The sequence below is a fragment of the Caretta caretta genome, chromosome 1, assembly GCF_965140235.1.
Source record: "Caretta caretta isolate rCarCar2 chromosome 1, rCarCar1.hap1, whole genome shotgun sequence".
In the NCBI taxonomy this organism is placed as follows: Eukaryota; Metazoa; Chordata; order Testudines; family Cheloniidae; genus Caretta; species Caretta caretta.
This window is the reverse complement of record NC_134206.1, coordinates 258,899,828-258,970,572: the sequence shown is the minus strand read 5'-3', so window position 1 is coordinate 258,970,572 and position 70,745 is coordinate 258,899,828. Positions and strand designations below refer to the sequence as shown.

At 52.9% G+C, this 70,745-nt stretch overlaps 1 protein-coding gene across 2 annotated transcripts; it reads right to left on the bottom strand.

Moving 5' to 3' along the window:
- Positions 1 to 37,997: 37,997 nt before the first annotated feature.
- Positions 37,998 to 69,047, bottom strand: CYTH4 (cytohesin 4). 2 transcript variants are annotated; one of them, XM_048833234.2, is made up of 13 exons: positions 68,900 to 69,047; positions 62,280 to 62,362; positions 58,134 to 58,198; positions 57,573 to 57,639; positions 54,798 to 54,916; positions 54,227 to 54,307; positions 53,132 to 53,244; positions 50,592 to 50,740; positions 46,230 to 46,341; positions 45,816 to 45,892; positions 45,354 to 45,425; positions 39,741 to 39,895; positions 37,998 to 39,188 (listed from the first exon to the last, which is right to left on the bottom strand). In XM_048833234.2, the coding sequence occupies exons 1-13, from the start codon at positions 68,916 to 68,918 to the stop codon at positions 39,116 to 39,118; spliced, it is 1,185 nt and encodes a 394-aa protein (XP_048689191.1). In that variant the 5' UTR covers positions 68,919 to 69,047; the 3' UTR covers positions 37,998 to 39,115. The 2 variants fall into 2 exon arrangements, with proteins under 2 accessions (XP_048689191.1, XP_074979818.1); XM_075123717.1 differs by lacking the exon at positions 68,900 to 69,047 and adding an exon at positions 65,385 to 65,447.
- Between the last annotated feature and the right edge of the window lie 1,698 nt (positions 69,048 to 70,745).

Genomic DNA, 70,745 nt, shown 5'->3' with positions numbered 1-70,745 from the left:
TCCCGCTTTCCTGAGTGCTAAAACGCTGTCCTTTTTGCTTCCTCGGTCCAGAATAAAGGGGGGGCTTTTTGCCTTTCCCTTATGTACTCTCAAATTCATTGCTTGACCAGGGTCAGGATGATTCCTGGGATTCATTCTTTGATGTGCTGACCCCATATTGATTTCCCAGCTTCATGTTGACTTCAGGGCATCCATTGTGTTGGCTTGCAATGCGTAATTTACATGTGAACCGAAGTGGACAGGTGAATACACAGCCTCTATTTGGCAGACATTTTTTTGGTCAGCCCTGCCTTGATTCAGACTTTAAAACACATTTCCCAGCATATCTACACATGTCTTCTTGCAGTGTGTCAGTACGTATGTTTCAGAACGCTATTAATTACTATTGTGATCCTGGCTTTTGTTCCAGATCTCATATAGCATTCTTTATGGATAAATGCTATGAAGGGGGGTGCTAGGTGTAGTGAGTTTGTCAGGCCTGACAGAAGTTGCTGTTCTTGAACAATGACCCCTTTGCCAGTTGACATTGTGGGGTTCTTAGGGTCACAACCAGCCTTTGTGAACCTTTGTTAAGCCAAAGGAAACCTGGCTACCAGCTGGGACCTCTTGGCCACTAGACTAAACACCCTTGCCTGGATTCTCCAGTGTGTTAAGGCTAGTCTGGTGACACAAAGAAATCTTAAACCAATCAGTAGAGGAGTCCCCCAAAATAGTGGGGTATGGCCAGTCAAAAGGGGGCAAACCTGGACTCCTGTTGCCTGAACAGCCCTTGGGTTAAATTAGAACAGCCTTGGGGACTGGGCCTGCCCCTAATTTAAAGCCTCTGAAACCCACCCCACCCCAAGCCACCACATTGGCCTCTGGTTCTGGGACAGCTCAGAACATCCTGTCTCCTGCTCCTACCTGTGTTTGGGATGTGGGGGCTAGGTCTCCTGGGGAATGTGGGTGGCAGCTGCCACATGACGCTCAGGTCTGTGACCCCTGTATACACAGTGGAGACGAGGCGGGAAATGTGACTAGTGATTTTGATCACCAATCAGTTCTGCACCTGTGAGAACGATGATGCAAGGGCTGGGGGGATTTTGCAAAGGGGACGTGAACAGGGAAGAGATAGCAGAAGCTTACATTGAAAAACTTACGACACAGAAGAAGCCTGGAAGTGAGTGGGGGTGGGGACTGCTTCAGGTGGGGATTGAGGGGCATTGGCAGAGCAGGAATTTGGGTCCAGGGATAGAAGGTGGTGCCGCTAGGTTGGGAGTGAGATGAACTGGCAGGGAGGTGTGGGAGGGGGGCAGTGGGGAAGGAGGAGAGCAGGACTGGAATACCAAGGGACACTGCAGCTTGGCAATTTCAACCTTCTCCTTGACCAGACCCAGGGAACAGGTAGAGTCTAAAAATGGCAGTGTCTGATCCCAGAGCAGAAGGAAATGGAAAACACAAGGAAAATAGCATCTCACATTATCAGAGAGCGATACTGAAGTTTTGCCATTAGGAGTGCAGAAACAAAAAAGCAATGAAATCTAATCAGGCAGAAATCCCTGAAATGTACCAAAGAGGAAGGATCCAGTGAGCTCTGACGGAGGGTTACCATCTGGTCCCAGGTTTCAGAGGAACAGCCGTGTTAGTCTGTATTCGCAAAAAGAAAAGGAGGACTTGTGGCACCTTAGAGACTAACCAATTTATTTGAGCATGAGCTTTCGTGAGCTACAGCTCACTTCATCAGATGCTGCAGTTTCCACGGTAAACATCTGATGAAGTGAGCTGTAGCTCACGAAAGCTCATGCTCAAATAAATTGGTTAGTCTCTAAGGTGCCACAAGTCCTCCTTTCCATCTGGTCCCATTGGCTGCAGTGGGGTCAAAACCTTCCCTGGCACAATGACAGGGCATTGATTGCTGCCCAGAGAGGGAGGTGGCACATAAATCCCTTCCCAGTGAGCCCTCGTGCACTGTTTCTACCTTTGCCCCCTCTTTATTGAACAGTTTTGAACATGAGCGTAACCCCATCTGGGTCTCCCTGAGGAAGGGCTCTGACTATTCCAGGCACTAACCTGGACAGCACTTACTCCTTATTTAAAGAGACAAGGCAGCGGTGGCAAAGAGAGGAAGCAGAATAAAGACCGAGGGAGGGACTCTGCCGTCGGCAAGGACCAGTGGAATCCTCCGTCAGAGCTTTCTGGACACCACCTCTCCTTGCACCTTTAATCAATATAACCTGATAACATGCAGCAGTTTTAAGTGACTCCAGCACTAAAAGCTCCGACAGACACGAGGCTTACGAGGTGATGGCTGGCAAAGCCGCTCTCCCAGACAAATCATGCTTTCTGCTGCTTTTCCTTTCTTTCTCAGTCTGTGGGACACTGGGGAGGAGAAATCGGATGCCCCGCCAAGCTAGGAAATGCACGATGAGAAAGGACCAGCAGTTGCAGGGTTCGTTCATGGAGGGAAGGAGAGAGCAAGAGGGAGAGAGTGGGATGAGGGAGACGGCAGAGAGGGAATGTGTGGGAGGGATGGAGGCCTGAGGAGGGGGGATACTGTTGGAGGGAAAGGGGTTGGGTGAGAATGGAAGAGGTCTACACTAAAAAAATGGCTGACTACCATTCCTCCTCCCCCTTTGCCTCCATCCCTCCTTCGCCTTTCCCCTTCCCCTCCATCGCCTCTCCCCTTCCTTCCATCCCTCCCTCCATTCCTCATTCCCATCACTGACAAGGGTTGTTAGCAACGAGCCCCCTCGCACCCCTGCACCTGGTGTTGACAGCACTTTGGCTGCTAGTGTAGAAAGGACAAAAACATTTGCAATCCCACCCCACACGCCCTGCAGAAAGCGTGTGATCAATAGCCAGCCAGATCCTCAGCTGGGCCGAGCTTTTGCCACCTTTCCGCTTCCCTGACCCTGGGGCTACTGGGAGCCAAAATGGCCCTTGGTGTAACTTAAAGTAACTTAAAGTTTTTAATTATGCTGGCTGCAACAGTCCCGCAAGGAGGGCTGCGCTGACCAGCAGTCAACTGGACTGCTGTATGATCTGGGCCCGTCCCATTCCTGTCCTTGATACCCTCTGTACACCCATTGAGGATCACCCCTTCTTGGGGTCTCCTCAGCAGACTCTGGCCCATAGACACTCAGGCTTTTCCTCCCCAGGGATACTTCCGCCCACCTTGAATAACACCAGAGCACAGGCAGAGCAGGGCAGGGTGTTGAAAATGGCAGAGACACCTGGCAGCCTGTTAATAGGGTTCCCACCGTGGCTAGTGGTGGGGGGAGCTGAACTGGATCTGGCAATAGTTGGAATTGTAGGGGGCAATGATGGGGAAACCTATTGTAGACACAGACCCTGTCGAAGAGCAGTGAAGGGACAAGTCCCACTGATGCCACAAGCTCAGAGGTTGGCAGTGTCGGGGCTGGGTGGATAGAGGGGCTCTGGGAGAGGGAGCATCTCTGGGGTAGGAGGCAGAGAGTGGAAGAAGCGAGGGACAGAGAAATAAGTGAGGGAGCAGCAGTGGGTGAGGTGGCCAGTGACAGAGGGAGAGGTGGGATCAGTGGTGTTCTGAGTGGGGAGCGTTTGGCTCTCTAATGCTTTGGTTTTCCTGATGGTCTTCCGATTAATTCGCTCTGCACTTGTCTCCTCAGAGCTGCCTGAGTCGGCGACATCCCCGTTAGCCTGATGCTAGGTAACCAGTCTGTGGCAGAAACCAGACAAGCAGAAGCCCCCAACCACCCCTCGCAGAGCCCTGTCATAACCAGTCGGCTTCCAGCCCCTGCCAGCTGCCCCCAGCGCCGGCTGTCTGTGTGAGTTAAGCGTCTCATCCTGAGCGGCAGAGAACTGCCAAAGCTGGCCTGTATCATTCACAGCATCTGTGAGTGCAGCGCTGCCATCCAAACATCATCCGCCCTGCAGCTCCACGGGCACTCAGCTGGTACAGGAGGGAGGCCAAACGCACACTGTCACCCATACATCTGCCAACATATAAACACACATGTACCAGCCCCGATATACATACACCCCCCACTACGTGCTCACATAGGTGCGCACATCCCCTTCCAAATAGGCATATGCCCATCTCACATGAGCACACCTGTAGCCCAGAACATACATACTCTCTAAAACATGCACACACAGATGTGTATACCCCCCAACGCATGGGTGAATACACCCCCAACACATGGGCACACAGATGTGTGAACCCTCGCTCTGCAAGGACACAGATAGTGTATACACCCCATAATGCATGGACACAGATGTGTGCACTCCCCCACCCCCACATGGACACAGCTATGTACACACCTCCTTGTGCATGGACACAGATGAGTCTGATTTACAGGATCTGTGCTATGCCCTGGCCTTTAAGCAGTCCCCTGGGAGGACCCCTGCAGTGTGCTGATCCCTGAGGCGGTCTCGCTTTTCTGTAAGGGTAGGCCACGCAGCTTCAATGCCTCATCGACTGAGTCTCCAGGGTACAACGCTCCTGGTTCACACTGTGAGCATCACCCAGTGAGTCCCACCGAAGTAGTATCCGCAGCAATTCCAGGCAGCCTTTTCCAAACAGAGTAGGGTTTATTAGTTAGCTGGAACCCAGCAGTGGGAAATCCTTAGGTTAGCACAGCGCTGCAAAGGTTAAGACACAGTCCATAATGGCTGATGCCAGGGCTCCAATGAGGAACCACCGTGGTTGCCTTTATCTGGGCTTGTCTACGCTCCGGGTGTGACAGTGGCCTAGCTACGGTGCTGTAGCTTTGTTGCCGTAGCGCCATAGTGCAGAAGTGTCCTACAGTGATCGAAGGGGCTTTTCTGTTGCTGTAGGTAAGTCACCTCCCCAACAGAAGTCTTCCACTGACCTAGCCGGGTCTGCCCCAGAGGTGAGGTCGGCATAGCTCTGGCACTCATGGAGTGTGAATTTTTCACACCCCTTAGCGACATAATTATGTTGAGCTAAATGTTAAATATAGAGCAGGCCTCTCTATCCCTTTGTCTGATGCGATGGCTACACTAGAGAGTTTACACACATGAAGATGCGCCGGGCGGGTGGAGTGGGTCAGGGTGCGGGGGCGCCCATTTTTCTGGGGCTCCCCACTTGGCTGGAGTCCCTGGGCACAGGCCCTGTTGTCCCAGTGGCTAATCCGTCATGGCCGACATAGCTACCACCACTCACTGGAGGTGGTTTTACTATGCTGACGGGAACTCCCTCCCGGCCTAGAATGTCTTCACCAGGCACACTGCAGTGGCTCAGCTTCACCGTTGTAGCACGTCTAGTGTAGACTATCCCATAGCCTTAGTCCCAGGTAGTCACTAGGTAGTCACTGTGTCTCCTTGAGCCCAGTTCTTATCACCGCCTCCTGTCACCCCCGCCCCGTGTTCTGCTGGAAAGCCATGCCCAGTTCACATGTTCATCCTGCTGGGAGCCTCCTGCTAATAAGTGCCAATTGGTCAGTCACTGGGCTTTCCATTGTCTCCATAAGGGCCCAGCCAGTCCTTAGTGACCCTGGTCCATTCATATCACCCCGGACAGCTTACATGACAAAAAAACCCCTCAGGTGGTCTCCTGCTTTCCCTAATGGGCAGCTTTTCAACCCTTCAGCACGTTCTGGGTAGCAATACCAAGGTGATAGGTACAGGGTCCTACAGCTAGGTCATAAAACTATTACAGACACTTCCCACTTCCGTCACATCTGTACACGTCAATGCACGGGCACAGCAGTGTGTGTATACGCGTCAACACGTGTGCACACACTCCAGCGCATGGGCACGTGGATGTCTGTACTCACCCCAATGCGTGGGCACACAGACATGCACACACCTCAATGCATGGAAACACACACAGAGATGTGTGTACACACAACCCAGCGTATGGATGCACAGATGGGCACATGCCCGTGTAACAGTGCAAACTGTCACATGGGAGGAGGAAAAAAATTACCTGCGGAGCAGCTGATTCCAATGAACCAGTCCTCTCAGGGGCTGCTGGGAGTAGGCGTGGTCTGGAGTGTACATAAACCAGGGAACATGTGTGAGAGAGAGGTGGTGAGGCAGCACCCAAAACGACTGGGAGGCCGAAGGAATTGCCAAGGGAAAACCAGGCAATCACCTTGTGGGAAAAGGTGCTGAGTTTGGAGAGAGCTGGGCATAGGCTGGGGCCTGCCTCCTTAAGAAAATTTGGACTTGTCTGAGAAGTGAGAGGTTTTATGGGGGAAGTGGAACTAGTGTATTGGGTGTAGGTGATACTGAACTAAATACTGATCTACCCCTTTTCTAAGTACACCTACATGCTCTCTGACTTCTCTCCTTCTCCCCCACCCCCCGGGGCCAGAATCTGCCACCCCCACACCCCCCGTGGTCAGCTTATCATAGAATCATAGAAGATTAGGGTTGGAAGAGATCTCAGGAGGTCATCTAGTCCAACCCCCTGCTCAAAGCAGGACCAACGCCAACTAAACCATCCCAGCCAGGGCCTTATCAAGCCGGGGCTTAAAAACCTCTAGGGATGGAGATTCCATCACCTCCCTAGGTAACCCATTCCAGTGCTTCACCACCCTCCTAGTGAAATAGTGTTTCTTAATATCCAACCTAGACCTCCCCGACTGCAACTTGAGACCATTACTCCTCTTTCTGTCATCTGCCACCACTAAGAACAGCCAAGCTCCATCCTCTTTGGAACCCCACTTGAGGTAGTTGAAGGCTGCTATCAAATCCCCCCTCACTCTTCTCTTCTGCAGAATAAATAACCACAGTTCCCTCAGCCTCTCCTCATAAGTCTTATTCTGGCCCTCGCTGTGGAATTTGAAGTTTAGCTGGATGGCCAAGTCACCTTTGTGATTGTCTGCCAAATTCCCTGGGGCTGGTGAGAATCCAGCAGTTCACAACTCCACACTGAGGCGCACAGATGTCCACACTCTTCCTTTACCTTCTGCCATGGATCCAATGATCTGTGCTATGCCCTGGCTTTTTAACAATCCCTTGGGAGGGTCTCTCAGAGTGCCAGACCCCCAAGGGGGTCACACTTTTTCTTACAGGCAGGTCATGTAGCCTCAGCACCTCCGAGACTGAGCCTCTTGGATCCAGCACTCCAGTTACACCCCATGAGCTCTGCCCAGCAAGTCTGACTGAGAAGATAGACTCTTGGTCAGAAACTTTCCCCCTCTTCAGGGATCAGTGCACCTCAGCATCACAGCAGGCAGCCTTTCAGAACAGAGTAGGGTTTATTGGTCAACCAGAATGAGTACTGAATTGTTCTTAGGTTAGCACAGAGAAGCAAAGGTTAAGACTAAGTTCCCATTGGCCAAAGCCAGGGCTCCCTTGTGCCAGGCTCCTAGAAACCATCTTAGTTTCCTTTCTCCGTGTCTGTGCCCTTGTCTTAGTCCTAGGAGAGCTCTCTCTCTCTGGGTGAGCCCAGTTCTTACCAACGCCTCCTGTCATCATCTCCTCCCATTGTCCTGCTAGGATCACCTAGCCAAGTCAATTGTTCAGTCATTGGGGTTTCCATTGTCTCATGGTCTTCCACTGAGATGGAGGTCTCCTGCTGTTTACACTCAGTCCATAGCAGTACAGACCACAGAGGGAAACTGAGACACACATTGCTACCATACAAATATGACCAAAATTCCCACATGTTTTGTACCTTCCTCCAGCCACCCAAGAAGCAGGTGTGCCCAGTGACACACACATGCACGGACCAGGGACACAGCACATACTGGGAAAGCCATTGCCTCCAAGCTGGGTAAAGAGCAGCTCCTGCATATGTTTGAAAGAGTCAAATTCCTTGCTGGCTTCCCCAGGGGCCCTGCCACCACCCTGCTTTGAAGGGCTTATTAACATCACCAAAAGGGCTGTCAGGTCACACTAGCCCAGTGCAAAACAAAAGCTGCCAGAATTAGGAGATTAGCAGGAACCTCCAAAGATAGGCAGCACCTTGCAGACTAGGAGCTCAGGAGAGTGGCTGTATGAGCAGCAGCTCTCTGCCTTCCCCTCCTTTCCCCTGCTTTTCGTTCCCTCCATCCCTCCTTTCCCAGCCTACCTCCCTATTTCTTCTCACTCCTGCAGGTGCCACCAGGACTTGCCCTTGCCCAGCCTGCCATGGGCCCCATCTCTGCACATTGAGGAAGGCCCATACATCTCTCCTGATGAGCTTGCTGTCATTTGGAATGGGTGGCTCCTTCCCCACCTTGCTCTGGTAAATGGAGTCACAGTGAGAACAATTATCCATAATGACCCATTGCGGTAATAAATAGCCGGAAAAAACGGAGATGGTCACTTCTCAGTGTAAATGGCAAATCAATACCCCACTGAGCCAGGTCCCCAGCTGCAGGGAGTCCCTCCGGAGAAGAGGAGATGGGGAGCTAACAGAAGGGGGGAGGGCACTGCTCCATGGGAAGAAGGATCTTCTGCATTCACCCCCAGCTTGCACCCACATGCTCTGCTGAGGCAGCGGGGAAAGCCTATCCCCATATTAATTTACTCCTTGTGATCTCTCCCAGGATGACCTAGAGAGGAGAGGCAGAGAAACAGTGCCCTCCTTGAGCAAGGCTAAGGGGATGGGTAAGAATCCCTTGCCTAGCACAGGATAGTGAGATCTTGATTTATGAACGCAGCCTCCCAAAGGAAAGTGGCGTCTGGTGCAGCAGTTCTCAACCAGGGTTCTGGGGCTCCCTAGGGGATTCTGAGCATGACAGATAGGAGAGACAGCCCTTCCCCCAACTCCACTGTGGGCCACAGGGGGACTCCAGAGGTTGAGGGGTGGAGAGAGAGCCCTCTGTTAGTGTGGGGCAGACAGAACTTTGGGAGTCAGAGGCATGGGGAGGCTCATGCTTGTGCATGGGGTAGGGAGCAGTCCGTGAGGGAGAGGAATCGACAGTGCCCCCTCTTGCCATGGGGCAGAGGCGTAGCTTGACAGGGGGATTAAATGAAGCACAGAGCCACCCTGCAGCACGTGGGGGCTTCTGCCACGGGCCTTTATCATGGCCCAAACCCCTCAAAGTGTGGCCAAGTGTGAATGGGGCAGCCTCAGGGCTCCCCTGCGGTGCCTGGTGGAGGCTTGGAGCCATTCTTCCCCTCTTACCACCCTGTTGATGGGAGATGGGCAATTTCATTTCTAGCAGCCAAACCACAACTCCCCCTGTCCCTGGCATTTGAGAAGCAAAGCAGAATTTGAGGGGCAGGTCAGACTCTGCACCGGCAACAAAGACAAGGCTCATCTGGAATCATTTGTCTGAACCTCCCTAGACCAGCTAAAATATGGGCCCTGGATCCTAAGCGTGTGTGGCTGGGCCTGGCTCTTCCAGGCCTCCTGTTCACATGACAACAGGATTAAGTATGGGAGGTCTTAGACTCTCCTTTTCCTGTCCCTTCCCATTGTCTGCCCTGTTGTGACTCTCATACATCAAATTCCAACAAAGCTGTGGCCACCAAGGACTTCCCAGGTGTCACTATGCCGCAAACTGTGACGACCCACAGCTTCATGGTGGCAGCAGGGACAGATCTCTGATTCTCCTGCTCCAAAAGCACAGGCCCCTGCCACTTGATCTGAAGGAAAAGCACCATTAGCTGCTAGCAATGGAAGGCCTATGGCACACAGGTGAGCTGTTCTGAGCCCCTCCACTACACAGCAGTAACACACATGTACTAGTCATTACACTGCCCACCATTGAGCCAGCAACCTTATGGGTCCCTTTCACATGCCTACTCTCAGATGTCCCCCCTGCCTCCACTGCTCCCCAGTCCCCTTTTAGCATCTTACAGCTCCAGATAGGGTTGCCCATTTTGGTTGGATGTATTCCTGGAGATTTCATCACATGACATAATCTTTAATTAAAGATTCATCTTTAATTCCTGGAGACTGCAGGCCGATCCTGGAGGGTTGGCAACTCTAGCTCCAGAGGATGCCTGTTTGCTGTCCTGATTTACTCATTGCTCTGCAGACCACCTGTGATGCCCCCTCCTCACCCACCGTGCTTCCTTAGCAACACGTGGTCCACAGGCGTGTAGGAAAGACATCTTTACTGAGGGTGTATCGTCCTTGTATGTATCTCTATATATGGTGGAAATAGGTTTGGTATATTTGTTGCTCTGGCAACAGAGGCCTTTCTTTAGGGTTAACTTGCACTCCCCCCGATAGTGCACTGTGAACGCCCATTCCTCAGAATGTACCCACGCATCCTCTTTCCAACCCCTTTCGCTCACTCTCCTCCCTCTCCCGCACGCCTTCTCTCTGCAGGGCTTTGCTTTCCAGAGCAATCCAAATTTGTGTTCTCAGCTCCCCTGCCCTGACAGCTGTTAATTACCTGCCAAATATCCCAGGTTACAGAGCTCCGGCCTGCTTCCTCCTTATGAAATATTGACTCCAACCTTCGCCTCTTCCCCCACACCATATGTTGCCCGAACCCCCCACACCTGCGCCTCGCCTCGCCCCAGCTGTATTATCAATTACCTCCTTATCCACCCTTCCTTTTAAAAATTCTTTTTCATCTCTCAGAAGGTTTTTCTTTTTATGGTTTGTTTCCTTCACGGGGAGGGGGAGGAGAGAGACAGCATGGGGGGAGAGCCCCCCCCCCCCCGGCCCATCTAGAAATACAAAGACTGTTTATCTGTTGCACAGTTTTTAATTGGCTGCATTCTGGCACATCAGCCCTTTTCTCAGTGATGAAATGGAGCTTTGCCTCTCCTTTATATAAGGAAACATGGCAAAAGCAGAGCCTCATGTTCTAAGGGGGGAGGAGGGCGAGTCGAGATGATTCAGCCAGGAAGATATAGAGACAGCGACCCCAGCTGGCAGCTCCTACCACATGGTTGCCAGCTCTTTGTCACTTTCTGGGCTCCCTGAGTTGAGTCCTCGCGTCAGGTGTCAACTCAGAAACAGCCACACAATTTGTTAATTGGCCTGCCGGGGTCTGATGCTGCTCCCCGTGGGGTGTGAACCCTCAATCTTCTGTGCCAAAAGCAGGAGCCTTTACTTCTTGAGCTAAACAATGGAGCCCTAGAGGCCATGGCAGTATTGGACCCATAACTCTCTTTTGTGGACCAGCCACTTAGAGGGCGACAAAGCCCTGCCCTCTCCCAGAAGAGTGGGGATTTCCTAGGCCCCCATGGGAATTCTGGGCCTGGCGGTGCTCTGCTTGATTCCTGGCTCAGAGATGGAGGGGAGGCGCCCCTCACTGCTCACCTGCCACAGGCGTATGTCTGCGTGAGGCTGAGGCTCAGCTGCTGAAATGTGGAGGATCTAGGAGCCAACCCCCTGGGTGCAGGCCCACTGATGGGGTAAAGTGCCCCAGAAGGGGGTCTGGCTGCCCATTGCCCACCGATGGCCCCGCTTAGGGGGAGTGCCCCAGTGACAGAGACTGGACACTAACCCCTGCCTGACTACCACACCAGCTACAGCAATGCAAAGAAGGGAGGCACGGGAGGCCTGAGGCAATACCATCACAGCCAGCCTTGCAGCTGGAGGGAGCTTGGCGTCTCCTCTCTCACGTGGACCCATTGGCACAAAAAATGCCATCTCTTGTCAGCAGCAGAAAGTGTAAACCCCCTAGAAGGACTTATGAACATCGGGCCTGTGCCTGGTCCCACTGCTGCTCAGGGAGAATCCCTCCAGAGGGACAGGGTCAGGGCCTCTCTTCATGTTGGGATTTGTCTGCTGTGAGAAGCAAATGGTCAGAAGGGTGGGGGACATGGGGTTGTGTGGTCGTATTCCACAGTGCGACAGCTGGGACAGAGGACAGGGCAGGAGAAGGAGCCTGTCTTTGAGTGGATGGGGTGCGTGTCTGTACCTGCTGGAGTGAGTTTCCATTTGGTCGGAGGTGGGCACCAGGATGTGACAGAGGGCCCAGGCCCTAACTGGTCTCTAGCAAGCAAAGGGTTAACCTGCAAGTCCGTGGCAAGCAAGGAAGCAGGGCTGAGGCCTGAAGATGCAGCCAGGATCTGAGAGGGGATGCTGAAAGAAGTTATTGGGAGCCAGAAGGAGAGAGTGCCGCGGGGGGGGGGGGGGGGGGGGGGGGCGTGTGTGTGTTGGACTTCACACCTGGTGGGAACAGGGCTCGGGAGTTTGTATCAGACCATCTTGTCTGGTTTTTATTCTGGTGGCGGATTCGCTCCGAAAACAAACAGAACGTGGAGGAAGGAACTGGGGGAGTGAATGACTGTTTTTTTCATTGCTAAAGCCACCTGTTCTGCTCCACCAGCTCACTGAGGGCTACGGGGGAGTGGGGGAGTATATGTGTCTGCGTGGGCAGCTGTAGCTGGGTGGAGTGAGGGTGGATGTGGGGATGTAAGTCTGTTTGTGTTGGTGTTTGGGTGCATAACATTGGCGGGGGGTCTGTGTAAATGTGTGCATGTCTTTCTGGGGATGGACTGGGTGTACAAGCAAGTATATTTATGAGGGTGCATGTGTGTGAGATGCATGTGTAGGTGGGGCTGTGTGTCTGCAGGTGATGGAAGTGTGTGGGTATATGTGGAGGGGAGTGTGTATGTAGGTGATGTAGGGGTGCAGGGTTGTGTGCCTGCAGGTGATGGAAGTGCATGGGTGTGCGTGGAGGGGTTTGCATATGTGGGTAATGTAGGGGTGCAGGGTTGTGTGTCTGCAGGTGATGGAAGTGTGCAGGGATGTGTGCGTAGGTGAGTGATGTAACTGCGTGGCTCTGGATGTGTGGGTGTGTGCAGATGGGTGTGTGTCTGTGCATGGAGCTGGTGCATGTGTTTCAGGGAGCGTATGTGTGTTTGTGTGGGGTGTGCATTGGGGGGATGTAGGTGAGTGTGCATTGGGGTGTGGGCCACGGGCACTATGGCACATTGGCACGTCGGTGGGTGAGAGCCTTGTGTCCCCTCCCAACGCGTGTTGCTCCCAACAGCATTGCCTCACCCCTGCCTCTGACATTCAGCCACGCGTCCCCTGTAGCCGGCTGGTGTGCTAAGGATGGAGGATGGTGACAGGGAACGACCTCTGCATATCAATTCCCCCAAAGCAGGCTGTGTCCCCCCCGCCCCCCACTGCCACCCCTACTCTCATTCTCTCTCACTCTCACCAGCCAAGGCTGGTTGCCATAGCAGCTGCTGACTCGCTGGGCCGAACCTCTGGGGAGAACAGCAGCAGCTGAGCAATGCTCCCTGGCAGGCCCAGAAGGAAGAGGCCTGCAGCAGGGACGTTCCTCCTGGAACACCCACCCAGCACCTCCGTCTGGACTCAGCCCTCCCCAGAGGAGAGGCCAAACACCTCCTGAGTCGTCCTGGGTGAGCTCTCGCTCCTGGGCTGGTGACGCAGGAGGCTGAGTCCTTCCCTCAAAGTCAGTATTGAACCAGTGCTGCAGCATGATGCTTGGGGGACACGGTGCTGCCATCTCTCAGAGGAAGCTTAAAACCAACGTCCTGACTATGTGTGATCACTAAAGAGCCCACTTCCTCACTGCTTAACCCTCCTGTCCTGGCCAGCGTGGGCGATTGCATCCTGCTGACCCATCTTGCCCCTGCAGTTGTGACAGGAGGAGACATTTTTCACTTTGTCGCCTGTGTCACACCGTTGTGGTGCAAATTGGCTGCCAAGTTCCACCCCAGAAGCAGCTTCATTTCAGGCTGGGATGAATGGTTTCTCTGTCTGTACGTATGTATTCTATAAAGCACAACGCATGAAGTGCATCAATGGCAAATACTCGTATCCTGCTGGCATGATAGCCAGGGTACCATGATACTGTGTTACATTGTTTTGCATCTTTAGTTGCGATGATGCCTCACTGCAGGACACTATTGTGTGTCCTGGGGCACAGTCATTATGTGACACCAACACAGTGCACTACATTAACGTGTGGCTCTTTAATGGCCCATGCTCAGGGGACATAGGACATTTACAACCATAGAATCATAGGACTGGAAGGGACCTCAGGAGGTCTTCTAGCCCAGTCCCCTGCACTCATGGCAGGACTAAGTATTAACTAGACCATCCCTGTCAGGTGTTTGTCCAACCTCTATGAAAAATCTCCAATGATGGAGATTCCACCACCTCCCTAGGCAATTTATTCCAGTGCTTAACCACCCTGACAGTTAGGAAGTTTTTCCTAATGTCCAACCTAAACTTCCCTTGCTGCAGTTTAAGCCCGTTGCTTCTCGTCCTATCCTCAGAGGTTAAGAAGAACAATTTTTCTCCCTCCTCCTTGTAACAACCTTTTATATACTTGAAAACTGTTATCATGTCCCCTCTCAGTCTTCTCTTCTCCAGACTAAACAAACCCATTTTTTTCAATCTTCCCTCATAGGTCATGTTTTCTAGACCTTGAATCATTTTTGTTGCTCTTCTCTGGACTTTCTCCAATTTGTCCACATCTCTCCTGAAATGTGGCCCCCAGAACTGGACACAATACTCCAGCTGAGGCCTGATCAGCCTAATACTGTCCTGAGACCTCCAGGTGAGGCGGCAATCCAACTGTATGGAATCAGGAGACATGCGTTCAATTCCCAGCTCTGCCAGTGACTCCCTGGGTGACTTTGAACAAGTCACTTAGTCTGTCTGTGCCTCTGTTCTCCATCTGTAGGTACGTCTACATTGGAGCTGGAGGTGTCATGCCCAGCGGGAGGATACATACTGGTGCTAGCTCGGATCAAGCTAGAGTGCTAAAAATAGAAGCGTAGCGGCATGAGCACCAGGAGGGGCTAGTCACCTGAGTGCTTATCAAGGGTCTCAGGTGGGACCACACTCAGGATGGCTAGCCCCTTGCACCACTGTTTTTATTTTTAGCACACTATCTTGATCAGTGCTAGCACGGGTATGTCTACACAAGCTGGAAATTACACCTCCCTGCTCCAGTGTAAACATACCCCAAATCATGGGGATACTTCCTTTCTTCCACCCTCTGTAAGCTCTTTCTACCCTATACGTACAGTGAGGCCCTGACTTCAGGTGAGGCTTCTAGGCCCTACTGGAATTGTTATTAATAATAATTAATATACCACCAAGAAATAAGGGAACCATTGGCTGGAAACCAAGCGGGCAGCACTACAGTAGGAACCTATCACTTGGAAGTTAACACGGCTTCCAAGCTTTCAGTTTTCTCACATCAGGACATCCAAGGGGACCTTGACAGAACAGCACAAAAGCCACAATCTGGTGGGCAGAGCTCCTGGGAACCCAGTCAGAATAATGGACAAGGGCAGCAATCAATGGAGTTAATGGGAACCTTATTGACTTGCTTATCTGAGACAGGGAGACACAATTTGATTCCAAAGAAGCCAATGGAAAAGAAGAAAGTGGGTTCTGTTAAGATGAGGTGGGGCGGGGGGTAGGGGAACCTGAGAGAGGAAGGAAGAGTTGAAGGAGAGACGGCATATGTGTGTGTGTGTGTGTAGGAATAATGAAAAACAGAGATGAAAAATGCAGGGCGGCCAGGAACAAGCATCTCATTGGCACCTTGTTTAACTGGAAGCTGTTGTATCCTCCCCATTTTTAGGTGGCTTTTAAGAGAATCTGATTGGGATTTATTAGAAAATAAAAACCCTCTAATTGAAAGCGAGTGGAGGCAATTTGTATTAATAAAAGCAGAAATCGTCAAATAATGGAATTGTTTAAAATCTATTACTTTGCTCCATGCAGCAAGAGGAAGGGGATGATTATCTCACCATACAGCACGTTAGAAGGAGAGCCCAGCCCGCTAGTCCCCTGTGCAGATTAAAGATGTAATTTATTGAAGCAATTTATTTTCTGGTGCGAAATGGGGGCAGGGGAGGAATGGAAAAATATGATAAGAGCTACAATCAAGTCTCAGATTCTTAATTTGAAGACCTGCCTCTTATCAGCGTTGTTTCAATCATAAAAGATTGTATTCATTCCTCAAATGGGGTGAAAGCTGCAGGAAGAGACAGAGGCTGGGTAAAGAAGAGATCCCATGAGGAGGCCCATTACTCACCTCTCGGGGTTGTGTTATCGAGCCAGTCACTGCAAATCCAGGGGCCAAAATGAGCATATTGCTAAGCTTGATGTGAATTCAGGGCTGTTTAGTGTCTGTCTATCTATCTCGTTTTATAACTCCTACCTCCTTACTGTAATAGCTAAGCACTCACTTGCCCTGTGACTTGGCCTTGTAGGAGAAGGAACCAAGCTGCCATCGTCACCGTGGGTGGTAACTCCAGCTGGTCTCATTCTATGTGCATGTAGAATCACAGGGTTAGAAGGGACTGCAAGGGTCATCTAGTCTAACCCCCTGCCAAGATGCAGGATTTGTTGTGTCTAAACCATCCAAGACAGATGGGTATGCAGCTCCTTTTGAAAACCTCCAGTGAAGGAGCTTCCACAGCCTCCCTAGGTGTCTGTTCCAGTTAGGAAGTTTTTACAGTTAGGAAGTTTTCCCTGAGATTTATGTAAATCTGCTATGCTGTAGTGTGAACCCATGGCCTCTTGTCCTGCCCTCTGTGACAAGAGAGAACAACTTTTCTCCATCTTTTCTATGGCAGCCTTTCAAGTATTTGAAGACCACTATCATGTCTCCCCTTAATCTCCTCTTTTCCAATCTGAACATACCCAGTTCCTCCAGCCTTTGCTCATATGGCTTGAATTCCATCCCTTTGATCATCTTTGTTGCTTGCCTCTGGGTCCTTTCCAGTTTCTCTCCATCCTTTCTATACATTGGTGACCAAAATTGGACACAGTACTCCAGCTGAGGCCTAATCAGTGCCAAGCAGAGAAGTACTATCATCTCCCATGCTATGCCTCTGTTAATGCAACCTAAAATTGCATTAGCTTTTTCTGCAACAGCATCATATTGCTGACTCATGTTGAGGTTGACATAATGTTAATGAAATGGTTAGAACTAAATGCCCTCAGCTCCCTTATTGCCCGCCCAAAGTCGCCACTCCTGCACTCATGTGACCACCATAACCTGACACCCCTCACTCCCATATCTCCCACAGTGGGAGTTGATATTCTACTTAGACCATCAGGAGCCAATGTCCCCCCAACGCTCACACTGCCTCCAGATGCTGTCTCCCTGCATTCCGGGATGTCCCACAGCTCCCATAACACCTTGAGCCGGCCAGCACCCTGTCCTCATAACAACATCATGGCACAAAGTCCTGCCATGCCCCATTGCCACCAGAGGTCATCACCCTACAAACCTGGCACAATCGTACCCTGGTGTCCTTAAGTCATCACTCAGAGTGTGCCATGCCTTTAGAGCCCACTGAGTGGGTGGAGAGATCATTCAAAGGGAAAGGGGGTGGATGGGTAAATTGGGCTCACTTAAAAATATCCTCGCTACCAGCATGAGACACAAAGGGCCAGCTGGAGCAGTGGCATGAATGCTTACAGATATCGGGTGAGGACTGGGGTTGCTCAAACCAGTCCCCTCCATCTCTCTCCACAGTATTCAGCCCATCAATGGATGTAACCTACGCAAGTGCTCTCTGGCATGTCACAGAGTCACTGATTCATTGTAGCCTTTCCTGGGGGAGCGGAGTCTCTCCTAGGCCAGGATGGCAGGATGCTGGAGTGGGAATGGCTGCAGCAAACCCCGATGCAGTCACTTTTGGGGAGTGGCGGAAGCACTGCTGCTTGGTGCCCGGATACCATGGTGATGGGAGACACTCAGATGGTGGCAGTTCACATTATAGACTCCTGTAGGTTAGATTGCCTAGACAGACACAATGGACAGACACACAGTAGATCAGCCACATTAAGAGGTCACTGAGGCATGGATTTATGGCTCCATGGCTTTTTGTGAGCAAGGGAGAAATCTCGCTGAACCATCCACGTCTCCTTCATCTGTCCCCAAAATCTGCTGGCGTGCCTCCATTGTCACAGCTGTCTCCCACATCTTAGGACAGCTGAACAGGCCTGTGTCACGACTCAGCAGCACGGTGGGGAGACACACACCTGGCACAATGGGTCCGGCTTGCAGCACCAGTCCACAATGGCAACAGCCTGACTGGTGCTTTGGGCTCTCTATGTTTCCAGGAGTCCATTTGCATCTCGCAAGAGGCGGGCTGAGAAAAGCAAGAGAGGAAGGGGCTGTCCGCAGCTAAAAGCGCCCCTCTGGGGGACAAATGAACAGGGAATTAATCTCATCCCATGCTGAGCCCGAGAAGCAGAGCCCAGCAACCGCTGTCCCTCAAGGACAGAGTCACTTATCCACCTCTTCTCTGCCTTTGACAGGTGCTTAACTCAAACGCTGTTTTGTGTGTGTGTTTGCAGGTATTGGCCTTCCCCCACTTTCTTAGGAAATCCCCAGTGGTAAATGAGCATGTTTGTGTATATGTGTGGGGGAGAGATCAGGGACCTTTTCCCCTGCCCACGGTAGTGTGTTGAAATAAAGGCAGGGTTGATCACGCAGGTAATTTCCTCCTCCCTCAATGCGCTGCCTTTGCTTCAAAAGGTTTTGTCCTTGATTTTGCCTCCCTCTTGGTTATTGTTACATTTGGAATGAATTCCGAGGACATTTGAAAAACCAGAGACCGAGAGTGAGGATGGGGGGCTGTTATTGTTATTCTTACTATTCTAATGGTATTAACTGGGGTGTGGTACAGCCTACAGGCCTCAGGAGGGAATCAGGGCCAGTTTGCTGGCTGAGACTGGAAACTCTCCAAGGCAGGGACTGTGTATTCTTTTATCTCTGCACTGCACCACACCCACCTATAGCGCTAGGTGAACAAAAAAACTACCGTCAAGCTAGAGCTTGGCAAAGAGTTTCAGAAGCTTCCATTAACACCCCCCACCCCTTGCTCATGCCCCTCAGTCCTGCTCTGCAGCATCCCCTGCTGTTCCAGACCAGAGACACAGCCCAACCCCTCTCTCTCAGTGCCCCTTACCTCTGCCCTGCAGCTCCCTGCCATTTCATATCCAGGCCATCCCACAGTTCTGCTAATGCACCTCTATGCCAGCCTTCAGCTCCCCCTGCAATTCTCATCCTTGGCTCCCAGTACAACCCTGCCAGTGACCCTTAATCTTGACCTGCAGCATCCCCTGCTATTGGCTCTGCCATGGTACTTCAGCCTTGATCCGGATGCATGGGCTATGAGAATCAGCTGGCGGGAAGAAAATGACATTTCCCCCCCAGACTGAAATTTAGATTAGTTTGAGGGTGGCCCCCAGAGTGGGGGTGTAATTTCCTTCCCTATAGACAATCTGGAGCTGTTGACTTCTCCATAGCAGTGAAGCTGACTCTCTGACAAGCTATTAAGTTCCTCTCAGAAGGGCACTGACTCAAGAACATGCACAATTCTACATCTAGCGCCAGCAATGGGGTGACTGACAGCTTCCCTGATTGAAACTGCGTCAAAGGCTCCTCAGCAGCTGAGAACAGGGAGCTGGTGGTTTGGGGGTAGGGGAGCAACCCGCCTGGGGCTGAGGCTGAGGCTTCACAAGAGACTTTAAACCGGTTATCAGATCCCAGGCAGCCAAGCCTTTGAAAGGGTTTTCCCAAGAGAGGATATGAAGAATGCTGTGCAGATGGGTTGCAGCCTGTGATTCTCTCTGCCTGTCTCCCAGACACACGGGGCCCTTATCTCCCAGTGATCATCTCATCAGGTCTGGGAGCGATAACAAGGTGAAAATAACTCATTGGTGCTTTGGAGACAGGGCCAATATGGGAAATTATATACTTTAAGGGCCTTACCCTGGGGTTCAATCAGCGCCTGACACGATCATGCATCTGGTCTCATGAGCCAAATTGTGAGCCCATGCTAGTGTCTCTCCCCCATCCACATAGGCACATGTTCCTGTATCAAACACATGCACACACATGCACTGGACTTCTGGATCACACAACCACACGTTGATATACCCGTGCATGCACCTCTGTTGCAAACACACCTGCATGTGTCTTTATAGCCCAGCACACTGAATACACAGATGCACTCCTGTGCCATTTTTTGACTCTGATATCACACATAGATCCATGCATGCACTTCTGTAATACACACATTGGCATGCATGTATTATATCACACACAGGCATGCCCATGCATGCTCTCCTAATAACGCCTCGCAAACTGACATGCACATGCGTATTCTGCTACATCACATGCATATAGTAACATGCAGCGGCATATACCCTAAAATTACAAATGCACAGCACTGACAAATACAGGCACCACTGTGTCTCACACACAATGACACCGACATGCACATATGTTCCTCTATATGACAGACAAGCACATGCATATTTTCCGGCACCCCCAGTCACTTATTTCTATATTTCACAGAGAGAAAGGCTTCTGCACATGGGTGCAACACACAGGTATTTAAACGCACACTAACACAAACACACACGTTGTCCTTTATCTTCCCCAATGATACACACACACACACACATTCTCCTACATCATGCACACTGGCATAGGCATTCTCCTGGGGCACGCACACTGGTGCATACACACACACACGCACACGCACAAATTCTAACACACTTGGTCTCCTGTACTGCACACACATACAGGAGGGCTTGTATTCAGACGTCCTGGCTTCCTGCTACTCCATCTGAAGTCAATGGGAACCGTGGGTGCCCACCACTGTTGAAAATTAGGCTTGTATTCCTGTTTCATATCGACACTGACAATCCAGTGCTCCCACCCTTATACTGCACTTGTGTGCTGACAGCTGCATTTTCTCCTAAATCTCTTTCTGCCACACCCACACCCTCTCCCGTTTCATAGGCCTGCATTGCCACAGGCCTACATGTAGTCCCATATCACATACACTCTGACACATTCATGCTGGATCATATTCAGTAACTGACCTTTGCAGGTCCTCCTCCATGTATGCCCCACTGCCACTCAAATACACAGCGGCCTGCCCACAGTCCTACATATCACACACACACACAAACACATGCACACGTCCTTGTGTCTCACATACTGACACAGACCAATCTCTCCCGTGCCTGCATGCTCTTGTGTGTCACATGCACAAACATACCGGTCCCACCGCCAAGGAAGGCAGCAGAGGTCAGAGAGAAGCCGAGTGTGGAAAGGGCCCCCCCCCTTAGCTGGGTAAGTGCTGCAAAGGAAAAGAAACACTGAGCAAGGAGGCAGCTGCTGCTGGGCTCCCAGGTGTTGTGGGAGGACAGTGCCAAGAAAAAATGACACCAGGCAGGCCATTAAAATTACCAGTGCCCAGATGGCATTATGTCTGTGACAGGGCACAGGTAACGCCAGCCCGGCAGTATGATCTCTGCCACCAGCTGGGGGGTGAGGGGGGGAGTAGGGAAGCAGCAGTGCTAATACCAGGCAGCTAAAGATTCTCGGAGCAAACTGGTGGGCTGGGAATGTGGTGGACGGTGTCAGTGTGTCAGGGGGTGTCAGGGAGCCAAGAACTGAAGGAGAAAGACGGTACTTTCTCCCCCACCCCCAGCAGCTGCTGCCAAGCGAAGTGCTCAGATACTCTGATGATGGGATTGGGTCCGTCAGGCCCGCACACACCTGGGATTTTATGCCTACTTAGGGTGGTTACAGCCGGACCCCTGGGCTCTAGTCCCAGCTCTGCCACAGATTCCCTGTGTAATCCTGGGCAAGTCATGCCAGTACTCTGTGCCTCAGTTTCCCCAGAATGGGACTATTCCCTACCTTACAGGGGTGTCTCACTACAGCCGAGTGCTAGTGACAGAAGGTTATTGCCTCATTTGCACCGGCTCTAGCATCTGCAGGTCCCCCAGTGCCTTCATAAAACCCTCCATTTGGGAGGGACTCATCGATGAGCCTAGGAAGAAGAAGGGAATGACATCTGGGGAAGTGTATCTGACTCAGACTCCTCCTTGGCCTTGCATGAGCATGTGTGTTGATGCTTGGAGTCAGCCAGACAGCTGAAAATCCAGCTGGAGAGTCCTCCTTCTAGTCCCCTTGTTTGAACAAATGGAGCCTCTCAAACTCCTTCCCTTTCCTTGCTACCTTTAATCACTTGTCCTAGCACCTTGCTTCATGCTTCTGGCCCTTTGCACCTAATGGTACCTCCCTGAATGCATCTGGGACTCTCTCCTGTCACCAAGAGAGCACTTGGCCTTTTGAGAGTGACTGACAGCTTTCACCAGAGAGCCCAAATTCAACCTCATGTTACACCCCTGTGAGACCAACCCTGTTTTACAGAGGGGGAAACTGAGGTGTAGAGCTGTTAAGTGATGTGCCCAAGGCCAGGCAGTAGGTCAGTGGCAGAATGAAAGGATGACTGAGCTGTGATTAGTGCACTGGACTGGCTCTTAGGAGAGCTAGGTTCAATTCCCAGTTTTGCCACTGACTCTGTGTGCCACCTGGGATAAGTCACGTCCTCCTTTGTTCCCCATTTGTAGAAGAAGACACTAATCTTGAGGCTTTCTTTAGTTTGTGAGCTCTTCAGGGCCGGGACCGTCTCTGATTATATGTGTGTCCAGCACTGAGGTGGGGGAAGGGGGTGTCTCTGTCGTGGGCACTCCTGCAATGCAAATAATGAATAAGGACTGAACGGAGGAATGCTGAGTCTCTAGGGCGCAACCTCTCTGCTCATCCTCTAGCTTCCGAACACGCTCAGGAGCGGCAGCGTGTGATCTCGGGTGACCTTATCGGTCCCTTCCGTCCCTTTGAACCCTCTGTTCCCCTGCTCCCAGGGCGCCTTGCAGCCCAGCTCCTTTCACGCTCCCTCAGCCCTGTGCCTCCTTAGCTCTGCGGCCATCTTTGAAAGCCAATAACAGCCACCCCGGGGGGATGGAGCACCACACACAGTGCCACCCACCTGGGAGGCACCCTGCTACCCTCTCCTGCTCACGTTCAGGCTGTGAGGAGGCGGGCACCAGCCTTTCTCCAAGAGACGAAACAAGCCTGGGGGGGCTGGGGACAGGTGTCAAAAATAACCAAGGCCTCTTAAGGCATCAGTAGGGGATGCTGCAGCCCTGTTGGGTTGGAGGGGAGGGGAGTGGGGAAAGAGGCATCCGTATCTCTCGGCTAATGCTCTCCGGCAGCGTGGCGGCACTAATGGATATTAAAAGTGTCGGCATCAAGATTTAGCAAAATGGTACCTCTCCGGATCCATCTCATCCTGGCACGTGGAGCCCGAAGGGGGAGAGAGAAGGGCCAGTAGCTTGTGCATGCAAGTTGCAGAGGCCACTTCCCACCCCATCAAGGAGCTAACTCGCATGAGTCCCCACCTTGCCATGGCAAATCCAGTGTGTGTGTGTGTGTGTGTGGTCGGGGGAGATGGCTGGGTGGGGTGGGGAGTAACGGGAAAGGAAGAGGCAGCAGCCAATTGGGTGCATCAGTTGGTTTGTTGAATGAGGGTGCTGCTCTCCTTGCTGGAGGTCTGTGGTCTCTGCTCCCATCCCAACTCCCTGGGCCTAGGCAGTGGGTTGGGCTGGTAGACGCAAGGCGAGCAGGTCTCCCTCTAAAGCTGGGGAAGAAGGAGGTAGGTTCTGATTCTCAATGGCAGCCTGTAGCCCGCCCTGTCTTCCCTGCGCCCCATCAAGGTGTTAGGCAGTGAAGTGTTGGGGGAGTGGCTTGGCTACGCCTCCTGGGCATGTTGGCCGCCAGGGAGCCCGGCGAAGCCTTCTTCCTTACCTGGGTGTGCTCCAGCCCTGGAGGATGGAGGTACTAACCGCCCTGCTCCCCAGCACAGCACTAGGTGACAATGTGCTGCTGTTCTTCAGCATCCGGCCCTTGCTCGGGACCCTGTCCGGAGGGGCAACAAGGGGTTCTAGAGAGGACCTGGTCCAGAGCTCTTCATATGGAGGCGGGGGCGGGGGGGAAGGCTGTAATACCTTTGAGCTGGTGAGGGAGGTGGAGAAACTAATTGGGATCCCAAAGAACCCTCTTGGAGGGATGAGCAGCCCCCATTTCCCTCCTCCAAACTACCCCTTCCAGCCTGCCCAGCCATGACACTGCACCTGCCGCTGGGGCTATCAGTGGAGCAAGGGCGACACCCAGTGGCTAGTTTGGGTACTGTATGAAAAGGCTGAAGGAGGACAGAGTCCCACCCAGCTTGCCCACTCCCACCTTTCAATGTCAGTGAGAAGGGTGCGGCGGGGTAGCTTGAATGGGTTCCATCAGGATGAGTGGATCCCGAACTGAACCTCCTAGGAGTCAGAGTAAAGCCCCTGCAGGAAAGTTCCTCCTTCACTAAGTAGCCTTGGTCTCCACCCAGCCTCCCTTGGCTTTCCTATCTCTGGACCCCATGTCTCCTCACCATGGCTGGCTGCCATGGTCACCGCAGTTAGGGAGAGCAGGTCAGGCAGTCCATCCCCAGTTAGCCAAAGAGCCTTCTCTCCTAGGCTCTGGTCAGTGACCCAAGTGATGGCAGCTGACCTCGGCTGAAGATCTCCATTCTCAGTTCTTGGAGGGACTTGTGCATGGAAGAGCTTCTCCATCGCTCAACACCCCACCCATGCTACAGCCTAAAGTGCCACAACATAGGTATTCCCCTGCCTATGGTCCATGCAAGGCTACTTCCTGCCTTTGCACAAGAAGGCCTACCACTCCCCCACCACTTTAACCTGCATCCGTCTCTCCACCTTGTGCTGGAGGTAACACAGGGTTTTCTGGCGGGGGGGAGGTTCATCAGGAGAAGCTGGGTCAGGTTCTGCTTGGGTGGTGCTGTTTCAGGATGGCTTGGGCTTGGCTAATGGGCTGAGAGGAGTCTTCAGCTCCAGCGTCTTGGGGCAGGATGCCCTGAATCAGATTGGTGGGTTAGTTTTGATAAGAATGACTCAGTTGCCAGGACCCCTCCAAAGGCTAATGAACTCATTTCAGCTTAAATGGACAGTGCTTATTAGGAAGCAGCCGAGGAACCACGGCCTCGTCCCTCCCAGTTCAAACCTCAGGAGAGCTGGCGGGTAGGAGAAGCCAAAAAGGAAAGAAGGGGGGAAGTCAAAGCGCAAGTGAGGAAAGCCCCAAGCGAGCAGAAAGCTGGAGGGGGGTGAGAAAAACATAGCAGAAGAGAAAAGGGAAAGAGGATAGATGAAAAGGAGAGAAGAGTGGGGAGGTCTGAACTCCCCCGGGGCCTCTGGTTTACCTCACTATTGTTTGAGCTTTTGTAGTGCAAAGAACCAGTGTAGTGGGTAGGTCACCCCACTCCGGCCCTGAAAGGGTTAAAAGCCAGCCCTGGGAGAGCGCTGGGGCTGAGAGAAAAGCCTAGGCTGATTGGGGAAACAGTCACAGCTGGGGCCACGCCCCAATCAGGCCACAGCTGGCCTTATAAAAGAGCTGTGAGCCAGGGCCTCAGAAGGACTCTCCCTCTAGCTGTAGAGGGAGAAGGACCTCTCTGGGTGTCTAGGAGTGGAGCAGGGTTGCTCCAGCCTGGAGAACCCCCAAGCTACAGGCATTGCTGAAGGCCTGAAGCAGGTACTGGGGTTGCAGAGGGGCAGCCCAGGGTTAGGCAAAGGCAGCAGGTCCAAACCCTCCTTGCCAGTGATGAGTGGTTTACAGACTGCAGTCTGCCCCAGTGAGCAGGGGCTAGATAGTGACTGACAGTAGTCACTGAGGCAGGGTGGGGGTTCCCGGGGTGGGAGACCCAGAGACTGTGGGGATACTGCAGAGGGCAGCACCCAAGGCAAAGGGACACTGGGGTCTGGGAGGGATGTGGTGGGCCAGCAGCAGGCAAGACACTGGCCTGCAGAGGGCGCTCCAGAGGCTGGAGAGCTAATTCCCAGGACGACCAGCAGGCGGCGCTGTGCCAGTGAGTTGTCACGTCGCTACAGCTAGCCATGCATGAAACTGCAGCCCCCTTGTTAGTCTGTGTATTGCAGCAGCGCCACCTAGAGGCCCCAGCTGTAATCGGGGCCCCGCTGCGCCAGGTGTTGTACGTACACAGCGTGAGAGAAGGTCCCTGCCCCGAGACGCTTACAGTCTAAGCAGGCCGGAGTGCGCCCCTTGGCATGGAGTGGTGTCTTGAGTCACCCAGCCCCTCTGGGGCCCGGCCTCTGCCTCACTAACCTGCTTGGGGCTTCCCCGTCCCTGTCTCTTCCCATCCTGGCCCCTTGCCTGTTCCAGAGCCAGAGCGCGCACCAGCACACACGGCTTGGCCCGGGCAGAGTCACCGGTGCAGGACGCGTGACTGGAAAGTCCCCCACCTCTCTCCGCCCCCTCACCCCGAGCCGGAGGGGAGGGCAGTGGGTGCAGCACCCCCCCTTCATTCCAGGGTGCTAGTGCAAAGCCTCTGATCACAGTGGGGCGCTGGCGCCAGGACTCCTCGCCCTCCGCCCAGCTCCGAGAGCAGCGAGACCCCCCCCCCCCCGCCTGATGTGCTTTGTTTTCCTCCCTCCCGGTGGCCCTGCAAGAAGCTGGGAGGGAAAGAGCTCCGCATTCCTCTCTGCTAAGCACTCTCCTGTAGCGCATCTCCCCCCGGAGCAGCCCTCTCTGCAGAGAATCTCCCCCTTTTGGCCCACCCACCAGGTAACCTTCTCCCCCCCCCCCCCCAACACCCCTCCCTACATTCCTTCAGGTGTATCTCACAAATCCCGCCCCTGAAGAATCACTCCCCACCTTTGAACAATTTTCTCCTTCCCCGAGTCTCCCCCCCGCCACTTCCTACAATGATGCCCGGGCCATTATTACCCTCCCCAAGGAAGGAAGCAGACTCCCCTTTGTGTTCTCTGGGGGAAGCAGGCCCCAGGGTGTCCCGTCTCCTTGCCCCCAGTCCTGCAGCAGTGGTGGCTGAGGAACACTCTGCAGAGGGGGCTGCGGCTGTCGCAGCACGAGCCTGGCGAGCCGCTGAGCTGGCTTGGGCATTCTGGTCGTGGCAGCGTGCAAAATCCCATTATGGTTTTAATGGTGAGTTTAATACACTGAACCCTTCGCTGCTCCAGCTGCCCCTGCTAGGCGCCTCTGTAATTCACACCAACAGGTTTTCAATCTCTCAGCGATTCCAAGCTGGCAGGCTACAGCACGGCTGGGAAGGAATGGGAGCATCAGCTCCCGGGCTAGCAAAGAGAACCGCAGGGCATATCGCCCACGGCAAAGACACATGCAGGCTTGCCGAGCGCTGGCAGCTCCCCTTCGGCTACAGTCCTACTCAGCGGCTGGGAAATCAAGTCAGTGAGGGGCAGGGCCATGGGGTGCAGATGTCTCCCTTGGGAGCCCCTGGCAGCAGGGGGAAACATCTGTCCGGTCATGCACTGCCCAGTCTTGCACTGCAAAACTTGTGATGGGCCCACACCCAGGCTGGATTTCACACCCTCCGCCTCCTGGGTCAGAGAGCTGCCTGCTGGGTCCCACACCTCCAGCTGCCTAATGCTACTGGGAGAGGAAGGAATGGCTTTGTGCTTACAGCAGTGGCTTTGGACATTCCCGTCTGCAACATGAGGCCAGTTGTCCTGTTTTGTTTGACTAGCCTGCAAGGTCTTTGGGGTGGGGACCGTGTCTTGCTGTTTGTACAGTACCCAGCACAGTGAGGTCCTGCTCTTGATTGCCCCTAGAATGAAATGTGTGTTTAGAGGCATAGGAGTGCATGCATTTAGTGTATAGGAGTGTCATGCATCCATTTAGGGGCATAGGTATCATTGGGACTGGGTGTCTTTAGGGGTGTCAGCAGAAGGGGTGGCTATGCTTGGAGGGCACAAGAGTAGGTGTGGGTAGTGTTGCCAACACTTGCAATATTATCTTGACTGCCATGATATGTGATGTTTTTCTTAAAGCTCCAGCTCCTGGAGTCATAGGGTCAGTGGAGACTCTCCGCTTGCATTTAAAGAAAAAAGCAAGCGCCTAGCCCTGATGGTTGCCGAGAAACGCTTGGAAACATGAAGCAAGTGCACCCTATAGATTCAGAAACCAGAAGGCAAAGATAAAGACCTGACAAGCTATGAATCTCAGGATTTGGGAGTGGGGGGCATGATTGCTGAATACTCAGGGTAGGAGTGTAAGCAGCCAGTGATGACGGAGCATGGGGTGTAGTTTGCCCACTACAGTAAGGGGGGCAGCATGGTAAGGGGGTGGGGGGTCTTGGGGGGGGGCAGTCAGGGAGCAGAGGGCGGTTGGATGGGGTGGAGGTTCTGGGGGGGGCAGGCAGGGGAGAGGGAATGGGGAGGGTTGGGAGTCCCGGGGGCCCAGTCAGGAGGTGGGGGTGTGGATAGGGGTCGGGGCAATCAAGGAGCAGGGGGGGTTGAATAAGGAGGTGGGATCTTGGGGGGGCAGCTAGGGGTGGTGGGTCCCAGGAGAGGGTGGTCAGGGGACAAGGAGTGGGGGGTTGGACGGCTTGGGGATCTTGAGGGGGGCAGTCAGGGGGCGTGAAGTAGGAGGGGGCAGATAGGTGGTGGGGGCCAGGCTGTTTGGAGAGGCACAGCCTTCCCTACCTGGCCCTCCATACAGTTTTGCAACCCCGATGTGGCCCTTGGGCCAAAAAATTTGCCCACCCCTGCTCTGGACCCTATCCCTACCCTCCAGTGTATCTACCTCTCCCGCCAGTTTAGTGTCATCCACAAACTTGTTGAGGGAGCAATCCATCCAATCATCCAGATAATTAATGAAGATGTTGAACAAAACTGGCTCCAGGACCAACCCCTGAGCACTCCGCTTGATACCGGCTGCCAACTAGACACTGAGCTGTTGATCGCTACTCATTGAGCCCAATGATCTAGCCAGTTTTCTATCCACCTTATAGTCCATTCATCCAATCCATATTTCTTTAACCTGCTGGCAAGAGTACTGTGAGAACACGTCAAAAGCTTTGCTAAAGTCAAGGTGTATCATGTCCACCCCTTTCCCATATCCACAGAGCCAGCTATCTCAACATAGAAGGCAATCAGATTGGTCAGGCATGACTTGCCCTTGGTGAATCCATGTTGACTGTTCGTGATCACCTTCCTCTCCTCAAAGTGCTTCAAAATGGATTACTTGAGGGCCCACTCCATGATTTTTCCAGGGACTGAGGTGAGGCTGACCGGTCTGTAGTTCCCCAGATTCTCCTTCTTCCCTTTTTTAAAGATGGGCACTAGATTTGCTTTTCCAATCATCCGGGACCTCCCCCGATCACCACGAGTTTTTAAAGATAATGGCCAATGGCTCTGCAATCACATCAGCCGACTCCCTCAGCACCCTCGGATGCAGTGCATCCAGCCCCATGGACTTGTGCATGTCCAGCTTTTCTAAATAGTCCTTAACCTGTTCTTTCACCACCGAGGGCTGCTCATCTCCTCCCCATACTGTGCTGCACAGTGCAGCAGTCTGGGAGCTGACCTTCTCTGTGAAGAGAGAGGCAAAGAAAGCATTGAGTACTTCAGCTTTTTCCACATCTGTCACTAGGTTGCCTCTGCCATTCAGTAAGGGGCCTACACTTTCCCTGACCACCTTCTTGTTGCTAACATACTTGTAGAAACTCTTCATGTTCCTTGCTAGCTGTGCTTTGGCCTTCCTCATTACACCCCTGCATGCTCAAGCAATATTTTTAGACTTCTCCCTAGTCATCTGTCCAAGTTTCCACTTCCTGTAAGCTTCCTTTCTGTGTTTAAGCTCGCCAAAGATTTCTCTGATAAGCCAAGCTGGTTGCCTGCCATATTTGCTATTCTTTCTGCACATCGGGATGGCTTGTTCCTGTGCTTCTTTAAAATACAGCCTGCTCTCCTGGATCCCTTTCCCCCTCATATGATCCTCCCAGGGGATCCTGCCCATCAGTTCCCTGAGGGAGTCAGTCTGCTTTTCTGAAGTCCAGAGTCCATATTCAGCTGCTCTCCTTTCTTCCTTTTGTCAGGATCCTGAACTTGACCATTACGTGGTCACTGCTGCCCAGGTTGCCTCACAATTCTTCCCTGTTTATGAGCAGCGGGTCAAGACGAGCATGGCCCCTAGTTGGTTCCTCCAGCACTTGCACCAGGAAGTTGTCCCCCAACATGCTCCAAAAACATCCTGGATTGTCTGTGCCCTGCTGTATTGCTCTCTCAGCAGATGTCAGGGTGATTGGAGATTTGCAGGGTTGTGTGTGTTTAGAGGGTCTAGGAGCTGCCTGAGTAGATGATGGGGCTGGGTACTTTTCTCCCACCTAGCTAAATGGGTCTGTGTATCCGAGCAGCCATAACCTCCCACTCCTGTCCTGCGGAGTCGCAGGGGCTTCCTCACGCAGGGAAGCATGCTGGCTCCTGCAGAGAGCCCTCCAGAGAAGAAGTCCAGCATATTAGCTCCTGGATACAGAAATGGAGACTCCAGAGCAAAGCGGTCGGGTTGGCAGGGAACACAATGGAAAACAAGGCCAAGAAATAGACTGTGTAGTAAGGTGAGGCCCTGAAACATAAACTCTTGCATCAGAGGCCTGGTATGGAGCCTAAGGCCTGAACTAAAGTAATGGTCAAGACTTTGCCAATGTAACCCTTCTGCCCGTCAGAGTTGGCAGCAACAAGGGCCGGGTTCAGTATCTAGGGGTTCCATTCCAATAACACAATGCAAAACCGGCTTGAGCCCCCACCCAGTGACCTGGGACAAATATATACCACCCCTGCTGGGAGCCTCCAAGAGGCAATACTTCCCCTCTCGCAAGCACAGAATCTGAATGTAGAGAAGCCTTTTAATAACAGAGAGAAACAATGTGGCATTATGTTGGGGAAACACCACCAACAGGATTCATAACAGAACCCATGAGCAAAAAACCCACCCCAAGCAAATTGGGGCGTGTCCTTTCCCTTTGGTTCTTGAGTCCAGCAACCCAAAATCACCCAAAGTCCCAAAAGTCCAAGACCCCAAAAGTCTCTGTCCCTGGTCAGTGCAGCCCCAGAGTTCAAAAGTTTATCTGTGGAGTTTTACCTTCCAACCTGGGTGGAGATGGGGGGTGGGGGTTAAGGGGCACCTTATGTGGTCCAAAGCCGATTGCCCCACTTCTCCATGGGGCATCACTCTGCTCTGCCAGCTGCCCCCATGAGCTGCTCCAAGCATCCCACAACCTGCTCCGCTCCACCAGCTGCTCTGCCAGCCGTCCCGCAAACTGCTCTGCAATATATCTGCAGGCTCCTCCACTACTTAAACACCCAATGATTTCAGCTCTTAGTAAGTTTAGCTCTTTTGTGATTTCAGCTTGTAGTAGGGGAGCCTCAGTGCTGGTGCACCATTAGCTCAAAGTGAATTCAGCTCAGCAGCCTGTAACTAGATTCCTAATGGAATCAAAATTAGCTCTGATAGTCCACAGCAGGAGAGGAGGAAGTGCAATTAGCATGTAAGGCCATCACCATAGGGCCCATACCACCAGGTATTAATACCTATCCCCAGCCTCTCTCTAGTCACTGGGTTTTGGAACCCATGACCGTTGCATAGTGAGTGCTGCTTAGTTGATGGTGAGTCCCTCCATCATAACAAAAGGCCAAGTACAGTTCCACTGTCCTTGATTCACATAAGCAGGATAATAACCGTTTATTCCTGCCCCAATAACAGAGAAACTGGGGCTCCTACAGCAGCCAAAGTGACCATCTAGGTGGGGTGGGTGTGCCTATGCAAATGAGACCAGCCCCTGAAGTTCTTTTCCACAACCCACCATGACTCGCCACCAGATGTCAGGGTAAAGCTCATCCTGACTCTGCTTACACTAACCTAAAGCAAAGTTAAGCTGTGAGCCAGAGGCAGGCCCTGCTCACAGAATCTGGCAAGAAGAGGGCTGATGTTGCAAAAATACACATACCTAAAAGGTACTGGGCACTAGTTATGGAAACACGTGCCAGGATGGTACCAGAACACTCCGGTACTAGCAGATTCCCCACAGATAACAGGAACAGGCTGACCTATCCTCAAGACAGGGGCAGGAAGGTAATATGGGAGAGTTGTCTTGTGCGAGGCGGCACCCTAACATGTAGAGGGGTTGCACCTCTACGCTTCAGGAGTGATGTGTAACTTGTTTGTACCTGTGTATAAGAACGCATCCCTCAGTGGATGTCTTTGTCTGGCCTAGGGGACAGTGGTAAATCCTGCCACTGACTGAGCCGGTTCATTGTCTGGGAGCACGTATGTACAGTAGTAGCAGAACTGTAGATATCTGATCTGGGGAGCTAGAGACCGTGTTTCATTTGGCAATAAACCTGGCCGGGTGCCTTCGTACCTTATCGGAGTCTGTGGTCACTGGGGGTTCTCCCGGGGTCTGCTGTGTTAGCGGTCTGCAGAGCTGGGGCAGCACACAGAGGGAACACACACACGCAGCCAACTGTTGGGATAGCTCAGTGGTTTGAGCATTGGCCTGCTAAACCCAGGGTTGTGAGCTCAATCCTTGAGGGGGCCATTTAGGGATTTGGGCCAAAAATTGGGGATTGGTCCTGCTTTGAGCAGGGGCTTGGACTAGATGACCTCCTGAGGTCCCTTCCAATGCTGATATTCTATGATAGTTCTCAACATTGAACAGAGGAGAGCACCACACCCATGACTTCTGACAACAGGATGAACAAATCCCTTTTCCATGTCTTCAGAGACTTCATACCTGACAGGCCTGACCCCTCCCCCCTCGCTTCTTGCTCTAGTATTGGCCCAAACATTGCATTTCCCTGGGAGAGGGGCCTGGGCCGAGTGTAGGATTGCCAACTTTCTAATTGCACAAAACCAAACACCCTGCCCTGCTCCCCCACTTTCCCTGAGGCCCCACTCACTCCATCCCCCGTCCCTCTGTTGCTCGCTCTCCCCCACCCTCACTCACTTTCATGGTCCTCGGGCAAGGGGTTGGGGTGCGGGAGGGGGGTGATGGCTCCGGCTGGGAGTGTAGGCTCTGGGGTGGAGCCAGGGATGAGGGGTTTGGGGTGCAGGAGAGGGCTGTGAGCTGCAGCAGGGGGTTGGGGTGCAGGAGAGGGTTTGGGGTGCCAGGTCCCACGGTGCTTACCGTGGCGCCTGGGAAGTGGCCACCAGGTCCCTGCAGCCCCTAGATGCGTGGATGGCCAGGAAGGCTCTGCCCACTGCCCTCAAACCTGCAGGCACTGCCCCCACAGCTCCCATTGGGTGCGATTCCCAGCCAATGGGAGCTGCAGAGCCAGCCCTGGAGTGGGGGCTGCACGCAGAGCCTCCCTGTCCACCCATGAGTCTAGGGGCTGCAAGGACCTGGCGGCTGCTTCCGGGAGCCGCGCAAAGCTAGGGCAGGCAGGGAGCCGTAGCCCCAGGCCTCCGCTTTGCTGACAACCGGACTTTTAATGGCCCAGTTGGCGGTGCTGACTGGAGTCGCCAGGGTCCCTTTTCGACTGGGCGTTCTGGTTGAAAACCGGACATCTGGCAACCTAGCTGAGTGTCCATGGTGTAAATCCAGAGGGACCCTGCAGGAGTCAGTGGGGTTATCTCAGTGCAGGAGATGAGACTCGGGGCCTTCTCGCTCTGACCCTCTGTTTCCCCTCTCTGCTTGCAGGCCTGGGCTTTCCAGGTGCTCAGCCCTGTGCAGTGCTGGCTTCTGGAAGAGTGTTTTCTCCAGTCAAAAGGCAACAGCTCAGGCAGAGGAACCCTGCTGGCTCCAGACAAATCACTATAATCTCTGCCTCCACTTCCTTCTGCTTGGAGAGAGCTGTGTATCTTTTCCATTGAGGTAATAACAGACTGCTGGCAAAGCCTCCAGCACAGAGCTGAGCTGCAGGTGATCAGCCGGGGCTGTGGAGTCTGGCTCCAGTTCAGTGACTTTCCTTCTGGTGATAATCGGGGGCTTTCCCGGGGCTCTGCCAAGGAAGGGCCTCCACTCCCCGAATGCAGACCGCTTGGGGAAACTTCTGTGACCTCAGCGAGCTCTAGGCAGCACCACCCCTGCTGGGGGGCCAGAGGGGGCTCTGTGGAGGGGTGAGGGCAGAGGGTACAAACTCTTGAGATAGCAGCTACTGGAGAAACAATAAGGGTGTTTCATGAAAAAGCCACTTGTTCTCTTAAAGTGATCGTGACAAAAATACTCCCCATTTTGGTTGAAACTCCCCTTGAGCACGGAACCTGGTTTGCTGATTGAAACCAAACATTTTCCCCAGATTTTTTTCTTGTTTCCTTTTTTCTCTCTCTCCCTCCCCCATCCTTCCCTTTCTCATTTGCCCCTGGAAAAGGACAGGGAAAGGGAGAGAAGTGGGGGAAGGGGGAAAGAAAACAAACCAAAACCAGATTTTTGGGGGGAGGAATGGATGGGGCAGTTGATAAAAGAGCAGAAAAATTAGGAAAAAAAATAACCATTTTACACACACATGCAAATTTATGTAGAAAAAGGCCATTTTCACACACTCTCATTGCACCACAAACATCAACCAGCTCACAAAGCCCCGCCCCCTCCCCCCCAACACACACAGACACACTGGGCATGTGGGGAGATTGGACACTTGTTACAGCTCTCGGACCCCTCCCTCCAGAGGCCCCTGTGCTGCCCAAAGAGAAGTGTGTGTCGCGGGGAGGGGGCGTGCTGTGTGTGTGTGTGAGATGCCAACCTGTCAGGGCTGTGACTGCAGCTGACAAGTTTGCTTAATATAAATAAATATTCATATAATTGATTAGACATAATTACAACCCAAATCACCTCCTCTTCACCCAGCTCAATGAGCCTGTGACCCACACGGAGAGAAAAGACAGCAGCAAGAAGTGTCTCTCCTGCTGGTATTATTAGGAGTTCTCTGTCTCTCATCGGAAAAGTCTGTCTTGGACCTTCTCACCCCGCAGCTCCTTGTCCCAGACTAGCCCCCAGGCCCCACACCAGGAATAGGCCTGTCTCAATAGTTGCCCCCTCCCAAGAATCCCCTGTGCCAGACTGGAATGGTGCTGTGTCTATAGATCTCTCTCGCCACCTAACTCAGCTGGGATGTGTCTACACTGTAGAATGCCCCACTCAGGAGTTAAGCCCATGCCTTTTTGCAGTGTAGACCTATCCTCTGACTCCCCTCTGCCCCACGCTAGCTGCCCTCTCACTAACCTGGACTCCCCATTCCTGCACTGGGGTGAGTCTCACCTCGGCTGCAGCCCCCTGGGAGGTGAGACAGGAGCTGCGTCTGGGCCCGCAGACAGAGCTGGGGTGAGGAGTGGAGCCAGGCAGGTTTCCAGCCCCATTCCTTCACCTTGCCAGGAGGGGGCCAGCTCTTGGCTCCCTGCTGCACTTTGACAGTGACGCCTTTGCTGGTTTTGCGGCTGCCCCCAGCTGGGTGGGGGGAGCGAGCGCTTGCAGAATGGCAATGCCCCTGGTGGCAGCAGGGAGCGTCCCAGCCAGGTGAGGGGTTGGGGGAGCCCCGAGAGCACAGAGAGGCTGGGAGGAGGAGGCTATGGCTGGTGCCCCAGTCTCATGGTCTGTACAGTGCCCCAAAGCCCTGGGGAGGCACAGCCTGCTGGAGCTAAGCAGAAGGACCCATAGCCAGGAAGGCCTTTTGCTGCTATTCCTGGCCATTCAGGCAATCCAGACACCCTGGGTAGCATGGGGGTGCTGGGTGGCTAATGAGGATCCAAGCACTCCCCCGCCCCTTCCACTACATCACGGTTGATCTCCTGGGGCAGCACGTGGTGGGAGGACAAGGTCCAGGGGACACATTCTGGCCCGGCGAGAACGAAATGGCGTGTGAGTCCCTGGGACAGGCCCCATTCATCTTCGTCAATGGGTGAGGGAAGAATTGGAAATGGCAGGGCAAGATTAGATTGCAGCCCATCCCTGTCACAGTCATTTAGATCCCCGCCACCTCGCCACTGTGTGAGAGCGTGGGCGCCTATGGTGCTGTCCATTCGGGAACCTCGGGCACGGCTCTCCCCCACCTCCGGGAGCCAGCTTCCCCTGTGGGGTGGGGAAAGCCGCTCAGGCCCTGTGGCATTCAGGAATGGGAAGGGTGGGTGGCTCATAGTACAACTGAGCATCACCCTCAACCCCTGACCCAGTCAGAGCTTCCCCCTGTGCTACCCCTAAAACTCAGATTCTCCCACTCCAAAAGCACCCACCTCTCTGCCAAAGGAGAAGCCTTGTTTGTTTTCAGCAGTACAGGGCATATGACACATAGTTGAGCAGTGCTGATTCCACCCAATAGGGGGCTAACATGCGACAGCAGCACTGAGATACTGCAGTGAGGGGCACTATAGCAAGGCCTCAGAGAGCAATGCACCAATCAGCTCATTAGACTGGAGGACAAACGGCCCCTGGTGACAAACCTCAGAACTAAATTTGGTTCAGAATCCAACCCCCCTGAGTTCAGGCACGGCTGGGCTTGAGGAGCCACGGTGGCCTTTTTATAGCAATCGGCGCAAATGACATTTGGCTCCGGAGCTGAAGTTTAACCCAGAATACAGTTTTGAGCCCATCCATCTGTTCAGCACTCTCATAAGCTTCCCCACACCTTCCTTTGTGCTGTGCTTTTTATGTGACTTGCTATATACACACCTCTTTAAGCTGAAGTGTCTGAAACCCCTGGCTTCCCTCCCAGCTTTCACCTCCCTTGCTTGCAAATGATTTCTAGAAAGCCATTTAAAATGTATTATCCTTCCAAGGAGGAGCCGATAAACAGGCGTGGGAGGGGCAGGCGCAGGAGACACAATGCAGTGAGCTGCCATATTTCCTGACTTTGCGTTGTTCTCCTCCTGGCCTTTTACCAAGATCGATGGCCATTTATTATGAAAATAAATTACCAGCTCCTGTGTGCAGGACTCCTTGATGGCGGGCGGGGGGGCGGGACAAGTGTCAGCCTTCCCTCTGTGTGTGCTTGGATGTGTGTATGTGCGTCACCCACACCGCCGGTGACGAGCGAGCGGAGCGTTTTTCTAGCCATCAGTCTGTCAGATTTATTCTCTAATGGCGTGTGTGCACGTGCTGTGATTTCTAGCAGTGAGATGCAGGAGGATGGGTGTCTGTGGCCAGCGAGACACTGCAAATGTCCAGGGTCTGGCTGTTGGAGCCACACAGCTCATTCATGTAGTGAGTTTGTGGGTGCTGTGAACGTGTGTGCCAACAGTGTGCTGATTTTGGGTTGGGGGAACTTGAGTTTTGGCTATCCAGCACCGGGCAGCCCAGACCAGGGGGCCAATGTTGATACTTGTGCCCATTCTGTGTGCGCACGGGGCTGGAGTGGGCTCTCGGTAGGCATGTGTTCAGGCAGGGTGTGTGGGTAGCGAGTGTGCCTGTCTAGTGAACTTAGTGCGCCTTGTGTTGTCGGTGGGTGGCATGCACTATGTGAGTAGTGTATTGGCGTTGTGCTGGGTAGAGTGGGTGGTGAATGAATGACTTGAGAGATGAGATTTTTACACTGGAGCCTTGGAAGGATGACAAACTCTGCCCCCTGTCCTCCCCCCTCCCCCAATCCTGCTCTGGAGAGAACTAGCTCTGGAGCACAAGTGGAACTGCAGGAGCTAACCAAGCCAGGTCTGAGATAAGAGCCCTGCACTAGATTTCTGTGCCCCTAGAATGGAGTCGGGCCCGTGCCCCCGGGAGGAGGGGCAGAACCTGAACTGGAGCCCTGTGGCCCCTGGAGTGAAATATGGCAGGTACTGGGGCACAAGGACTGAAAATGATCCCCAGAATCTCTGCTTCTGGGCAAGGCCGGGAAGCCGGTGGCATCTTTTAAAATTCACAGTGGATTTTTGGAGAAGTTGCCAGCTGAGGGCAAGATTCTAAGCCCCTCCCTCCAACCCCACCCCTGCCCCCCATGATCCAGCCTTCCCCATGCTGGAGCCCCTACAGATGAGCAACTCAGACTTTCAATCCTGGAGACATTAATAAAAGAGACCAGACAAAAACCTTCACGTTCCTTCTCGTGGGTGAGCACGTGCTTCGACTCCGAGATACAGTCCCTGCCTCTTGAAATTAATTCCCCATCCCTGGTGCACTGGCAAAATAACTAATCTGGCTGTGCTGGGTTTGCTGCAGATTTCCTGGTGGACAGAGCCCCCTGCAGGAGGAAAGGGGGAGGAAGGAGGGCACAGAAAGGAGCCATGGAGAGGTTATAGAAAACGGGGATGGTAGGAGAGAGGAAGAGACACAGGGACCCTGCAAACTACAAGGTGGGGAGCGTGTATGAGTCTAACCTGCAATTCCCCTCCTACCTACCACCCCTTGGCTTGTGGGGACTTCTCCCAGTGGGCATCATGGTCTTCCATGGCTCCCTGCCACTTCTCCCCTGGCCTGTTACGACGCTCACACACCCCCTCCCGCCTGCATCCATCCTGCCTTTCTGTGTCCCGATACTGTGCTAAATCATCACCCTGGGTGTGCAGCTTACTAGAGAAGGCAACGTGACATCCTTTGGTATCGTCTGTGCAATTCTTACCTTTTAATGATCATTCCACCCTGCGGCTTGTTTGGGTTTTTTACACAAGAGACCAGAGTTCAAAACACGAGGGCACTGTATGTGCTGGGCATTCCTGTTCTCCCTGCTTCTGGCTGGGGGCAGCTGGGATGCAGAGATCTGCCCCCCTGAAACGGTGCAGCTGAGCGAACCCCGGGAGCGCTGCAGGCTGGGAGAAGACCCTGAAGGCTTCTCTCCAGAGCCTCTGCCCCTCACAGAGACCTGTTTGCCAGGCTCTGAGTACGAGAGACTAGGGAGGTAGAAGAGCAAAGCAAAGTGCACCATTTCTCCTTGTCCCCACCAAACCCCCTTGGCTTCCTTCCTGCAACCCATTATCAATGTACACATATATACACATTGGGGACTTCAAACTATTACTGCTGTCTTCAGGGGCACAGTGTGGAGGAACCTGGAATGGCAGCGTGCAGAGAGGGCTCCCCAGTGCACGGGGTCACGTCCCTTGGGCTCTGGTTTCACACAGGGGTTCTGAACCCCAGTGACGACCTCTCCATGGTCACAGGCCTCTCACTTCTCAGGTTTTTACTTGCGTAGAAGAGATGCAGCTGGCTCTTGAAGTCTGCTGCGGGCTTGGACAATCCTGGGGGGGAGGAAACATTCTTGGGATTCCCCCAGAAGAGCCCACAGGCCTGCTGCCCAGCTCAGTGGCTGGGGAGGGAGTCTGAGAAACCAGACTTCTGCAGGACTGTCCTGGCCAAGGCTGGGGGCTGGAGACCCCTGCAGCCTGTCCAACGTGAGGAGGCCAGCGTGAGGTGTACATAAGGCTATGTCTTGTCGTAGAGCCTCTGTCAGTTCAAGGGCGGGAGAGGCTGTGCCCATAGCCCCGGCCTCCAGATCCACATCTGCATCAACCTACTCCCCTTCAGATTTGAACTCCCGGATTGGAAAGGGAGAAGCCAAATGGGGCTTGCCAGCCATCAGTCATCTTCTGGCCCGTCAGGAGGTAGGAGAAGGTGCTGGTCCCCGAGCGTCCTTCGCTGGTAGAGCCCAGTAGGGGAGGAGATGGGCCAGCGATTAAAGATCATCTGGTCAGCAACGAGCAGGCTGGCAGCTGGCTCAGTTTTTGCTGGCGATCCTTTTCTTACGGGCTGAGACCAGGTCATAGAAGGGATCCTGGGTGATGCTGGTCCTGGATAGAGGAGGAACGAGAGAGAGATTCAGGGCTGGGAAATGACAAGGAAAGCCACAAGGGTCTCTCTGAACCTGTAAACAATGGACCCCCTCCCTCCCCAGAACAGGGGATCTGCAGGCCCCTCAGCAGCACCCGGCGCCTCCAACTAGTGTAGTCAGGCTTTGCAGGCCAGAGGAGGAGCCTGAAGGTTCACAGCAAGGGCCTCCAGGCCCTAGATGGCTAATCCATTGGAGCCATAGGTGTGGAGAGGCGAGGAGGTCAGGGACGCCCACAGGTGCTCAAGTGTGAACGTTTATCTCCCTGGGGGCCTATGCCCCTCTGCTCCCTTGCATGTAAAAGAGCTGCTGCCCAAGTGCCCCCCAGAGGCAAGGTGAGGCCTCCAGCTCTGCATGCTGGCACAGCGTAGCCATTCACCTCTCTGCCCACCGGCGCATCACAGGTAGCTCTGGCCTCTGCTAGTGCCATGTCTCCCCTGGCCTGAGCTCACTCCACCCCATTTCACCCTGCCTGGGGGAGCCCTCTTGTCTCCTGCAGGGCCCGTCCCCTTACCGTATCGCCTCAATCCACAGGTCGCGCTCCTCCATTGTGGCTGCCGAGATCTTGTAGGACTGGTGCTTGCCTTCTACCACCTTCCCATCCCCATCTGTCTTGCAGGCTTTGATCTTCTGCCCCTTGCAGTTGGGATTGAAGAGCTCGAAGCAGTTCTGCAGGGAGAGACATGGAGGGGGTCAGGCAGTAAGTCCATTGTTCCGGAGGGCATGCTAAGGGAGTTTGCAGAGGTGGCAGTGGGCTCGTCTGTTCCTGAACTGGGGCCAGGATTTTGCCTGTCATGCTCCAGGGATCTCAGCATCGTTGAGTTAGATTCCAGTAGCTCAGAGGCGTCACAAGTAAAAACCTCCCCACTCTGCACTCAGTGATGCCTGCGCCGCCGTGGCCACCAACCATGTTTTACAGAGAGTGAGAGCGATGGCCGAGAGTCTGGAAAACACCCGGTGGTTTGTACTGCGCCGCATGCACCCTACCAGAGACGGTCATACGGGAACATTGCCTAACAGCTTTTGGGCACCTCTAACAGGACAGGATCACCTGCCATACTGCAGTTAACACTGGCTCTGCACAAGGGACAGACAGAAAGGAGAGCAGGTTGAGGTAAGCTTTCCTGGGGAGCCTCTCTAACAGCTCAGCGCTATTTCTTACTCCTAGACTTTAAGGCCAGAAGGGACTATCAGGATCGTCTAGGCTGACCTCCTGCACATCGCAGGCCACAGAACCTCGCCCACCCACTCCTGTGGTAGATCCCCTAACCACTGGCTGAGTAACTGGAGTCCCCAAATCATGCTTTAGAGACTTCAAGTTACAGAGAATCCACCATTTACACTAGTGTAAACCTGCAAGTGACCTGTGCCCCATGCTGTAGGGCAGTGGTCCCCAACCTTTCTGTGGGAATAGCATACTCCTATTCCCAGAAGACTGTGGCGGGCGCCAGACACCCCACTGCCGAGAAGCAGCAGCGGCAAGAAGCATCGCAGCCGAAATGCGGCCAAGGAAAGGCAATGCTTCTCGGCGGCATTTCAGCAGGCGGTTCTCCCGCGGCCGCGCTCGTCAGCGGCATTTCAGTGGTGCAGTGTCCTGCAGGCGCACACAACTGCCCCGATGGGCGCCGTTGCGCCCGTGGGCACCGCATTGGGGACCCCTGCTGTAGGGGAAGGCAAAAAAATCCCCAAGGTCTCTGCCAATCTGATCCAGGGAAAAATTCCTTCCTGACCCCAAATATGAAGATCAGTTGGGCACTGAGCATGTGGGCAAGGCCCACCAGGCAGACACCCTAGAAAGAATCTATTGTAGTAGCTCAGAGCCCTCCCCATCTAGTGTCCCATCACCAGCCGTTGGAGATATTTGCTGCTAGCAGTCGCAGATCTGCCATTTTAGGCAGTCCTGTCACACCATCCCCCCGTCCCCCTAAATTTATCAAGCTCAGTCTTGAAGCCAGTTAGGATTTTTGCCCCCACTGCTCCCCTTGGAAGGCTGTTCCAGAACATCACTCTTCTGATGGTATGAAACCTTCATCAAATTTCAAGCCTAAACTTGTTGCTGGCCAGTTTATACACTTTCTCCAAAGTAGCTCACTGTGGTGTGGCACAAACTCCTGATGAAGGCACCAAACCCAGAGCCGGGCAGAGAAAGGTGGTTTCGTTTTGGGGAGGATTGCAATATTTCAAAATCTGGTTCCATTGAAACTCAGAACAAAACCCAAACATTTCAGCAGTGTCCTAGAAAGGGAAAGCCCAGGGTCCCCAACTCATAGACAGTGAGCTGGAGAGATGCTGGGTGGGTGAGCGGGCAGGATGGCCAGGCGGGTTTCGAAAGCTGCCTGGTTTCTGGAGGAACTCGGTCCAAATTGAACCATCGCCACAGAATGGTTCAATTTCAACTAGTTGGCAAATTGCCATGAAAAACGTCTCAGGAATTTTTCCACCCAGCTCTAACAGAACCATAACGTCCCTGGCCTGAAGTCAAGACCCCTGTGCCTTGAGCAATCAGGTCTTGTTCCAGCCCCTGCTCCAGTGTACCAGGAGCTGCTGTAGAGAGGGACAGGACTGCCAATAGGCATCTCAAACGTACTGAGCTTGAGACTGATTTTCCACCAGCGTAACCCGAGTAAAGGGCCATTGACTTCCATGCGTTACTGCTGGTCTATAGTGGCGAAACAAAGACTAGAACTGCAGCCTTGCTGACAACCTCAGCAGAGAGGCCAAGCACTGAGCAGGCTATGGGGACTGAACTCCCCCTGTCACCAGTAGTGGCAGCCCGTCCTAGACAGACCTGAAGCACATCAGCAGGGCTATGGTGTGTGGGAAGTTTATCCTGCCGCTGCCCCTGTCTTGGCGGTAAAGGCGGGGCTTGGTCTTTGCGGCTGTTGAGCCCGTGTTTCTCACCTGCACTCACGTGGAGCTTTAAAGAGAATCTGCCTTGGGTTGGCTCCCGGGGTGGGATTTCCCTACACCCCCCCCATGGGGGTGTTTACCCCCCCTGAATTTCCCCAACGCCCCCCCCCCCAGTTTTGTGAATTAGTTACATGCAGGGTTGCCACTTTAGTGATTGTTTGGACATTTGAATGGAAATTGAAACATTAATACACACTTTAAAAGCATATACCGTGTATGATAAAATATGTGTATCTGAAAATGTCTAATAGATTTGAAACATAAACTAGCTTCCTTGTACAGCTGTTTATGACCATGTCAGTGCATTCATTTCGGTGATGTTGGCCAACCTAATAATTTCAAAATATGCTTTGTAAGCAAAGTCTAAATGAGCTCTCCCTGACAGTCAGTGATGAGCTGCGGGGGGAAAGGCTTCAGGACCAGATTGTATTTACATTCACACCTAATCTATCTAGGTATCCAGCAAACAGAGCTGTGTTGCCCAAGTAATAGATTTTGGCTGGGGTTGGGTTACAAATCACTTGAATGCGGGGAGGGGCGGGAGGTGTAATGAAATGTTGTTATTCTTACTGTAGGAGTAAAGGGCAGTAGAACTGCACTTAGCCTGTGCTGATTGAGGGACATCGAGAGAGAGAGAGAGAGAGAGAGAGAGAGGGTGGGGACAAGTGTTTTGCTTGATGGTTTGCCTGAGTCACAAGTACCTGCCCCTCTCCACTGTTTAAAGACAGAGCTGATTAGGCTCCAGAGATAGTCTTTGTTTTGTTAAGTGATCACTACAGCTGAAATCACTTATAATCAAGTCTAAGTGCTTAGACCTGCTGTGGGACAGTGTTTCTGTGGAAGAGACGGCCCAGTCTGCACTAGCAGTGAGGTTCCCCCACTGCGAGCTCAGCTGAAATCACTGAGAGCTGGGTGGAACCTCAAGAGACCAACTCGCAGAGGTCACAGTGGCAGGTGGCAGAGGAAGGTGACTGTGCAGGGCCATTGGCAACGGAGCGATGGCGTGAACGGTGGCACAAAGAACAACAGTGGCCAGAGCGGACAGTGAGCAGCTGGAGGAATGAGCAAGGTGCCTTTTTGCCCCCCACCTGGGAGATGAACTCATGGGAAAGCACCTCTGAACTCTGAGTCTCCACTGACCAAGGACAACACTAGTGGTGTTAATGAGGCTGTTAAGAATGCTGGAGACACAACACAGTTCATGCAAACAAACATGGCTGTGGCATCATACTTTCTATTTAAGCAAGAGATACCACACACCACAAACTGGAGGCCAGTGTTAAATGCATTGTCACTTCTTCATCCTGAAGTTGAACACCGGTTCCAAACAAGACCAGCAAATGCTCACTATCTGTCTGCAAGAAACTCAACTGACTGCCTAGACGCATATGGTGCAACACTGAAAGACTCAACAGTTGAAAAAGTGAAGAACTCTCTCACCGCATTCAAAAAATGTGCATACATGGCTGATGAATGCACCGATGCAAATGGTCATCAAGTACTAAGTCATTGTGTACGTTATCTTGATGTCAAGGGTAGGCCAGTAGATGCATTTCTAGATATTCAAGTTATAGAAGACACATTGGCTGCATCTGTGACAACCCACATCTTAGAAGAGTTAAATGCTTGTCCATTGGACCCCAAACAGATGGCTGCTTGTGCATTTGATGGAGCTGCAAACTTCTCTGGAAGACATGGTGGAGCACAAGCTTTGCTCAGAGAAAAGTGTAACCCTAGTCTCTCCTATACACACTGCAGAGGCCAGCTAGTCCAACTAGCGCTAGTATGAGCTGCAGACTCTTCAAAAGACATTTAAAAAGCTATAAATTTAATGTCTTCATTATATTCTTTTTTCAGCAAGAGTCCAAAAAGACTGAATATCTTGGAAAATACAGAAGATACACTGAGACTGAAGTTCAAATTACTCCAACCTGGGAAAACGCTCTGGCTTTCTCATGAGCGATCCTTGGCTGTTGTCTTAAAATTACTCCAGCCATTATTACTAACTTTGGAAAGTATCTACCAAGATGGGATGGATCTAAGTAGTGAGGCTGGTGGATTACTTTTGCTACAATGTTCAGAGTAGACTATTGCCATTCTCTCATTTGTAAGTCTACTGTTGAAACCACTTGGGTCATTAAACAATGCCATCCAGGCATCTGCTACAAGAATAGTAGATCTTTGTCCAGCACTAGAAGCTACATTTGGATCAATCAGAGAGCTATCCATTGAAAAAGTACTGGAAGAAGCAAAGACTTCAGTCCAGAAGTTGACTAATGAAGGCATTTATATTGAATCCTTAAGTGAAGAGGACAAGAAGTGTTTGTTAAGACAACTGAAAAAGTACACAGACTTGCTTCTTAAAAATCTACAACAGCAACTTCTAGATTCTACTCAACCTCTACGTAGCTTTAACAGATCCCTGTCTTATAAAACACCGACAGCTGAGTGGAGTGAGGCACTACCAGTAATGGGGCTGCCATGGGCTCAGGACAGAATAGAGAATTTGAACACAGAGTGGAATATCGTACGACGAGTGAATGAAGATTTGACTTCAACTTCTTTTTTATCATCACTAGTGGCTCAACCCGATCTTTGTGCTATGTTTCCTGGGCTGAAAGAAGTAGGAATTCATCTCTTGCTACTCCCAGTCACAACTGCTACAGCTGAGCGTTCTTTTTCATCATTGAATAGAATTTTGTGTTTTGAAAGAAGTCGCCTTCTGCCTGATCATGTGAATGAACTAATGAGCATATCAATTGAAGGAATGGAAGTACCGGACACATGAGAAGCCACCAGAGATGAATGCATTGCATTCAAGAAGTTCATTAACAGAGTTGTGCAAAATTATAACAAGAAACCAAGAAGGATGTAGATGTAGTGCTTCATAAAGTTGAGTAGCCAACTTTAATTTGTGTGATGATTTTAAAGTCTAATAAAATGCTCATGAAACATTTTTCAGTTTTTACTATGGTGCCATACAGCCCACCTTCACCCTCATGGTCTCACCCCTCATTGGCCCTGACTGCCCCCCGCTGTAAATTTGACCCTCCCCCCCCCCAAATTTCAATTCCTGGGGAAAACGTTCAGACACTCTGCCTTCCAAGACAGCAGAGCGCTGCCTGGGACAATGCCACTGAACAGGGCAGGAGGAGATAAACCGGCTAGCGTCTCTGATGACACATGCTTGTTGCGGTACCAAATGGTGGAGACTTACTGGCTTTTTGGGGTCGTCCACCTTCCGAACCGATAGATTCTCCAGGGGGATGATCCCCAGAGGTTCTTTATCCTGGAAGCCAATGAGAAGCAGGTATGAGGCTCTGACATGCTCCCAGCACCCAGCCCAATGACGTGTTTCTCCCCGTTGCCCTGGCATGCGCCCCAGAGCATTATGGCAAAGCAGGCCCCCAACAGAAACACACTGGCAAATTAAAGGGGCGCTTGGTGCCCATGGCTATAGCTGGCCAGAGTTCTGCCTGACAGAAGGTACCATGTAGTTGATTCTAATCAGTCTGGAATGGCAGCTGTGGGTCATAGCCTGGGCTGGGGGGTGGGAATGGGGGGACTCAGTCTGACCGCAGTCCAGGGGTGACAGAGTGGGGTGTATCCCCATCCCTCATTACCCCTGGAAAATACAGCCCCCCTTGGAGAGATCTGCTTGACTGGAGTGCAGCCTTACCGTGGTATATTCAAAGTAGTACAGGCAGTTGTCAGTCAGAATGAACCAGCGGCGCTTCCAGGTCTTCACCCGGCCTCCTAGGGGCAGCAAGATTCAAAGCGTGTCAGTCCCTGACAGCCCCCGCTCACTGCAATCACCCCCTGGAGATTAGTGCCCCGGGATAGACCCTCCGCCCCAGGCTGAACGCACCCCGGCAGCTGGCACAGCTCAGAACTGGGGGAGGGGTGGCACCCTTCTGAGCAGACTGGCTTTGGGAGGTGCAGGCGTGGGCTGGAGGAGGTTTGAACCCTAGGGGTCAGGCTCAGCCCGCGGCAGCAGAAGGAAGGGCGGCTGCTGCAGACCTCCACATGGATGCGTAGGAAACCCTTGGGGTGACGCTCATGGGGGAGAGCTGCACAAGGAGGTGATTTGTACCCAGTTTAAGGAGCCAGCCCTCGCGGCTGGGGTTGAAGAAAGTGTGCGTGAGGTCATTCCCATCGTCCTCCGGGATGGAAAATGGCTCGTTCTTGATGCTCTCGAACAGATTCTGCCCCACAGAAAGAGGGAGAGAAATAAAAAAGCTGGCATAGGGTGACCTGACTTAGCTCACTGACATTCCCTACGTATGGATGGACAGGGGTTGCTGGCTACGTGGTACCCCTTAATGCTCATCTCACAGGGACAAAATGGGAGTGGTATGTGTTCGTTCAACATTCCTGTGCCACACACACACACACTCAGTGTGTGTACCCACACCTGTAAGTGAGCAATCAGGTGTGGGTACACACACACACGTATGCTTATGCGGCCAGCATGCTATTTTGCACAGACACACAAGCGCAGAGGGTAGCAATTAGAAGCAGACACACACACATGTGACCTACCAGGCACGCCCCAGTGCATTGCCCAGCTGTGGGAGGGGGATTCCAGTTTCTCGTCCTGTGCGGGGATGACACTGTGCTACTGGGGTTTGACATCATTTATTATGCAAAGTTCTGAGTAAAAAGTTCCTGCAATTTCCTCCAAACAACTGTCAAGAAGTGACATGACGCCAGAAAGCTGAGCCCTTCACACTGAGGGAGGAGTGGGGCGGAGGGGTGCTAAACAAAGCCAGGGCTGCTGCTGGGGTGGGTGGATGTCGTGAGCACTATTCAGGGTTCTGGATGCCAAATCATCACTGTGGCCTGTACAAGGCCTCTGATGCCAACCAGCAAAGAGCGCATGGTTATGTAACAATAAATTCCAGCAGGCCTGACAAACTCACTACACCCAACACATGACTGTGAGACTATTTAGCCAAACACTGTCTTGTAAGGTATCATATGAAAACTGATGCCATGCTGGTCATGAAGATCACTCTGTGATGTATGTACGAGTTGTGTATAAAGAGTTGTGTATGCATGCTGGCAATACGTTCTTACAATATTTTGTGGAGGCAGTTGATAAGCAAGCCTGCCTTGGAGAAAGGAATGTCGCTTTACCTGTCAGCATGGATCAAGCTCTGAGACAACAGCATGGCTTGATCACAAGCAAAGGCCAAGGAAAGTACATTTGCCTCCAAAGTGAGTGAGCCAACTGAGAAAGCAAATTGACCAGAGGATGCGGAGCGGGCTTGTGGCCTGCACCCCAAAGAACAAGCAGCTGAGGAGAGGAGCCTTGGGGTTACTTTTCAGAGAATACGTTTCAAAGGTTTTCTGGACTATAAAAAGAAGCAAGGAGCCTCTTTCATTATCCATTCCTTAGGGAACAAAGGGGGAAGCGGGTGGGTCCTCCTGCCCGAGGGGCTGGGGATGCTGATAGCTTGATGGGAGATGTGACAGCTGTTTAGGCGAAGATCGCTGCTTGCTAAGGTTAAGTTTGAGTCACTAGAAAAACGTGAGCTTTTTGTTTTGTTTGTAACCATCTTTCCCTCTTGCTTAGGATCTCTTCAATCTCTGTTCTCTGTTCAGACACTTAGACTTGGTTTTCCTACAGACCAGCTCAGTGCTGCGTATTAAGGTGAAGAGTGTCCTCAGCTGGCTGGTGTGGATTCTATCTCTTTGCAGGCAGCAGCAAACTTGGCATTTCACTGGGCATCCAGGGCCGGGGCTAGTTGCTTCAGAGGAACACTTTTCCTGGGGGCTTGGGAACGGGTTCACTGAATGTTACCAGCAAGGCCAGGCTAAGACTGGCAGAGTCTGGAGGAGTTTGTTGGTGAGGTGGACAGACAGGGGGGTTACACAGTGGTTTAGAGTTCTGGGCACCCCAAGAAAGAGTCACAATCGCGGCACTGTGCAGGGCCCCTCTCCGCAGGCTAAACCTGAGCAGGAGTCGCTAAACCTTCCCCCCCCACTCCCACCCCCGGGCTATCGTGTGAGAAGGGAGGAGCTGTCATGCTGCCTTCCCTGAGACTCAGCCATGCGGTGGCTGGTCTCCACAGCTCTGGGAATTGCATAGGAAAAGCAGGGTACGCACACAGCATTTGGTCTCCTAGGGCCAGACTTTCTGCCCCCATTTAGGCCCCTGAACAAGGGCCACGGGGTGCTGCTCTGCTCTTTTAGAAACCTGGCCATTAAGGCTCTTCCTTGCCCAAGCCTAACAATGCTCTCTTGTAAGTATGGATCCTCGTCTGGGTACTGATGCTGCCAAGGGAGCCAGAGGGTGAACCTGCAGGGGGTGCTACCAAGGTCCTCAGAAGAGGGAGGCCTAGCGAGAGGGAGAATGGCCCTCGGGCAATGCAGGAATTCACCATGTAAAATAAATCCCTTGGGGCTTTCTGAGGCTGGGCCAGGGGCACAAGGCCATTCGGGATCAGAGAAACCTGAGCTACAAATGGCACGACGTGTGCAGAAAGAGACGCCAGAGTCCTTCCTTGAGCAAATGCCCCTCAGCAAAGACACATGGCATCGCAGAGCCAGGGTCTGAGACCCCTATTCCCGTCAGCACCTTACTCCGTGAGTCGTCCCCTGGGAGTCAATGGGGATGTTCCTGGGTGCTACTCAGTGTGAGTAAGGGGTTCATAATTTGGCCCACAATGACATCATCATCATCATCATCATCATCATCATCCCACAGATGCACCGGGCTGTGTACACACACCATGCCCTGAACAGCTTACAGACAAAGGCTGGGGCTAAGGGAGTCAGGTGCCCAGCTCTTTTGGCAAGTTACTGTGCGTTGGGTGCCTCGCTCCATTAGGCAAATTGAAAGTCCCAGCCCTACAAAGGCAGGCATGGCCACACACGGATACACACTCGCAGACACGCACCACGACACATCCCCGACAGACACACCCACCGCTAACCACACTCACACATGCGCACCCGATGCTCTCTCTCTCTGTCACATACACACACAAGCCCCACACTCTCCTGCCCTGCAGCACACCCTGGCCAGCAAGGCCACATTGGCAGGCTCTCTCCAATGCACCTTCCCTGTCCACCAGCCACAGCACATTCTCTCATCTTCCAGACACCCATACCCCACTCCTGGAGCACACCTGGTCCCCCAGCATGGGAGAGTCCACTTATTCCTCCTTCCTCAGCAGCTGGGTGACTAGGGTTGCCAACTTTCTACTCGCACAAAACTCAACACCCTTGCCCCGCCACTGCCCCACCCCTCCTCTGAGACCCTGCCCCCGCTCACTCCATTCCCGCCCCCCCCGTTGCTCGCTCTCCCCACCCTCACTCACTTGCTCATTTTCACGGGCTAGCTCAGGGGGTTGGGGAGTGGGAGGGGGTGAGGGCACTGGCTGTGGGTGCGGGCTCTGGGGTGGGGCCGGGGATGAGGGGTTTGGAGTGCAGGAGAGGGCTCCGTGCTGGGGAGTGGAACCAAGGGCTTTGGACTCAGAGTATGGGAGGGGGCGCCGGGCTGAGGCAAGGGGTTGGGGTATGGGAGAGGGTACTGGCTCTGGGCTGGGGATGTGAGTTCTGGGGTGGGGCCAGAAATGAGGGGTTCAGGGTGCAGTAGGGGGCTCTGGGCTGGGGCAGGGCGTTGGGGTGGAGGGGTGAGGGCTCTGGCTGGGGGTACAGGCTCTGGTGTGGGGCAGGGGATGAGGGATTTGGGGTGCAGGAGGGTGCTTCAGGCTGGGATCGAGGGGTTCGGAGGGTGGGAGGGGGATCAAGACTGGGGCGGGGGGCAGGGCGTGGGGTGGATGAGGGGAGTAGACTCCAGGTAGAACTTACCTCAGGCAGCTCCTGGAAGCAGTGGCATGTCCCCGCTATGGTTCCTAAGTGAAGGCATGGCCAGGCAGCTTTGTGCGTTGCCATGTCCGCTGGTGCTGCCCCCGCAGATCCCACTGGCTGCGTAATTCCCGGCCAATGGGAGCTGTGGAGCTGGTGCTTGGGGCAGGGGCAGTGTGCAGAGCCCCTTGGTTGCCCCTGCGCCAAGGAGCTGGGGTTGAGGGACATACCGCTGCTTCCGGGAGCCGCGGGGAGCCACAGTAGGCAGGGAGTCTGCCTTAGTCTCGCTGTGCCACCAACCGGACTTCTAACGACCTGGTCAGCACTGCTGACCAGAGCCACTTGGGTCCCTTTTCTACCAGGAGTTCCGGTAAAAAAACAGACACCTGGCAACCCTGTGGGGTGACGCACCTTAGGCCTAGCAGGCCCTTGTCTCCTTGCACTTCCAGAACCACTGAGGAAGGAGGAATATATGGACTCTCCCACTCATGGAGACCATGGATGCTCCAGGAAGGGGCCACCCAGAAATTAGCACGATGCCCCAGGGAGAGGTACTGATGATGTCTTTGGCTGGGTTGGGTATTTCTCCCAGCTCAGTACCCAGCAGCAGGCCAGGTGAGCAGGCAGGAGCACTTACCCGCAAGAGCTCTTCAGGCAGGTCCCCTCCATTGTTGATGCCTCGGTTCATGGCCACAAACCTCTCGAAGGGGGGCTTGTCCTTCACGTTGGGGTTGTGCAGGCTGGTGTTCAGCATGATGACGGAGAAGGAGAGCACATAGCACGTATCTGCCGGTGAGCGAGAGAGCGCCCAGGGCTGTGTGGGTGCCTGGCAGCATCACCACTCCAGACACCCCTGCAGGGGGAACCGTGCCCCTGGGGTTCTGAGGGGAGGCTTCACCGTTCCCACTGGGGCTCTAGCAAGGTTCCTCCTGCAGCAGGAGGAGGCTGTCTCCCTTTGCCTGCGATCTGCTAATGGCCCTTGGATTGCCTGTTACTTTGGTCTCCAGTACTGAGCACTTGGATCCCATGGAGCCCTCGGAAAGCAGGGAGAGGCTGCTCACCCCACTGGGGTCTGATGGCTGGCACACGGGGCCTGTCAAAGGCCCGCATCTGCGTGTGGAGGGGACACAAATCCCAGGTGGAGGGTGTGACATTTATTTGCCTCCTTAACCTTGCGCCATTATGTGAAGACACTGATTTAGCACAGGTGGCTGTCGATGCTCATAGACTTTAAGGTCAGAAGGGACCATCATGATCACCAGTGGTTCTCAACCTGTGGCCCATGGGCCACTTGCGGCCCAATCAGCACACAGCTGTGGGCCATATGACATCCTCGGGGCCACACAGATAGTATTGGATGCAGCCCACAATGGTAAATCGGTTGAGAACCTCTGTCTGACCTGCAGCACAGATGCTGATTTAGGACAGCGTCGTGGTGGGAGGACACAGTCGCTGGGACACAGTATGAAATGCTGGAACGTGCAGCATGACCGGTGGGTGCTAGGAATACACTGACAGAGGGGTGGCCTGGGCCGATCATTCCAGGATGTGGAGCTGTGGGCCAAAGACACAAGCCTGATGGTGGTGACAGGCTTTTTCGCTGCTGGGACAGAATGGATTGGGCTGGCTTTATAATGGCTCAGCTACCTGAGTGCAGATCACCAACAGCACTGCTGCTGTCAGATGGCGAGGAGCCACTATCCTAAGCTGTCGGGTGCTGGCAAGGCTTCTGGAGCCAACTGCCTGAAGAGGGACAGTGATGATGGAGTGTGGCATGAGGGGAAAGGAAGGAGAGTGGCAAGAAGGAGGAGGAGAGGCGATTGACAAGGGGAAAGAAGGAAGAAGAGATCAGACATAACAGGGGAGGAAACGGGAAATCAAGGCAACAAGAGGCAACTCCTTTTGTAGGTAAGAGACTACAAACTAGAGCTAGATCACAGAATCATAGAAGATTAGGGTTGGAAGAGACCTCAGGAGGTCATCTAGTCCAACTCCCTGCTCAAAGCAGGACCAATCCCCAACTAAATCATCCCAGCCAGGGCTTTGTCAAGCGAGGCCTTAAAAACCTATCAGGATGGAGATTCCACCCCCTACCCCCCCGCCAGGTAACCCATTCCAGTGCTTCACCACCCTCCTAGTGAAAAAGTGTTTCCTAATATCCAACCTAAACCTCCCCGACTGCAACTTGAGACCATTGCTCCTTGTTCTGGCATCTGCCACCACTGAGAACAGCCGAGCGCCATCCTCTTTGGAACCCCCTTTCAAGTAGTTGAAAGCAGCTATCAAATCCCCCCTCACTCTTCTCTTCTGCAGACTAAACAAGCCCAGTTCCCTCAGCCCTCCTCATAAGTCATGTGCTCCAGCCCCCTAAATATTTTTGTTGCCCTCCGCTGGACTCTCCAATTTGTCCACATCCTTTCTGTAGTGGGGGGGCCCAAAACTGGACACAGTACTCCAGATGTGGCCTCACCAGTGCCGAAGAGAGGGGAATAATCACGTCTCTCAATCTGCTGGCAATGCTCCTACTAATGCAGCCCAATATGCCTTTAGCCTTCTTGGTAACAAGGGGACGCTGTTGACTCATATCCAGCTTCTCACCCACTGTAACCCCTAGGTCCTTTTCTGCAGAACTGCCGCTTAGTCAGTTGGTCCCCAGCCTGTAGCAGTGCATGGGATTCTTCCGTCCTAAGTGCAGGACTCTGCATTTGTCCTTGTTTAACCTCATCAGACTTCTTTTGGCCCAATCCTCCAATTTGTCTAGGTCACTCTGGACCCTATCCCTACCCTCCAGCGTATCTACCTCTCCCCGCCAGCTTAGTGTCATCCACGAACTTGCTGAGGGTGAAATCCATCTCATCATCCAAATCATTAATGATCCCCAGCTGGGGTCAATCCACGTAGACTCGACTGACTTCCACGCATGGCCCAGTGGGTTTCTGTCAGTGAAGCGGAGAGCAGGATTGTCCCCTGTTTCTAGAAAAGCCACCTAAGGGTAGGAACTGGCAGAAGTGACAGGGGACCGGGGCCAAATCACCCGATCGAAGGGAAGCTAAAGCTGGAGGTGCCGCCTCTACTGCTCAAACACTATATTTTGTGAGTGGTGGATCATGGCCCCTCTTTAGCAAACAACTGAGCCAATGCTGGCAGCTCATCCCCACTCCCCACCTCTGCAACTACCTGTCGACTGGAAGACTCCCGGGTTACACTGGCAATACCAGTTGGCGAAGGCCTCCATCATCCGATCAATCTTCTGGGCTTCCCCGGGCAGCCGGAAGCTCCACAGGAACTGCCTACAAGGACACCAGGCCCGTGGGCTAGTCACGGAATGGCCAGGCAGGCTCCACGCCCCTAATACACTGGGGCGCCCTCCTTCCTCCCATGGATGTGCGGGGGTCCTCCCTCCACACAGGGAAGGCAACAGGACATCCTTATGTGCAACAGGGGCCCCTTTCTTCCCAAGCCTAGGGACACCCAGCCTAGGACCCAGGCAGCTTTTCCCTCAGCACCCAATGAGACACCCAGCCTGGGAAACAGGGAACCCTTCCCTCAGCTCCTAGGGCAACAACTAGACACTGTCCTTCAGAAACGGAAACCCTCCCCCAAAACAAGGGAGCAGGACAAGATGCCTGCTCCAGAGCCCAGGGCCTCTCTCCCCACCACGTGGGCATCCAGCAGGACGCTCTCTTAGCAAACGGGGACCTCGCTCCCCAGTGCACAGCCTCAAATGAGACGCCTGCCTCAGGACACAGGCTCCCTCTGCTGGTAGTGCACAAGAGCCCGAGGAGAAGCCCGCATGGGCAATGTGAGAGCTCAATGAGACGCCCGGGTGGTGGTGGGGGGATCCCTCTCCCAGAGCACACAGACACTGCCCACGTGGCCACCCCTGAAAACAGCAGGCCCTCTCCCCCCATGCTGGGACACCCCAAGAGGAAGGAGGGGGGCCAACCTATGAAAGAGTAGGATGCTCTTCCCTAACACAGGGAATTGCAGCAAGATCCCCCCAGGGAAATGGGGGTCACACTCCTCAACGCACTGCACAGCAATGGGACACTGCCCCGGGAAGTGGCTTCCCCTGCATTGGTGCAGTCGGACACCCACGTATGAAAATGGGGGCAGGGGTCCCCTCCCAGACGAATGCTTGGGAAGCTCCGTCCCTGCTCTGAGCTGTCTCCCTAGCGCCGGGCCCTCTGGCGTGTGTTCGCTTGCCTTTGCAGCCACGCCTGAGCACCCACTCCCAGGCCCCTGCTGCTCTCTGCCCGTGTGCTCACTCACCGTAGTGCCTGCACCAGGTTGAGGTTGGCGAACGGGTGGCATTCCACAAAGGCCTGAAGGATCTGCAGGTTCGCCGGGTCCCTGGTTGAGGGAACAGGGCCAAGTGGGAGGGTGTGGGGAGAGAAGGAGACTGTGACTTTATGATGCAGCCTTACTATGTGACCTAGAGCAGAGCTGGGCTCAGACCCCTCAGAGCTCCGATTCCCCCAGGAACAGCTCTGCACACCCCCTCTCCCTGCTTTCAAAATTCAGCTCCCCTTCCCCCACAAAAAGACACCAGGACCCTTGGCAACGTTGTTACACTGATGCCTTTTCTGCACCGGGGGTTTGCCCCAAGTACAGCCATCAGCAACTAGTGCAGCTGCCCCAGTGCTAACCCCTTGGATCTACAGGGTAAACAGCCGGAAGCTGAGCTATACAGGGCTTATCTCCCTTTCAAGCAGGGCCGAGCTCCCTCAGTGCAAGTCGCAGCTCTGCCTGTCTACGCTAGGGGTTGCTACAGTTCAGCTACACTGGCGGCAGAAATTGGGCCTAAGGCCTAAGAGAGCTGGATCAGCTGGGGGAGACTCACCTCTCTCCCAGGTAATCCCCAATGGCTGTCTTGTTCAGGCCTTCTCCCTTGTAGAGGAACCTGGCGATCTCTCGCAAGTCTGAGGACAGCACCTTGTGCTCGGTCAAGTACTGGATCCCCTGAGGGAAAAGCACACCCAGGCTGTGAGTGAGGAGGGTCTGGGGGGCCGGGGAAGGACAATTTAATGGGGGGTCCAGCCCAGTCATCTCTGGACATCATGTTTCCCCAGCTCTACAGGCCTCCTCCCAAATCCAGCTACTCCCCCTCCCCCTTGGAACGCAGCTGGGGAGCACACAGCTAGACTTGCTATCTTAATCCCTCCCCTCATGTTCCACATGGGTGCTAATGCTGTACCCATCCCCCTCCCGATCCTGGCCCGGCCCGAGAAACCTACTGTCGGGGTGCTGCCAGGTTCCTGAGCAGAGCTGTGCGGAGAACGGAAAGTCCGTTTCAAGCAGGATTCTGAGATTTCAACGTTTGTCTTTGTTTCATTCCAATGGAACCCCAAAATTTCAAAATTCTCCGCAGAAGAAAATTACACCCCCCTCCCCCCCAAAAAATTCATTTTGGGTCGATCAAAATTTTTCGTGCCCACAAAATTGGTTTGGTTCCATTCTGACTGTTTTTAAAAAGGCATATTCTATTATAATGTACAGCACCATGCACAGTTTAAAACATTCCGAAACGAAACATCTTTTCAAAAGGAAAAATGGAAACATTCCATTCTGAAAGGGTCCAAATGGGGTGTTTCAACACCGTTGGAACTCCCCTCCCTTCCCCCCCCCACACCTTTTTTTCTCTGAAACAGAATTTTGATGAAATCGACATGATTTTGTGAAGCATTTTGATTTCGACAGAGCTGCGTTTTCCAATGGAAAATAGCTCCCTCTACAGGTTTCAGAGTAACAGCCGTGTTAGTCTGTCTTCGCAAAAAGAAAAGGAGGACTTGTGGCACCTTAGAGACTAACCAATTTATTTGAGCATAAGCTTTCGTGAGCTACAGCTCACTCTACGTTTTCCCAAACATCTCTGTCCCAGAGTAACACCCACTGCCCCTCTCCCGCCCTGGCACCCCTGGGCGGAGTCTGCACTATCTGTGGGTGCAATCCTCCTCTGCGCACAGGGACCAGGACAAAGACCAGGCATCACTAAAGTCCCACGTAGGGCCTCAAAACAGGGCTTGATTTAACTCTACATAAGAGACCGCAAGGGGCTGGATTGCCAGGCGGGAGGTAAATAGAGAGGAGTCCTAATGCTGGTTTGCCGGTACTCTGGAGTGAATGTCACCCAGACTGTGCTCACCCTTTGGTGGGTTGGTGGGTAGTGCCTGCAGTTGCTGTGATGGTACAGAAGTGCAGAGGCAGTGTTAGCCCACTGGGGGCTGAAGCAGGAATATCCCCCCCCCCCAATACAACACATAATAAAAAGGGAATATGGGGGCCCCTGGAGCTGCTCGGGACCCTAAGCAATTGCTTAGTCTGCCTAGCACCGGCTCTGCTGGAGGGTCCTCTTATGTGTCCTAGTTGGAGGGGGCGGAGGCGTGATGGAAAGTTGGTCAGAGCAGCAGCGGTTGAGCCGGAGCCAGTGAGACAGTTGCTGTGGTTAAAATGATGGGGGCTGATATTACTGTTGCAGCTTGTGGTTTTCTTTGCAGACTGAGTGGTCCAGCAGAGCAGGGGAGGGGAGAGAAAGCAGCCGCTTCTTGTTATTCACATTCACCTCTGCCTTTACACCCTGCTCTGAGTCCCCTGATGGTGGGGTGGGGAGTGCGGGTCGCGCCGGGGGTGGGGGTGGAGGGAGTTATCCAGTGGGTGGGAGACCCAGACTTGCTTTGCAGTCCAAGTCTTAGACTCTCATTCCCAGGCCAGCAGCAGGGGCTGCTTGGCCTGGCCGGGCCTGCTCTGAGTGCGAGAAAGCCTCACATCCTGTTGGGTGACCTCCCTCCCAACCCAGGAATGGGTTTTAGAGGAATCAGCTGACGGGGGTGAGAGAGCCTGGGCTAGGGGCTCTCTGGACTTGGGCTCCCTTGACAGACAGAAGAGTTAGTGGCTGGATTAAGTCTGGCCCTAGATTCATAGATTCAGAGATACTAAGGTCAGAAGGGACCATTATAATCATCTAGTCTGACCTCCTGCACAACGCAGGCCACAGAATTTCACCCACCCACTCCTGCGAAAAACTTCTCACCTATGTCTGAGCTATTGAAGTCCTCAAATCGTGGTTTAAAGACTTCAAGGAGCAGAGAATCCTCCAGCAAGTGACCCACACCCCATGCTACAGAGGAAGGCGAAAAACCCCCAGGGCCTCTTCCAATCTGCCCTGGAGAAAAATTCCTTCCCAACCCCAAATATGGCGATCAGCTAAACCCTGAGCATATGGGCAAGATTCACCAGCCAGATACTACAGAAAATTCTTTCCTGGGTAATTCAGATCCCACCCCATCTAATATCCCATGGCCCTGTCTCTCCTCCTCCCATTTCTCTTCTGCTTTGGGGTGCTTTGATTGACACGTGTCAGCACAATGTGTCATGGGGAGGCAGCATTGCTCAGAGCTCTCAGAAGATATCCTGGTGCAAGGCATGGCCTGGCAGTGCTATGTCAGGCTGAGAAACCAGCCTACCTCCACCTCATCGCCCGTTCCTGGGACCCACCCTGCGTGTGTCTGCCCTGATGGCAGAATGAATGTCTTTGGAGTGGGTAATTCGCATCTGATCTATAGTAAAGAGGGGTCCATATGGGATGCCAACAAGCAGCAGTCGGAACAGTACACCTTACCTTTGTGGGGTCCATGTTGAATTTCTTCCGGCCCATGCACAGATCTTTGTCCCTCTGGACCATTTTGCTGCAGATGCAAAGGTGGAGAATCAAGCCTGGCACAAAGAGAAGCAGCCAGCTGTATTCCCCTCCAGGGTGGGGCAGGAGTGGGGCTAAGTTCCCAACAGGAGTTCCCACATCTCAGCTCTGGCTTGCTCCAGGGCCAAGAAGAGAAGCCACCCCCTGCCTTAGAATGTGTCCATCCTAAGGCAGGGGTGTTAACCCCCATGGAGCCTGGAATCTCTCAAGGGGCTGGTGTTTTACTGACCTCACTGCTCTCTAGTAAAGAGAAATCTCATGAGAGAGAGAGTGCGCACGCAAGCGAGCTGTCTCCATAATTTCTCCTGTGTCCAGAAAGATTCCCCTCTCCTGGGACATGCGCCAAAGCCCACTGATGTCAATGGAAAGGCTCCAGCTAGGGGTGGTTCCTTCTCCACCCTGAAGAAGAGCCATGCCACCTATGCACCAGAGGAACACCCATGCAATCGCCACCTCCCTGCAGGCATGTGGCTGGATCCTCACCTCTCTTCTGTGATTTGGAAGCAATCTATCTCTGCAAACACCTGCGCAATCTCCTCCTTCAGCTTCTGTGGGAGGAAGAGATGGGGGTGAGAGCGAGCCAGGGGATGGGAGAGAGACCAGATGTCTCACCTCATCCCTGGGCAGCTGCCAACCCGGCTGGTGTGGGCAGGGCCAGCCCAGGTCACTGGCCATTGTCACGGGACCAGCCAGGGTGTCTTATCAAAAAGGGCGCTGATCTTAGGTGGCCTTCTCCACCCATGCTGGACACTGGCTGAAGGCAGGAGCGGGGAGTAAATGTTCTGACACCTATTGTCAAAAGTGGCTGAAAAGTCGAGTGTAGAGAGAGCCAGGGAGCAAGAGAACAGGGACCCATGTCTGTGCCCACTCTGGAATGGATCCTGGGTATTGTTCCATGCCCCTTTCCCTGCTGTAGCCGAACCATGCAGCCAGGAAAGTTGTGCAGAGAGGCAGTGGAACCAGCTACCAAGCAGGGGGAGTCACCTTGGGCTTAAGTGTGCTGATCCTGTATCAAAGGGAGCTGCTTGAGCCCCTGGCACTCAGCAGTTGCCGCACAGACTGGTGAGCTGGCGGGGCTGCTCCTCACTATATTCTACCAGTTAAACATGGAATTCTGCTCCTTTGGACACTTGGACACATCCCGGCCCCTGGTTGGCTGCCTCTGGGTTACAAAGGGAGCCAAGTTTTTCGGGTTTTTCTCTGTTTCCCCTCCCACCCTTTGCCTGGTGAGTTGATTTAGATTTTAAGGCCTTCAAGGCAGGGACTGTCCCTGAGAACATGTTTGTACAGCACCTAGCAGAACGGAGCCCTGAGCTTGGTTACTGTAATACAAATTATTTACTGTTATTATTACTATTTCCTGGCACTATCTTTCAGCTGCTCAATAGGCAATTTGAGATCTACCAGCTGTTTATCTGCAGTGATAATGCACTAAGATTGCTGCAGAAATTCTCCAGGGGACGAAACTCCATCCTGGGACCCGGTTACCTAAGCACCTCCTGCTCCACTGGGCAGTGACTGGTTACAAACCAGCTTTGGGGGAGATGACAGATTCAGACTATTGGCCCATCGAGTCCACTATCTTGTCTCCTGCCACACTGGGTCAGCCCTCTGGTCCATCTACTCAGGTTTCCTGCCTCCTATGTTGACAGTGGGAAGGCAAACAAACAATGCAAACGGACAATTATGTAAAGTTGTACCTGGAATGGGGGTGGGGGGTTTGCATTCCTGACTCTGTGGCAATCACTTCACACCAAGAAGCATGAAATGGGATTATTTATCTGGTAGATAATTGGCTTAACCTTCTGTCCTAGTCAAGGCCTTGCACTGCACTCGTCACCTGGGCATTTGGACACCTGCAGATTGTAGGCCAGCTCCTTAACTGATGCAAGTCAACATAGCGCCACCAATCTGGCTCAATAAGCTCTTCAGCATGTGATGCTGGCAGGCCAGGTGCCAGCTCCTGGGGAGGCCCCTAGGCGTCACTAAACACTGACACATGCATAGCTGGAAACCAGTCTGACTCACTCGGGTATTAGTATTGTTAATATGGGTATTAGATTTAGAGAGATGTGTTTGGACTTTAAGGAATGCTTGTGAGTTGCCGCATGCATTAATCTCACTGGCACTATCTGTACCCCATGCTATAAGGTAATATTTAAGTGTTTGCTAAGAAACTGGAAACCCCCACAGTCAGGAAAGAAGCATTACCAAGCATGAAAATAATAGTTTACCACAAAGGATGTCATCTCCTGCTCAACAGAAGAAGGCCTATAGACAGCAGATGAACCACCGTGGAACATCAGTGGACAAAAGACTTTGCTGATTGTTCCCCCCACACCCATGAAGAGGGGAACTGCACAAACCCTCATCCCATCACAGTTTGAACTCTGAGGGAAGGGAATAAAAATCCCTGACCAGAAGAATCTGTATCACTGTGCTGCTTGGAATTTGGAGAGGGCAGTATTTCTAAGCATAAGCAAGGGATCTCCAAACTGCTTAGCTGGATTAACCCTAAAGGACAGATAGCACCTTTGACCTGGGGTAAGTGACTGGCCCTTTGGGACTGGGAGTAACCTGAACATTACAGCAGCTTCTATTTTTGAAATCTACGATTGTAACTTGTGTGTGTGTGTGTGTGTTTACCTGCTTTAACCTTGTCATACCTCCCTTATTTCTTTTTCCTAGTTAATAAACCTTTAGTTAGTTTAAGATAGGTAGGGCCCTACCAAATTCACCATCTATTCTGGTCAATTTCACGGCCAGAGGGTTTTAAAATTGGTCAATTTCATGATTTCAGATGTTTACAACTGAAATTTCAAGGTTTGTAACCATGGGGGGGTCCCCACCCAAAATGGGATCATGAAGGGGGGGGGGGGTGTTGCAAAGTTGTAGGTGGGTCCCAAGATTGCTACCTTCACTTCTATGCTATCTCCAGAGCTGAGCTCTGAAGGCCTCTCCCTCCCAGCTTCCTGCAGTTAGAGGAGGTTCCTGAGCTAGAGTTGGGTAGGATCTCCCCCATGCTGCTGGGAGCACCCCAGCTGGGGGCTCCTGGCTGCTAGTCCACGCCAGGGACAGATTAAGGCAGGGGCCCTGACCAATTTAGCCCCCCCCCCCAGGAAAAATGGGTGCCCCAGCCCTGGAAGAAGCCCCAGGGCAGAAGCCCCTACCAGGTCACCCCGAGACCTGGCAGAGCCACAGGGGAAGAAGCCACAAGCCTGGGTGCCCCAAGCCATGGCTGCAGCTGCAGAGCTGAAGCCTCGAGCCCGGACTGCCCCGAGCCCCAGCTGGAGTGGCAGGGGGGCGGAAGTCCCAAGCCCAAGCTGCCCCAAGCTCCAGCTGGAGCGGGAGGGTGGGGCAGAAGCCCAGAGCCCAGGTTGCCCCAGCTGCAGCTGCTGTGAGCGAAAGCTCCCAGCCTGGCAGGAGCCACTGTGGAAGGAAGCCCCAAGCTTGGCATCTGATGCTGCGGCAGGAGCTGGGCGGGAGGGAAGGGCGGGGGATGGAAGCCTGGAGCCTAGCTCCTGGGCTGCTGCAGTGCAGAAGTGAGGGTGTACCACCCTCATTTCTGTGCTGCCTCTGGAGGTGGGTCTGATTTCCCCACCAAGAGCAGTTGTGGAGGGGAAGGACAACTCCTGTCCCTCCCCAGCGTGGCTGGACTAGCAGTTAAGAGCCCTAGGCTCCTAGCAGCAGGGGAGATCAGTTTTCGTGGCGGAGGGCTGATTTCATGGTCCATGACACGTTTTTCATGGCCGTGAAATTGGTAGGGCCCTAAATATAGGATTGGCTAAATCATTGTCTTTGGTGTAGGATATAAGGTACAGATGACCTGGGGTAAGTGACTGGCCCTTTGGGACTGGGAGTAACCTGAATATTGTGATTTTTGGTGTTAGGGACCATCTGTCACAAAGGCAGGCTTGCCTGGGTGGCAAGATAGACTGGAGTGCCCAAGAGGAATGCCTGTGACTCCCTGTTAAGGCAGTTATAGTGCCTCTGGAGTTCACACTTGACGAGTGGTTAAATCTAATGATAGAAACACACGACCAGTTTGGGGTTTGGGCCCTGGTTTGTAGCTGTCCTGAGGTTGGCACCTGCGTTTGTGAGCCACTTCAGACAGCCTGACACAGGGCAGGGGCTCAGATGCCATGACAATGGGCATGGAATAGAACAGAAACGATCTGTTTTGGTTTTGTATGCTGCCATGCACAGCTATGGTACTAGACAAGTAATACGTGCTAATTAATAGTAACTCCACATATTGGGACAGCTGCTGTAAATTGGCATAGATCCATTCATGTCAACAAAGCTACCTTGATTTATCCCAGCTGAGGATCTGGGCTGTTAATAATATTGCTCATAAAGTTCGCCAGCCTTTTCAAAATGTCCCTTTATAGTGTTTGCCTGGATGATCTCTTGCAACAGGGAGTTCCCCAGGCTGGTTGCTGCTTATTGGTGGGACTGGTGCCATTGGAACCTCAGAATTCCAGATCTGATGGTGCTTGGGAAAGTATCTCCTGCCAGGCCAGGGAACTGTTCTAGATGGGATGGGATGTTTGTAAAAAGTTCCCCCAGAGAGCAGGTTCTGGAAAGACCTGTCTGTCCAGTGACGGGAAGGGGCGGGATGGCCCATACCTGAATGTCCTCCAGGAGTGCCACCCTGTGCTTCTTGATAGTGTCTATTTCAGCCTCTTCAGCCTCGCTCAGATCAGATGACCCTGGAAATACAAAAGGAAAATGAATGCCAGTGAGAACGGGAGCTGTTTCAGGCCAAGTGGAGCCCCACAATATTGTGGGCAGGACAAAGCAACCCCTGCCATTCCAGTCCTGAGCTGCTCCTTCCCATAACATTCTGCCATGGCACCTCCCTCCTGCCCGGCACCCTACCCTCCTATTCCAGTCCTGGGACCCAATCCCAGCTCTGCCAATGCTTCTCCTGACCCTGCAGCACCCCCAGACACACCAGTCCTGGGCACTACACCGCAATGCCAATGTCCCTCAGCCCTGATCTTGCAACAACCCCCCTGTTTCACTCCCTGGACTCTCCCAAGTAGCGGTGTTCAATCTTGCCAAATTTTGTTTCGTGGTTTCTCATACAAACGAGCATGAGCAAGATCAGGACAAATGAACTTGATAAAGCAGGTTTCAGAGTAGCAGCCGTGTTAGTCTGTGAAGTGAGCTGTAGCTCACGAAAGCTTATGCTCAAATAAATTTGTTAGTTGCTAAGTACTCCTTTTCTTTTTGATAAAGCAGTGACCTAAATATAAAATCTAACCCAATCAAAAGCCATTAGCTTGATCTCTCTCAATCTCTCAGAAATTCAAGACCTTCCATTAAATGCAGAAACAGATGCAAGAAACTAATGCAAATGGGACACAGAAATGGTTTAAGAGAGAGTCTAAGTTGATGCCATTTTGAGGGGAGGGAATTTGGGGGGGGGTCATCTGAGGAAGAGGAGTGATGGGGCTGGGAAGATCTTCCAATGACCACGGGCTAAATACAGATATAACTAGGGCTGCTCTTGCTTCCCCTCTTCTTCACAGGAAGACAAGTGATGACAGAGATGAGAAGACCACAGAATGATTAATAAAAGACCTAGAAGAAGAAATGGAACGGTAGCAGAGCGGCTAAACACACTGTGGCCAGAGCGTAGCATTCAGCAAGAATCAGAGGAGAAATAGGAAGCTGCAGCAGCAGAAATTGAGAGCCCACGTCAGCAGCAAGGGAGTTCAGGGAGCCACAGATCAACCCATGCACATGGGCGGCGTGTCGAGAGCTCTCACTCAGCCCCAGGCCAGGAGCGTCTCTCTAGGCAAACACCTTCCCCCACCCCTGCGTCAGGTCAGTCCAGCAGGTATCCTGCCCTGTCGGTGCACACACCAAAATCCCCTGGGCCTCTCCTGTCTGGGGGGGAAAGGGGAAGTCTGACCAGCTGTCTTGGAAACTCTCTGAGTGTGCCTCACACACACGGAACAATGTCTAAAAATAGGGTGGAAAAGGGGAAGGAATCAGCTGTGGCAGGGGAGAGAAAAGAGAAGGGGGAGAAAGAACAGTAATTTCAGAGCACAGGGGCTTGTTTCCTGCAGCGTCCCAGATAAGTGAGGGACGGGGCAGCCCCACTGGAGTCTTACCGCATGTTCTTACACTCCCCCAGTGCTACTCACCGAACTCTACTGGCTTCCCTCCAGGCTTCACATGCCCTGGGGATGCCCGACACAGACTAAGGGGGCAGAGTCACCCCAAGCAGTAGCCCTGAGCCAGCTTCCTGCAGACAGTTGTACACATGCACACAAATTGCCTTGACTGAGTTGAGGCCACTGAGACTGGGGAGAGCTGTGTGGACGGGAACTTGGACTGGGAAGGAGCATATCCCCCAACTCTGGAGGCAGCCTTGGTGGGGACCTGGAGGAAGCTGCATTGTCCAAGCCCCCATGCAACGCAGATAGGATGGGAAAATGCCTGCTCTCATAGACTCATAGATTCTAAGGCCAGAAGGCTAACCATCATGACCATCTAATCTGATTTCCTGCCCACCGCTATGCCACAGACCCTCACCCACCACTCCTGTAGTGGACCCATGACCCCTGGCTGAGTTGCTGAAGCCCTCAAATCTTGATTTAAAGACTTCAAATTACAGAGAATCCACCATTTACTCTAGTTCAAACCTGCAGGTGACCCGGGCCACACACTGCCGAGGAAGGTGAAAACCCCCCAGAGTCTCTGCCAATCTGACCCAGGGGGAGAATTCCACCCCAAATATGGTGATCAGTTAGACCCTGAGTACGTGGGCAAGACCCACCAGCTAGACACCTGGGAGAGAATTCTCTGTAGAACTCAGAGCCTCCCTCATCTAGTGTCCCATCACCAGCCATTGGAGATATTTGCTAATTAGTGGTCATGGATGGGCCATATGACATTGTAGGCAACCTCCAACTGCTGCCCGTGGAAGGCTGTTCCAGAACTTCACTCCTCGGATGGTTAGAAACCTTCGTCTAATTTCTAGCCTAAATTTATTAATAGCCAGTTTATATCCATTTGTTCTTGTGCCAGCATGGGCCCTTAACTTAAATAACTCCTCTCCCTCCCTGGTGTTTATCCCTGTGATGTATTTATAGGAAGCACTTTGTTAAGTTAAGCAAGTCAAGTTCCTTAAGTCTCTACTCGTGAGGCAGGTTCTCCATTCCTCTGATCATTCTAGTAGCCCTTCTCTGCCCCAGTTTGAATCCATCTTTCTTAAACACAAGAGACCAGAATTGCACACACTATTCCAGATGAGGTCTCACCAGTGGCTTGTATAACGGTACTAACACTTGCCTATCTCTACTGGAAACACCTCCTGTCATACATCCTAGGGCAGCATTAGCAATCTGTGCCAACCAGACCTGCAGGCTTGACAAGTGAATTATGATGGCTTACTGCCTGGCAAACGGGCTGCCAAACTCCAATTCAAAATCCCAGCCCCAATTCTGTGCCGAGTGCAGCTCAAAAGGGGAAAGGGGCAAAGGTGGCTTGATGTCACTTTTATGCCCCCTTATCCCAGGGTCAAGAAGAGACCAGGACAGCCCCTGGTGCGAGCAAGAGCAACCTCAGGGCTGCTACAATCTTTGCCTGGGGCTGTTTGGGCAGCCGAGGAGAGCAGTGGGGGCACATATTCCTTAGCCTCGCCCTCAGCTCTGCTCCATACCCTGATGGCTGTGGTGCTGTTACAGCTGATGTGCTGCTACGGATGGTCTGCATCACCTGGGGGTATCTTCCACTGACCAGTGAAGCCGGCACTGTGGCTGCTTTGCTTTGGTGAAACAGCTTAAAGCATGTAGCGAGCCCAAGGATCTGGCCCCCAGAGGACATCCACTGACCCACCAGCTGAGGCTGCAAATAACAGGGCTCCCTCTCCTTGCGAATGCTGCCGAACAGCCGAAGAAACAAATGAATTGCCTTGACTGGAAGAGAAAAGGGTAGACAAGGATGAGGGCAGGGAGAAAGTGATGGGCACACTGACTCAGACATGGAAGGGGAGACAAGAGGAATCAAGGTGAGAGTGAGCAAGAAACGGGGCAGGTGGGTCACATTTACGAAGGGATTTAGGCACCTAAAGATGCAGAGAGGTGCCTAGTGGGATTTTCAGAAGCACCTAAGCAGGTGAGGTGCCTAACTCCGATTGGAAGCAACTTAATAAGTAAGTGAATTTAATGTATGCGCCTCTCTTTCATTGTGCTTCCCTAGCAGGCATTCCAAACTTCTGCATTTTGGTAGCAGAGACACGAGACGGCTAGTTTGAGTCCTTTGTTGCCTGCTTTGGATTCCATAGTTAAATCGGTGGGGAAAGGAGAGAATATAACCTAAAAGTCACCCTTTTGCCCACAAAATCCTGCAATGAGCCAGAATCGAGTGGTTCATTTGAAGAACTATCCGTTGAATCAATTGAATGGTTAAATGAGGGCAATTATGCTACTTAGATGATAAGCTCACTGGGGCAAGGGCCGTCTTTTTGTTCAGTGTTTGTATAGCACCTAGCACAATGGGGTCCTGGTCCATGCTTAGTGCTCCTAGGCACTGTGGTAATAAATAATAATAACGTGCAGGCAGCTGGCCTCTATTTTCCCAACAGCAGAGGAGGTTGACAGCAGCACAATGATTCCCCTTTCTTTCAATTCCTGCTTTTCTAGAAAACGGAGCCTGGGAACTTGGGAAGGGAGAGGCCCAGTGGATCTTCTCACTGGCCCACTCCACTCCAAGATGAGCCTGGGCGTAGCAATGCAATCAGAGGGTGAAGAAGTTCACATCTGGCACAGAGGAGCCACACAGAGTCTAGGTACCAGCTAAGTTCCACATAAGCCCTGTGTTGAGGACTTAACTTAAATGATGCATAGACCATGTACAGGCCCTCTGCCCAGGGATAAATTTCACCCACACTGAACAGGAATTAGTTCAGTGAAGTCCAATGCCCCAGGGAGTCAGTGCCCTCAAAGGTTTCATGAGCTCCTATCGTCTCCCCAAGACATGCTCAGACCTGTATTTTCAAAACTCACCTCTGGCGTGGATGGTGCAAATTTGGTAACCACACAGTACACATGCCAAATAATTAACACAATGGTTTAGCCAGCCACACCGAAAACCACATACTGTAGCTAGGCATCTAAATGCATACCGCTGCAGACACGAACAACTGCATCTGCAATTTCCTCCCTCCATTAGTAATGGGTACAAAACTGTGCTGGCAATACTAGAAGCCAGGCTAAATGCAGGATCCACAGTACACAAGCCTTTGGTCTACCTTGGTATGAGGCTGAGTTTACAGCCAGTGAGAGGCGGCAGCAGACCCTGGAGCTCCTCACCCTCCTCCTCGCATGGATCCCTCTCCCAGCCTCACCACTGTTCTGATTCTGACATGATCATCTCCCCATGCTCCATCGCACAGCCCAGCCCATGGCCCTGCCGGCGTAGCTCTCTCCCACATAGGAACACACAAGATGAAGTCGCTCACCTTGCCCCCACAAGGGAAAGGGGTGGGAGTTTCCACCTTTCAGGCTCGCCCTGTCAGTCATCCATGGACTGTGAGGGAGGAGAGGAAGTCGAACATTTTCTCCACAGAAACAGACAATGGGCTTAATTCCCCGGAGTTGGCCCAGAGAGGTGCAAATGGCATCCCCTAGCACCAGCAGGGGTCACTGCGCCGCAGTGGGATTCACTCCAGACAGAAGACAAGGGAGTATTCACACCCTCACCCCTCACTGGGGTCGTGCTGGGCAACCTTAAACTGCAGAAGCTTCCTCACTGAAAGCTGCCTGAGGGACACACTCAACAGGGGCAAACTCTTGGCCCCCTGACCACGCCTCCTCCCCAGGCAGCACAGCTGACTTTTGAACCAGTGCCAGCCAGCCGTGGGTCCCCAGGCAGGGTGGGTTTGGGGGTGGGTACCTTACACTGCTCCAAAGGCCTCAAGGCAGATTTCCTGCCAGTGAAGACCCTTCCCCAAATGTCTGCCAGTGTCAAACCAAGCCCAAAGACCAATAGCTCAGCTCAGCAATAAAATCATAGGCCTGGATACATCCATGCGAATCACAGAAGTACAATGACTCCACTTAAGCTGCTTGGGGCAAGGACTTTGTGTTGTGTGTTTGTACAGCACCCAGCACTGGGGCCCCGGTTCACAAATGGGGCCCCAGGCACTACTACAAAGCACAACAGTACAAAGCACAACAATATTCATAACGTCAAGTAACTCACTGTGGCTATTAACAACATGAGAGCAACCCTATTTTCGTGCTGGACAACCGGTTTTGAGATCCACCTTTTCCTTGGACAAATGACCTTGCTAGCATGAGGCCAGCCAGGATCCCTTTGTCTGTCAGCTCCCTCCGCTTGTTGCCCACCTCTTACCAAACCAGGAAATACGTTTTTATCTTGCTCATCGCCTCTCGGCTACTTCTGTCTTTCTAACTTCTTTTGGAGTCCGTCGTGTTTCTGTGGTTCACAGGGATATGTCCAGGCCTCGGATTTTATTGCTGAGCTGAGCTACTGGTCGCTGGGCTCCCTCTCCCGCACTCCCCATTTCCAAGTGGGCCATTCCCTCTCTCCTCCGCTCAGGGGGCTGATTTACTGTTACCGTGCCCCATGGGGAGTCATTTACACCCATGCCACGCACTGCCCAATCAGAACTCTGGGGGTTTACACACACTCACTTTGCACTAGCCCCAGCTGGGGCAGGGAAGCAAAGGCTTTCACAATTTCGCTGTTGAACTTGCAAGTCATGATTTTGCACCTCTGTTCCTGTCACACCGAGGCTGCATCAAAGGAATCTGTTGTTTACAGTCATATGCTGACCCTCAGTCCAAACACCATGCACCTCTGATGCCTCAGGATGGGCCTGGCTTACTCCATGCCTCCTTGTTATCTAGCTACTCTGAGGGTCACTGACATGAGGGATTTAACCTTCCTCCTCAGAGATGTCCTGTCTGTACAAAGCTCAGTAATGGCTTGACCCTGGTCCCATTAATGTCAGTGGGTCGGCCCCCAGTGACATCTGCAGGGAGCCGGAACAGATCCTGAATAACTGGGAGGGATGGAGGGAGGTGAAAACAGCACAACACCTGCAAGCTATAAATCCCACCCAAAGCATCTGGGGAACTCCTCATCTCCCCTTTCCTCCCCAGCACCCCACTCCAGTTGGTGACACTGCCCTGACAGAGCCTAGTGGGTTAGCACCACTTTCAGCAACAAGACAGGAGAAAGAGGCGGCCAAAGGAAAGACTTACCGGTGGGACAAACGTCCATCGTGATACCTGCTGAAAGGAGAATTCTTTCAACAGCCGTCAGTTTCTCTTTCCCCACTGCTCTTGTGGGTGCCTGCCACAATTAGCACTACTTCAACCCAGTAGCTAAAAGTGTGTCGGCTGGATGGACCGCTTTGTCTAGAGGCTCCACCCCCATCTCCTCCCCACATTGCTCATAATGGTGAAGGCAGCGAGGAACTCATGTTTCTCAGAGCGTACAAACCCTTATTGGTTACTTCCTAAAAATAAAATGAACCAAGCCACGAGCAAAAGCCATGCCGTTTTAACATGGGCAGCCATTCAGGTCTTTGCTGGGGGGTTGATCTCGAGATTCACTGTCATCTGGTTTGATCCAGCATACTCTGGGGAGTGAGGAAGAGGGAAGTTGGCAACTCAAAGAGCCAACTTGCTTCGTGGATGGTTTTGTGCAGGGAAACAGGTTTACACACACACACACACACACACACACACACCCCGCCCCTGCTCTAAGCGCCCAAAAGAAATTAGCAAAAGGTGCTGGGTGGGTGAGAATTCCAAAATTGGTGTGTCTGGATCCTGCACTGCCCCCTGCTGACAGCTGATGGTCTTTTATCCAGACCAGGTTCCTTTCTCCCCATCCCAAATTGGTCCCTTTTGGGCAGGCTCCTCAGCAAGGATTGACTGGGCCATGGAGAGTGAGCTCCCCTCTCAACCCTAAGGTCGCTCTCTCCCTTGTGGAAGCCTTGCCCCCGGCAGGGCAGTGGCGGGAGCTTGCCCTGGCCCTGCCTGTGCTCTGTCTGTTCTGGAGAGTATAGGACTTTAACCACCAGGGTTGTCAGTGTCAAGCTTTCTTTTCCCCTCCCCCCAGCCCCGGAAGGCTGCACACTTCCCCTTGAGGTAATTGCACTTGGTTGCCACGTCTATGCTATGTGATGGCCCTGACATGCTGTGAGGGGGAAGGAGGGGAGGGCATTGTCCCCACAGGGGGAGCTCGACAGCTGGCATCAATGTTCGGAGCTCCTCTTGCAGGGCAAGGGATTCACAGGGACAGTTCATTGTAGAAGTGATCTGGTGGTCTGGCCACAGGATTCCTCTCACTTCTGTGTCAGGCTTACGGCTGAGGATGGTGAGACAATGCCAGATGTCCTGAAGCCAAGCACAACCTGAGCAGGTGTCTGGCAGGCTTCTCCTCCACACAACCTACAGCTCTGGCAGAGCACCTCACTCCTGCCCGGCCATACTCTACGCTTCTTCAGTTCTGCCTCCCAGCTCTGCCTGGGTCCCTCACTCCGGCCCTGCAGCACCCCCTGCTATTCCAGCCCTGAGCCCACCCCAGCTCTGCCTGTGCACCTCGCTGCTGCATGCCTAGCTGTTCCAATTCTGCCCTCCACCAACTATGCCCATGCCCCTTGGTCCAAGAGCACCCCCTGCTACTGCCTTAACATTACCTCTCTTGAGCAGCCTGCAAAGCCATTTCCCCAATCCCTGCCTACTATACTTACTGCACCGTGCACGGGACTGGCCATAGGGTTGTGGGGAGGGTTTGGAAGATGGTTCCATGGGGCAACCCCAAAGCTAATGGACTCATTTTATATAAAATGGGGAGATTGGAAAGCTCCTCAGGTCACCCTCGGCCTCCTGCTGCAGCGTCACAGCCTGGTCGCTTGGGCTGAACTCCCTGCACAGCTGCTACCGTGTAAAACAGGTTTTCAAGGGACAATTTTCCAACTACACTGGAGGATTGGGGCTCACTGAGGGGGAAGGGAGCTTGTGGCAGCCCAGGTGGGGTCTGGGGTCCTCCCAGAAATCCAGCGCCCCACAGCTGTGAATTACAGGCATCCCAAAGACT

Excerpts from the sequence above, each read along its gene's own strand:
- CYTH4 (XM_048833234.2), bottom strand. Across the intron at positions 57,640-58,133 it reads TTCCAAATCACAGAAGAGAG|CAAAATGGTCCAGAGGGACA; the intron begins GTGAGGATCCAG and ends TTGCATCTGCAG. Across the intron at positions 39,189-39,740 it reads CTGTGGATTGAGGCGATACG|GACCAGCATCACCCAGGATC; the intron begins GTAAGGGGACGG and ends TCCTCTATCCAG.